General features: G+C 45.6%; 3 protein-coding genes across 3 annotated transcripts; 2 read left to right on the top strand and 1 right to left on the bottom strand.

Moving 5' to 3' along the window:
- Nucleotides 1–24,722: 24,722 nt before the first annotated feature.
- On the bottom strand, nucleotides 24,723–40,440 carry LOC149746259 (UMP-CMP kinase 2, mitochondrial-like). Its single transcript, XM_089900846.1, is given in 3 exon segments — nucleotides 24,723–31,014; nucleotides 31,297–31,486; nucleotides 39,660–40,440. Coding segments are annotated over 2 exon segments (849 nt in total). The 5' UTR covers nucleotides 40,335–40,440; the 3' UTR covers nucleotides 24,723–31,014; nucleotides 31,297–31,312.
- Nucleotides 40,441–48,471: 8,031 nt separating this feature from the next.
- On the top strand, nucleotides 48,472–54,994 carry LOC149746258 (S-adenosylmethionine-dependent nucleotide dehydratase RSAD2-like). The gene is made up of 3 exons (XM_089901798.1): nucleotides 48,472–48,751; nucleotides 53,116–53,277; nucleotides 54,825–54,994. Exons 1-3 carry the CDS (start codon nucleotides 48,472–48,474, stop codon nucleotides 54,992–54,994), a joined length of 612 nt encoding a protein of 203 aa, XP_089757924.1.
- An 18-nt stretch (nucleotides 54,995–55,012) lies between these two features.
- Nucleotides 55,013–62,177, top strand: LOC149746257 (S-adenosylmethionine-dependent nucleotide dehydratase RSAD2-like). The gene is made up of 3 exons (XM_089901797.1): nucleotides 55,013–55,054; nucleotides 57,122–57,271; nucleotides 62,013–62,177. Exons 1-3 carry the CDS (start codon nucleotides 55,013–55,015, stop codon nucleotides 62,175–62,177), a joined length of 357 nt encoding a protein of 118 aa, XP_089757923.1.
- Nucleotides 62,178–71,654: the final 9,477 nt, after the last annotated feature.

Genomic DNA, 71,654 nt, shown 5'->3' with positions numbered 1-71,654 from the left:
TGTGTGTGTGTGTGTGTGTGTGTGTATCACATCTTCTTTATCCATTTATCCATCTCTGGACACTTTGGTTGTTTCTATATCTTGGCTATTGTGAATAATGCTGCAGTGAACATAGGGGGGCATATTTCTTTTTGAATTATTAAATTTTGTGCTTATTTAAATTACTGGTTTTTTTTCTGCTTATAAATACCCATAAGTGGAATTGCTAGATCATACAGTAGTTCTATTTAGTTTTTTGAGGTTCCTCCATACTGTTCTCCATAGTGGCTGCACCAATTTACATTCCCACCAACAGTTCACAAGGTTTACCTCTTCTCCAGAGCCCTGCCAACAGTTATTTGTTTTCTTTTTGATAATGAGTGACTTCATCCTTTAGGAATAAGAGAAGGAGGATGAAATAGCAAAGGAGGTGGAGAAGAACTTCCAGGAAAGGGAATGGACTCTCTGGACAGTCTAAACACTGTAAAAAAAAAAAAATTAGGGTCCAGGGAGGAAGGAAATGACATCATCAAAGAGAAGTAGTTGAGTTTTGAAAGATCCAGGGCTCTCGCATTCAGCTGTGGGGTCTTGTCCAGGAGAAAAAGTGTGAGGGGAAGTTGTTATTGATTGCTCTTAAAGGTTTCCATAAATTTCCGTAATGTTCTAGAACTAGTGATTTGATATAATTAGTATTACAAATACTGTATACACAAAGATAAATGATACTGTAAGGTAGTCCATTGTTCCGCGCTCTCTCAGTAACAAGTGCCTGACACGATTCAAAGTTGCTGAAGCAAAAACTGGAAATTGTTCACTCACACAGTCAAAATTCTCTCCCTGTGTCTCTCAGCATTAGTCCTCTCATCGGTCAACATAATTCCCTGGTAATGGACATTGTCATCCTCCGTCTCTCTGTGGCAGGGGACAGTGAGGTATGACACCAGAAAGATGCAGGTATCCAATATCTCGGCCTCAGGCATCTAGAACAAGGACAGAATCTTCCTCCTGGAGTCCACATAGGAAATTCACAAGATCGTCTCCCTGGGGCCTATGTCACCCCTTTGTTGACCACTTGGGGCAGAACAGAGAATAAGGAGTGACCCATCGTGGACTCCCATGGAGAGGAGGGGCCACACTCCCCAGAGGAAGGAGGTCCTCTTTCCAGCAAAAGACTGGGAGGGATGGGAGCTGAGGAAAGCACCAGCTGTCCACTGCAGACAGCCAGCAAATGCATTATCCTGTCAACAAATGCATGTCCAATTAAAGGACAATTCAGTCTTCTCACTTGCTACCAAGTAAATTTTAATAGTGACAACTATTCCCGCTGAAAAATAGATTATCTTCCTCTGGGGCGTTAATATGCAAAGACAGCAGCATCCAATAGAGGCTGTTCTTGAGTTAATTTCCTTAGCTGGCAGCAGTAGGAACATAAGATTTGGCTTAAAAAGAATCTAGCCTGCTGAAATAGTTTTGATATTTTCCTTCAGAGCTGATGAATAAAACTTAAGACATTCTACAAGAGACCTCATGGACAATTTTTTAATTAGTTCACGTTGCTATCCAAATGGGAAACCATTGTTATGGTTATTACTACATAAAATGCATGATAAAATAAGAAAAGAATTCCAGAATCTCATAGTCTCATATTATTATGTGTTGAAAAAAATATATATATATACATATACATACCCACAGATACATACACACACACACAACTGAACAAAAGATATTCTAGAGCCACAAATATGTCTATCTGTTTTTATTTGTTCTGGGAGCTCATACAAGAGCCCTCGTCTGGCATTGACATGTAAATGAGTCAGTGATGGAACTATGCTTGCTCTGTCCCTGATCTACACGTCAATACCTGACTATTCTGTAATTTATGTACACAGAGAAATCAGCGACTAGGCACAAGTCTTATCACCCCTGAACACATGTTAAAAATTTACTCCCTAAAATGGGTATGCTCGAATCTAGCTTAGTAATATAGGCTAATGTACTTTACAAGTTTATTCACATGCAAAGTATATTTTGAAGCTATTTCTCTTTCTTTTAAAAGAAATCACTGCCTTAAAAACATCTTTGGGGTTGGGAGCCTCTGATTTCTGCATTAAAATGTCCAGCTGCGTATCATCGAGCAGAGTCGATCAAGCCAACGTGCACACCTGCTGACAAGGTTCCCCTGCAGCCTTTTCATTACCAGACACCCAAATATCACTGTTTATGTCCTGCTCAGATGACTGATACTTGAAGGTCTGTGTTTTAGAGTTTATACATTAGACCAATTATGATGAAACATCTGGTTCCATGATGGCAGTAAGGCTGTGCCCATCACAAGTCCTGTCACTTCAGAAAGGTGTGTCCCAAGGAGGCTTGGACCAAACTCCATTCCAGTGTCAGGCCTTTGGGCAGGGAGAGCAGCCCCTAAGCACTCTATTAAATGCCTTCAGGCAAATTGCCCTTGTCCATCGAGGTCGCCTGACTTTCCTGTTTCAGCGCCTCCTCGAAAGGCAGCAGCTAGCAGCAGCGTGTGACTTCCGACTTCCTGTGACAAAGTTGCGAAGCTTATTTTCATCAGAGTCGGTTTTCAAACATCTGTTAAAACTGGGTAGGTTGAGAAAGAACCCAGCCTTATGAAATCATTTTTAAAAACTTTAAGATCGATATGTCCTCAATGAGGGAAGTATACAAATGTATTAGTTGCAGAAAATGGTCAGGTCTCTCTAAGGTGAAATAAAGCAAATGCTGATCTTCAATGTCTATGAAATTTCTTTGGAAATATTTTATGACGCTATTCCTCATATCTAATTCCCACTATTTTGATAATTTTAAACATTGCGGTAGGAAGAAGGGCAACATGCTGTGATGGGAAAACAGCTCTGGAAGGGGAATCAACAGACCTGGGTGCTTATCTGCTTGGCTTTCCTTGGGGATCCCAGGAGAACCCCCAGGACCTCTCTTGGCCTCAATTTATATTTATTTATTTGTAAATATTTATATTTATATCTTATATCTGTAAGATTAGGGGATTTTAAATATTTGTTAAATGTTCATATCTTGTATAATGCTAATTAATTATCACTTTCATTTAGGGAAAACCAGAATGGCACTTAGGTACTGACAGTGATGGATGCAAAGTCGTAGGGTCTTAAGTCCTCTGAGATAGAATTAGAGTTCCTGCTTTTCTCTTTGTATCTCATTGAACTTCTGACTGTATTCTTGTAAAAATTAAGCAAAGCAAAACCAAACAAAAAAACTAGGTGTGCTAGAGGTTGAAATTGTGGGAGAAGTTGTAATATTTAAAAGTAGGTCTGAACGTGACCAAGAATCTGCACTTCTGACCAGTTCCAGGTGGTGCTGCTGGTCCAGGGCCTACACTTTGAGAATCACTAGTGTTGTGTGTCTATCTAATTCCAGCACTAACTTGACATCATTAGGAGTCACTTTAGGGGTTTTCTGATTTTTTCCCTTTTTGAAGAGAGTTCTCTAAAGCCTAAGTAAGGTTCCTAAAGTTAGGAACGTATTTTTACTTATCAGAAGCATCTTCTACCATGAACAGATATTGTTTTTAGGAATACTGTGGCAGGCAGGCAGCGTGTGCGTCATGATAGTATCGCCTTATACCCCAAATCACGTGCAGGCAGAGAGAGGCCGCAGCTCTGGGAACATATTCTTAGTCCTCCTTCCATAGTGCAGCTTCTGGGAGCAACCGTGAGACTAGGGGGTTTTCCAAAGACCACCTACCAGGTAACAAAAACGTGCAGGGATGTCTCCCTCTCCATCCTTAGAAACCAAGGGAAGCACACGAGGTCCCTCGAAAGCCCAACATGTTTTCCACTTTCAGCTGGAATCACATGTGGTGCTCCCAGCGACCCTTTGTGCGCAGTTCTCCTCGGCCGGAACAGGAGGCTGCTTCTCACACCCAGGTGAGGCTCAGTCCCCTGTCCAGGAAGAAGGTCACTCTCCTGATAGGGGCACTATATGTTGTTGCAGGATCAGAACTAAGTATGTAACATACTAACAGTTACGTACTTTAGCTTACACATTTAGAAACATGCTTTGAGATGTCATTCTCAGGTTCTTTCTTTTCCTGCAAGTAAGTGTTAAAGTTTAGAGGATGATAGGAAGCTGCAAAGCAGTGCGGGGTGCAGGAGAGGGGTCTGGGCTTTGACAACAATCGAGTCCCCATGAAACATCTCATCTAACCATAGGTACCGCCGGCCTCCCAGCTTCCCCGCTAGTGAGAAGGGGGCTCTCAGCCCTGGGATCTGATTCAGAGACTCAGAGAGAAGGGGGCTGACTGGCCTGTCTCCTTAGGGGAGCGCTTGACAACTGAACCCCAGAGGCCCACCTCCCTTGGGATCCCCCCACACAGAGGCTCTCCCTGAACATCACTTTCTCCCCTCTTCTCCCCTTTTTGTGGGCTGGCAGAGAGCATCTCTGCCCCATGATACTGACACATCTACAGAGTCCAAATATTTCTTTTACAGACAAGGAAACTGAGGCCAAATAAGTTAGAGGGTTTTCTGAATGGCAGGAAAGAAAATCAGCTCGAGGACCAGACTGAATTCCGTGTCACCGCACTCCAGGCTGATGTCCTGGGAAGGAAGATACATAGCTATATAGTGTTGTTCTATTTCATCTGAGTTATTAGGTACTATGTTCCTTTTTTCTCCTTGCTATGAAACTATATAAGGGTTTCTGAAACTGGGCACTGTGGGCCTTTGGGACAACAATGTCATTGGTTGGGGAAGGGGCATTATGCACTGTAGGATGTCTAGAGCATCTTGGCATCTTCCTGCTAGATGCCAGTAGCACCAGGCCTGACAGCTGTGATAACCAAAAATGTCTCCCGACCTTTCCAAACACTCTCCAAGGGCCAAAACCTTCCAGGATGAGACCCATTTAAGTTATCCTGTGGCAACTAATAAGCTACTAATGTATGTCAAGTAGTTTACATATGAAAAATAACTATTTTTTAAAATAAATTTATTTATGGCTGCATTGGGTCTTCATTGCTGTGTGCAGGTTTTCTCTAGTTGCAGTGAGCGGGGCCTGCTCTTTGTTGAGGTGCGTGGGCTTCTCATTGCAGTGGCTTCTCTTCTTGCAGAGCAAGGGCTCTAGGTACGCGGGCTTCAGTAGTTGTGGCTCTCAGGCTCTAGGCACGCAGGCTCAGTAGTTGTGGCGCACGGGCTCTCGGCACGCAGGCTCAGCAGCTGTGGCACACAGGCCTAGTCGCTCCGCGGCATGTGGGATCTTCCCGGACCAGGGCTCGATCCCACGTCCCCTGCATTGGCAGGCGGATTCTTAACCACTGCACCATCAGGGAAGTCCCAGGAACCACTTTTAAAAGGGTATGTGTGGGAAGTATATTTGGGTGTGTGTCTGGATATATCGTTCCGTGTGTGTGTGTGTGTGTGTGTAAATGATAAAGAGTTCCACTAGATTCTCTTTGGTTAAATCAAAATGCATTGAGACTTCTGTTTCTGGCCAAGATTGAGTCAGAGTGACTGGATTTACCTTTCTGCCTGAAACCATCAAAACTCCAGGCAAGTTGTCGGCAACAGCAATTTCAGATGCAGGGTTCTGGAGAGAGGATAATGGGGGATCTGCCACCCCCTCCACAGCTGCCCCAAGTGTGTCCAGGAAGGCACCTCCCCAAGTTAGGAGGCAGGACGCAGCACATCTCGTGTTATCATGATGGACCCAGCATCTCCACATCCTGCACAGCCCAGCTCACGCATGCACAATGCTCTGGCCTCAACCTGAGACATGCTGTCCTGGGGACAGGAGGCACGAGCCCTGGCCCCTCGCCTCCAAGTGGGCTGGACACGTTTGAAATCTGCCTACACTGCATCGAAGATACAATGATTTCCTGTTTCAGAGACAATATCTCCTTTCTAGAAAGGCTATTCTCTTGGCGTACAATTTCCCCATGTAATTTTGGGGAAAAGTACTTGCAATCTTGTTAATAAATAGACTTTTTCTTACTGACTGAAAATAGTGGTAATTTCAATCTGGCTGTAATCACTGGTATTTATATATTTTCTGATGTGTATATCAGCAGACCCTCACCCCATCCCACCCCAGGGAAAGGAAGAGTTTCCCAGCCAAACAGAAACAGAGGGAGTGGATCGTGCTACCTACTTGCCAAACCTCAATTTCCCTTTCTTTTAAAAAGAGATAGTATGGTAATAATAATACTAACATGATCATGATGAGATCTTTCTCCCAAGTTTGCAGGGGGTGATAAATGAGTTCTTACACATGTGATGCTGAGCAGAGCCTGCTTGCTGTAAATACTGAGACTTTGGCTCCTCCAGTATTATCATTGTTACTATTACTACTTTTACTCTTGCTATTAGAAGAAAGAGATTATATGGAGAAGGGTTGAAAACTGGGTTCAAATCCCAACTATGAGACCTACTTAGCCATTTAATCATAGAAAGTAAATGATCACCTCCTGCCCTATTTCCCTGTAAGCAAATGGCGATAATGATGAAATCTTTCTCTAAGCACAGGGGAGCCAAGATCCAAACCCAAGGCTGTTTGACTCCAGCTGCTTCATACCCCATCAAAGTCAATTATTGGTAAATCTAATCTTAAAAAGCCACGCCGTCCTTTAGAAGGCACCCAGATGACAAAGCCATCCTGCAACATGTCTGAGTCCTGGAGTCCTAGATTTCACATATGAAACAACTCAGGATAAATGTGGATTTGTATCTGTTCTTATCTCCTTCCACAGAGTTGCTACCACTCCCAGAAAATTCCTTCTGAGCACTGCCTGGCCCACCATCTGTGATATGCCCTTTACCTAGACAAACCTTCCTGCAGCAGGAAATGCAGCGCCGGGCAGACATGATTCAGAGCTCCAATTAAGAAAGGAAATTTGCATTAGGAGCACTAACCGCCTGTCTCTCTCCTCCTTCCTTCCGAAGGAGAGAGGAGCCTCAGGGGTGTGGGTTTGGAGTTTTGCGAGGGGGATGGCGTGTGATAGTCCGGGTTCGAACGGCTTATTGTGGCGGAGGATCGGAAGCCTGGCAACACGCAAAGGTGTGGGAGGCGCCCACGTGGAGAAGATGGGCTCCCTTCCCTCCGGGCCCTGTCTCTTTAACTCTTCTCCATCCACTCTCTGTGAGACCATGGCAGCCCCTCGCAGCCCTGACCTCTCTAAACTGTCAGCCTCAGATTAACTGATACTTCATCAATTTCGCCTGAACTACATTTGCAACCCGCTCTCAGGAGGACGGCCAAGTGCGTCAAATGCCAGGCATTAGCCTCCCAGAGCCAGATTTCCTTCGGAACGATGGGGCATTTTCCAATATTCTTGCAGGGGCCTGGGCAACAAGCCAAGGGGGACTTTGCCCGGAGGGGAAAAGCAAGAGCCTCTGCTTATTCCTTGTAAATTTTTCATGAGGACATCTGCCCACCCTCGCTCCTCTGGAACTGCCCTTATCCCAGCCCCCCTCTGCATTCAGGCCTCCTGACAAGGCATGAAAACCGAGAATGACTGGGCTCGCCCCCATTAGGCAGGAAGTGGCTGCTAGGAGCCTGGGATTTCAGTCTCTGGAGGGGCCAGGCTGCTGGAGAGGGGTCTTCGAAACAAAAGACCAGTGGGAGATGGATGATTCTTAGGTGAGTCTACAGAGCGAGGCCACTCCTCCGTAGGAGTGGCCTGGACACACAGATGGTCCTGGTTGATAAAGCCAGCCTGGCCCAGAGAGAGCTGTTAGTCCTGCAGCCTGCCGACCCCACCGATCTTGGCCTGGGAAATTAGGGTCCTTGGTCCTACCTTCCTTGCACTTCTTGGGGGGCCCTCCAGCATGGGGTGGAAAGGCAGGCTCCCCGTGTTACCATATTCATATCCCCCAAGTCAAAGCCAGGGAGAATTAAAGTATAGAGATGGGGGAGGGAGGTGCTTCCTTAGTTAAGTAATAAAATACATCTAACCATTCCTTTGGAAATACCAGCAACTCACAAGCTTCAGAATCCTCTCTCTCTCCATACAGTTCAAATCAAGAGCCAGCACCTCTTTCTCATTAATGCATCAAATCATGTCGATGTCCTTTTTGTGCTCCCTTTGAAGTGGCATGTGCTTCAATTTACTTTTAATCTTCTAAGTGATGTCGTAAGGGCTGCCACCCAGGTGACATATGAAGTGGGTTCTTCCAGGCGGAAGAGCTGCGAAGGCTGGTTGGACCCACACCGGAACCATGTGCTGAAAAGCGTCCAGGGTCAGAGATTGACCTCCAACGCGGGGAGATGCCTGGAAAGGAGGATTCCACGATAGAGGGAAATTTATGAAGACGCTCACCGCGCACACCTTGGAAAGGCCACCTTTTGTGCTGAGCTTGGCCGGTCCTCCGGGAGCCGGGGGCGGCCCTCCGTGGAGCAACGGTGCCCCCAAGCGGTCGCCCCTTGCCGCTCCCTCCCTTCCTTCCCGTCGCCGCCAAGGGGGAGAGGACAAAGAGAAAATGAGTTGCTATGAACTGTTGGCCTGAACATCACATCTTTAAATAGTTATCCACATGAAAGAAAGCCTGGGACTGATTCAAAGCCACCTTGATGGGAAAATCTGAGAATGCCCATGAAAAGCAGCGCACAGAACTGAGGAATGTTTTTTTTTTTTTTGCTGTTGCTTTGTTTTGCGCTTTCCTCCCCCTCCCCCCCAAAAAGCTATACTGGCGATTACATATTCCACAAGAAAATAAAATTAAATACATTTACTTAGTTGATTAATTAATTTGTGGATATCTACCACGATCCAATTCAAAGATCTGAACAACAGAAACTTAGCTGGGAGGGGTGCGGGGAGGACCTCTTTCACCCCAAAGCAGGAAAAGCGGACAGAAGTATCAGAGAACCGGGAGTCAGGCAGATGCAGATAAAACTCCTGCCCTGATGTGGACGGTACATGGTTGATGACTTTCAATTAGTCACTTTGCTGTTGGTGTTTTGGTTTTCTCGTCTGTGAAATGGACCATCTGTGAAATGATATTATTCGAGATAGTGCTTCTGAATGATGCAGTCAATATGAATGGGGGTTAAGCTTCCTTTCAAATCCCTGCCCATATTCCTGATGTCCTTCCTCCTGCTCTGCCTCTCCTTCGACCTCATGCTTTCTCCTCTTCACCTGAAAGTCTCACCTCCATCTTGCCCTCCTCCCAGGAAGCCTCTTCCCAGCATGTCCACGAGGTCCACGACCCAGTTCCTTTCTGACCATCCATGTCCTCAGATGTTCTCGTTTTCTATCCCTCAGTTCCTCAGCCACACGGTGGATGCTTCAAAATCCTTACTGGTGAATAGGTTGGTTCTCAAATTAGAAATGCCTGAATTTTGAGGCAGAAAGCACAATGACAAAATCTTTGGATCCAGAATCTAACTCCATCACTGGATTTATCTCTGTGTGTCACTGAGCAGTCACAATTTCTGAGAATGTTTGTTCCATCTATAAAGCAAAAGGTTGCGTTGGAAAAAATAAGAGTATTATTTTTTTGGAAGTTTTCAACTCATTAGTTACTGAAGCCTTTAATAATCTCCCATGGTGAGTTGTTTCAGAAAAGGTTATTTAGTGAGTGCTGGGAATTACTAGATTAAATCATGTAAAGTTGCTATTTGTATGGGCTAAAATGATCAAATATGAGAAATTTTATAAGATATAGCTAAAATGGCTTTTCCTGGAGAATTGGATCATACTAAGTGAGTTTCTTCTCTCTGTCAGGCATTTTAGTACCAAGGCGATCGAGGAAACAGCCATGCCATAGTCTTTACTTTCTTGGATTATCAGGGTCTATGAGGATTGAACAACATTGTCTTAGTATTTGCCAGGCACATGTGAAAGCATTTCAACTTTAAAATGTATTAAGAATAAAAAGGTAAAAGTGTGAAGGAAAGTTTTAACAAATGCCGGAGGTCAGAATATGAGGCAGTGTAAATATCATCTCTAAATACATACTGAGATGGTTTCTAGAAAGCACATCTGCAGACAGCTAACACTTCATAGTCGTTTCATACGAGTTTGTATATTGACAAAATCGGGTTCGTTAGTGGTAAGAATGTCTGATGGCCTTCGGTGTTCTTCCCTCTATACTGGCTCTTTTTCCTCCCAACCCTCTTCTGTTACGGTTCAGGTATATTACGATAGCTCTCATTTCTTATCTAGAATAACATTGTGCAATTTTGTTTCCTCTGATCATGCATATATTTAGGAAACCAATCTGAGAAACTAAAAAGCATCTGTGCATATTTATGTACTTATTCATTACATACACCTACTTCTGAAGAAGATGTGTACAGTATAGGTGAGATAAGAGAAAACAAATAATGTTTTGGATGAATTTTAAATTTTCATTTAAAAATAAAAACTTTTGTACCATCAAGAAGAAATATTTTATTAATAATAAGATTATACTTTAGTGAAAGAAATATGATTAAATATGATTTGGTGTTTTTTTATGTTGGTTCGACACTTTGTGATACAATAAAGCTCTAAGTTCAGTTTATTTTTTATATTAAATTATTGTCATAGTTGAAAAGTATATTTCATGGAAGTACATAAATCCAGATAGAAATGAATCATGAGCCATGCTTTCTAAATTTGGGTGCCACAATTCAATCCCATTCAACAATTACATGGAGACTTGCGGGGGGGAAGGTGGTTGTTAGAATCCAGGTAGTAAATTTCCTTTTTCCTGAATTGTTCTTTAAAGCTTACATTTTGTCATTTTTATAATTTCATCCAAGTGGTTCAAAGCTCTATACCTCATTTTAGAAAAAATTTTAAAATATATATTTTTGTTGTTTTTACAATGCACAGATTTAAGAGTTTTGCTGTCATTGTTGATGTATAATATTTTGACAATAAAAATCACATCCCAGTAGCATCACTTCCAGATATCTAATTCCAAGTTCCTCGCTCTCTGTAGTATAAATTTCCCTCCAAAAGGAGTTACCTTCTCATTCATTGTTTAAAAAACACCTATGGGTTGCAGTATACACTTAAGATTACTCATTTAGTTATTCATTTTCAATTTCTTCATTAAAAAATACCTGGTTGGGCTTCGCTGGTGGCGCAGTGGCTGAGAGTCCGCCTGCCGATGCAGGGGACACGGGTTCGTGCCCCGGTCCGGGAAGATCCCACATGCCGCGGAGCGGCTGGGCCCGTGAGCCATGGCCACTGAGCCTGCGCGTCCGCAGCCTGTGCTCCGCAACAGGAGAGGCCACAGCAGTGAGAGGCCCGCGTACCGCAAAAACAAACAAACCTGGTTGGCAGCATTGGATGACAGCTAATTCTTACCACTACTCCTCCAAAGCATAACTTGAACAAGTAATTTTTATAGCTCCATTTCACATTTGACAACTCTTAAGAACTTTGCAATGTAATAAACAGTAAACGTGTGTACTAAAGATTTTTGTATTTAGTTCCCATGTTTTTAAAAAGTGTTGCAACATTTTAAAGGATCACTGACTAGGAATAATGTGGGGAGTGAATGGCTTGTGCTAGCATCCTTTGTCATTGGCAGTTAGGCAGAGCAACCCTGGTTACCTTTACATCAGTTTTTTCCATAAACTATCATCTTGTTAACAGAATGGTGTGCTGTTCAGATCACAAAGAAATTTTTCAAAGTGTATTTCATTAGTGAAACTGAATTTAGGAAGTACCAGAAGGTTGGATATACTATAAACATCTGTATTTTACCCAATTGTAGAGCACACCTCCCAGACTAATTTAATCACAAATTGGTTTCTTACAATCTTGCATAATATTTTTATGCATCTTCCAAAAGCACTTGAAGACAAGGGTACAGGGACTTCCCTAGTGGTGCAGTGGTTAAGAATCCGCCTGCCAATGCAGGGGACACGGGTTCGATCCCGGGTCCAGGAAGATCCCACGTGACACGGAGCAACTAAGCCCGTGCATCACAACTACTGAGCCTGCGCTCTAGAGCCCACAAGCCACAACTACTGAGCCCATGTGCCACAACTACTGAAGCCCACAAGCCTAGAGCCCGTGCATTGCAACAAGAGAATCCACCACAATGAGAAGCCTGCGCACCACAACAAAGAGTAGCCACCGCTCGCCGCAGCTACAGAAAACCTGCGCTCAAGAACAAAGACCAACGCAGCCATAAATAAATAAATAAATAAATAAATAAATAAATAAATAAATAAAAAAGACAAGGGTACGATTTCGTATATAACATATTGTTTTGTCTGCTGTTCCAGCCATTTTCACCAAAGGAGGAGAAGCGCTATCTTCTTAATGGATACGGCTTTTCATCTTTTCCCACCAAGGAAAAAAAATTCAGAAGAGACTTCTAAAGAATTATCATTGAGTTTATGGAATTTTGCAAAGTACAGGACTAAATAATGTAAAACCTGTAGCATTGGCAAAAGAGTTATATATTCTTGTCTTCATATTTGAATTCTTAGAGTACAATGCCTTTCTAATTCTGATGGAACTTCACTTTTGTGAGTTAATACGCCAAGGCACCAGCTCTCTGCTCACCAAAAGTGAGGATCGTGGTTATCACGGTGGACTTAAACCTACATTTCAAATCATTTTTATAGTGTTGAAACTTGTGTTTGCTAGTTTCGGATTTTATGACCTTATTGCCCTTTTAATCTGGTTATGACAGAGGAAGCTCTTGAATCATGAATGGGACATATAGCAGCTCTGTTATTTCCTTTTTGTTCATCTGTACTTGCAATATTAGTATTTTCAATCCGTGGTTTTGTAGGAATACTTCTAATGTATTTATTCACTTTGAAGGGCTAGCAAAGTTAACACTAGACAAAATAATCTATAATAAATGCACTTGACCAGAGATAAGTAAACTGCAGTTGCTCAAAACCCTAAAAAGTGGGAGTGCATGTGGTGCCGCCGTAGACCCTCTGCCCTGGAGACCGCCCACTCCTCCTGCACGACTGTCCACCGCCCAACAGAGAGAGAATTCCAGGGTCTCCCACACCCTGACAGCCGTGGATGCGGGCACAGTCGGCTCCACTTTAATGCTTGTTCTGACACGCACGCTTGTTTCAACGAGATTATATATTAAGGAACGATTTGAGAATGATGCAGATGTTGTGTCTTCAGATGCATGATTTCTCCTGCAAGAAACACTAGGTGAGTGCAATAAACTGCACCCAGCTGATCCGAGCCTAGGAACATGCACACATGCGCACGCACATGCACACACTCACACACCCCTCCATCATCTTCCAGGTACCACCCACCACCAGATGTCTCTCGAACCACACCCACCGTTCCATTAGAACTGGGCCCCTTCCACATCTCCATCCTTCCTGCAAAAGCCACCACAGCTCACAAGAGGATCCCTCAGCACCCACCTCCTCAAGCAAACCTCTGGCTTTTCTCAAGTTTAAGTGCCGTGTTTACTGCAGTACTGATGTCAGTCCTCATCATTTAACAAAGTGTAAAAGTGTAAGACTCTTTTTATTAGATTCTTATCCTTTTTTTATGTCACTGACAAAGATTTTGTTCAAGCATTGTGCCCCTAGATCCATTTTCCCCATAACTGACTCATTGATTACCCAATTTGACATAGTTTGGTGACTTTTAGGGAGATATGCATCCTGTTGTAACAGAACTGATTGTGTAACTTAACTTCCTTCTTTTTTGTCTCTTCCATCAATTTGCAACCAAAAACATCCCTAACATATTCAGGCATCTAAACGGGATGAAAAGAGCTAGAAGAGCTTATGAGAGAAAGTGGCACCCAAGTGAAAAGCAGAAGGATGGGTAGGAAGAGGGTGCCAGACCAAGGAAACAGAAACTCTATTGATGTTCTCTGGGGCGCTTTGTATGCATAATTTCAATTAATCCTCACAACAGTCCTATGAGGTAGACATTTGAATCCCTATTTTAGACACAGGGAAAGGAGCCGTGAGTTATCAAAGATTGACTGAAGGTCAGACACCAATGCCCTCACTATTTCCATCATGCTTGGCTGGCACAGTTCCCCTTGGAGTGTCCCATCCTAATTCTGATCCAGCAGCTGTCCTAATAGGAATGTGGGGCCCTAGCTCTTCAGAGAAAAGTATATTGCAAGACAAGTGAGCTGTCAGCTCCTGCAGGGAGAGAAAGAGCCAGCAGCAAAGTTGAACAAGGTGAGGAGATAAAGATGTTTGAGCCATCTGGTCTACCCACCCTGACCTCCTCCCTACTGTGACCAGTGGTGGCTCTGAGGAGCATATTTCCCACAAAGTTCACAAAAGGGGCAGGTCCTGGTGGAGGTACTTAGAATTTCACAGGCAACAGCTCCTGGTACCAGCTCTTCCCGCTGTCGCTGCCTGGTGGCCACAATCGGGGTGGCCTCCAGCAGAAGCAGCTCCCAGAGGATGCTCCAAGAGAGGCAACAACACCTGGAAGCAGCTGCTTCCAAGACTTGGCCCTGACAAGGACTCTCACCCCGCCCAGCACTTCCCTCTGCTGAAGCAGATGTCTGTGGCTGCTGCCCAGTTTGGCATCATCTTCCCACGTGGTGGCAGGCACTGGCTGTGTGCATTTGAGGAAGTCACTTTGACTTAGTTTCGGTTCCTCTTACAGAAAATAGAATCAATGCCTATCAACATCGTTCTGAGGATTAATTGAGATAAGATATGAAAAGAGTGTGGCCATAAAGGCACTTAATCCATATCAGCTCCTTTCATGTTTGTCTGTTCATGGTGTGTGTGTGTGTATGGTGTGTGGTTTGTGGGTATGAGTGTGTGTGTGTGTGTATGCTATGTGTATGGTGTGTGTATGTGTATGGTGTGTGTGTACAGTGTGTGTGGTGTATATGTGTATGGTGTGTGTATGTGGTATGTGTGTGGTGTGTGTGCAAGCATGTGTGCCTGTGCTTTCTCCCCTCTATAGCACAGACATAAGAAGACTCCAGCTGAATTACTCTGCTATGATGCAGCTCATACAGGAAGAGCCCATTTTTGGAACTGAGAATCATAGGCTATTAGAGAAGGGATATTAAAAAGAAGAAAACAGAGAGCCAGAGAAGTTAAGTCACTTGCCCAAACCAACCCATTATTTTAGGCAATGGGGTATGATGAAATGGATTCTCCCTCCACTATCTCCCAGCCAGGTGGCATCAGGAGAGAGCCTATGGAAGCTTTGGTGTCCTTAAAGCCCACAGAGGGACTGGCCAGATGGCCTGATGGGCAGCCCTATGGACCCAAGTTGCCTGGCAGGGGGCTGACCTGACCAGGTGCATTGGTGGAAGCAGCTGCCCTGAGCTCAACGTCCCACAGGATGGGGGTGGGGAAGGAAGGGTGACAGGTTGTGGAACAGCCCAAGCCCCATCTCACCAAAGTTCCAATTGTCCCAGATCCTAAGCTCATGAGACACCATCACGTTCCACCATGACCACTGGACAAACCGTGTGCAGTGAAGGCCATTCCACGGGGAAGGAGCCCAAGGCTGGTCAGCTTTGCTTCTTCCTTGTTCCTGCCTCTTGCACAGCTGTTGCAGGCACCAGGCTCTTAACTTTCCATATGCTTTCTTCTCTCTGCTTGTTCCTTGGGGGATAGCACATGTGGATGCACTGATCTGAGGACAAGTGTGTGCTGGTGCATCCCGGAGCATCTACACCCCTGGGCACACACCCCAGCAGCCAATGGGCACTTGTACACCCTGCTCAGAAACCACCTGAAATTGGTCTCCTTGGCCAATGGCCCAGCCTGGTCTTCCCCAGCCCCTCTCCAGGAAACTGGGCAGACAGGATCAGTAACCTCATTAGTCCAATGCATTCTTTAGTTAAAATTTTTAATAAAAGTGCAGCTTCCTGTGCACGTAATTTGGCACACCTCATGAGGACATAATTCATGTCTTTGCATTTGAAAAATAAGACAAAATGATTTATGGTACATTTTTCTGCATATCCGAAGGAGCCCCCCTAGGGTTAAGTATTTCACAAATATCATTCAGGAGCTGGCAGCTCTTTAGAATGAAAATCACATTGTAAATCATCCTAATGAGAAGACCCCTCCTTAGGAGGCACCAGGCTTTCTACAGCGCACTTAGCTTCCCCTCATTTCCTGACCAAGGCATCTCTGTCACTAACCAGCTTCATTCAGTGTGCTGGGCACCAAGAAGCACTGGACAGAGAACTAGAGAGCCCGGCTGTGACCTTGAGTAAGACCCTGGGTCCCAGCATCCAACCCTGTGAAGGAAAAGTCCTCATGTTGACACTTCAGAAGATATTGCTGGATAAAATCAGAACGGGAGATCCAGACACGAAATACCTGTTGAATGAATGGTGAAGTAATAATAACCAACAAGAAGGTCATTTCCAAATTGTACGATGTTTAACAAACAGAAGAAATCAGTATATCTGTTAAAACTGATTTTCTGTCTTTATATTTGGATGAAACGGTAGACCACGCTATCATTGTTTCTCAGATATGCAGAAACAAACGAAGACAAGCTGCAGAGAGAAAAGAGAGTGAGAAAGTGAAAGTGCTGCTGAGCTCAACTGAAAAGGCAGAAGGACAGGAAGGCTCACTGACGTGGTGATGCCTGAATGTGCCGGACGTGCCTTCAGCTCTTGGCTTGGGGTTTGATGTAACAGCATCTCTTTCAATCCTGGCTACAGCTCAGGGCAGTAAGATTGTCTTATTTTAATTTTACACAGGAGGAAGGTGAAATCAACTCATGCATGGAAGTCGCACAGGCAGAGAAGAGAACAGAGCCCCCATCACAAGGCTCTTCCCACCACTTCACAAAGTCCCCCCATGCTGGGCTCTCCTCCACTCGCCATCCTCTGTGCAGGGACACTCCTGACACACTGACAAATGCGGAGGGCCGTAGGAGGAGGGTCTTTCCTCCCAGGCTGCGGCACAGTAGGCCCAGGGGGAGTTCAACAGAGGGGACAGGAATCTCCTCCCCACGAAAGCTCACAGAAGGAACTCTAAAATCTCAGCAGGGACTCGCTGAAATGGTGGCCTAAACCTCAGAAGGACAGTACACCTTTTGAGAAGAAAATTAAGCCAATGAGGTTAAGAATGTTTCCTCTGAAGAAACCTCCTTTAACAGAAAAGCTTGGGAAGCCACACTTTGAGGCATCGAGGTAAAAAATGATGAAGGTAATTAGAAGACTTGAGCCATAATCCTTGAACTTGACAAATGCGGACAGACTCCTGGTGCTTACGAAGGTTCAAGCTGGCTGAGCCCTGAGCATCAAGAAGTGTAATCCGGGGCAGGTGAGGGGAGCACAGTGCAGATGAAAAGAGTGGCTGGGTCTGGCCAGGGAGGCCCAAGGCTTCGGGTGCAGAGCGAGGGTGTCTGCTCTTCCTTGGGCTCTGCACGGGGTCCCTCAGCCAGCACTGCCTGGACAGTCCCACCCCAGAAGGGTCTTTCTTCCAGAGCGGGACCAGCCCTGGGAACACAAGGGGCCACACATGGAGGGGTCCTGTCACCGGGATGTCCCCTCACTTCCTCCGTCCCCACCCCACACACACCCCTCACCTCCTTCACGACCAAAAGCCTGAAGACCTAATAGGAAGAGCTGCGTTTTCAGGAGATGCTGAGGGTGAAGCAAAGCAGAAAACAGAAGGGAAAGAGGGGGCAGCCCCGCCCACTGCCACCTCTCTCTGCCCCGATCCCACCAAATGACCCCTAGGTCTCTGCGGTCTTCCCTCCCGCCTCTGGGCTCTTCCGTGACCTCTCTCAGCAGCTCCTCCACCGTGTTGCCCTGACCCTCTCTCCACTCTACCTCCCTACTCGCCCCAATCCTAAGGAAGCTGTGAAGCCCCATTCAAACATTGCCAATGCCTCAAAGTTACAGCCTTTCCCCTGAGAACCGGAGGATGCAGGCTTTGATTCCAACACGGCCTGGGAGCTCTCGTCTGCTCCCTGAGCTCCGTGAGGCCAGCTCTTCCTCTGTAAGATGAGGGGACAGATGCACCGTGCCCCTCGGGTGTTGAGGAGTGAATGAGACCCGTGCTTGGCACGTGGTAAGCCCCCAGAGTTGTTGGTCCCCACTCTTCCCTGTGAGAAAGCCCAGCGGCCCCTTTTCCCATCTCCTGGTGCAGGCTGCCTGCAGCCCTCTCTCCCCATTCTGCCTCCACTGTGCTGCAACCCCTGTGTCTCCTGCTGCCTCCTGGGGTGAGGGCAGCTTAGCTAATCACCTGTCAGTCTCTTCCTCCAGATCAAGTATCATTTGGGACTTTTTTTGGGGGGATGGGCATTTATACTACTTCAAGAATCTGACCACCCTCACCTTTGGCCTTGAACCACTCTCCCTTGACTTTCCAGTCAAGACATCACAGCTCATCCTGCTTCCAGCCCTCTCCTCCCCCATCATCACTCTTGTTCTTTCAGCTCCACTCCAGACTCCCCACCAGACCCTACGTAAGCTTCTGGCTAGTACCTTGAGTCCTCCTGACAATGATTTTGGTCCTGTTATCCAGCAACACTGACCTTGCCACCTCCAATCAAGAAACCTCTCAGATCTACCAGCCCTCTACCAGCCCTCACAGTGGGCTCCTTTGAGGACCCCTTAGCCTGAGGGGACACCAAGATGCCCACTGAGTGTGCAGTCTTGCAGTCATTTAGTATTTGTAGAGTACAATTGTGACAGAAAAAGAGGGCTCTTAATAGTTAGATAGGGATGTGCTGCTGAGGTGTGATGCCTAGCCCATGGTTTCTTATCACTAATAAAAGTCTTGGCAAATGACCCATATTGAAAATAACACCATGTTATGATGATTGGAGAATGTCTATCTCCATTGAACACACTTTACCCCAGGAAGGACTCTGGAGTGGTATTCTTCACGGGCAGGATGGGAGTCCAGCAGGAGACACGGCAATGTCAGGAGCAGAGTGTCCTAAAGCCATGCGAGGAGCTGGTAGACCCCACCATTGCCTCTCTTTCTCCACTCGCTTTGCTCTTTAGAGGGACCTCACTGAAAGCAGCATCCTGAAGGGAAGTCAGCTCACATCGCCTCACAGACAAACCCATCAAACCATCACGACTGTTAACTGGAGCCTGGAATTCCGTGTTGAATTTCTCATGACATTAGCAAAGCACTCAGGCATCTCTCCATGGAATTACAACCCTATTATGTACAATTGAGTATACATTACTTCAATTTTCAAGTGATTAGCTCAGATAAAGCTATTTCTAAAGCACTGAAGTATGTAAAAGTTACTTAGGGGCAGAAAAAGCTGAACCAGGGAGCAAGATGCAAAACACAAGTTGATAGAAGCCATATTTTTAGCTACACATTCGCATGTGGACTGGGGCAATTAAGCAAACATAAAGTGAGACAAATTATTTTATTTATTTCCATTTTAACGATTGTCTAATCAATTCTGGATCTGAATGTACCTGTGTAAGTTATGCATTACGATGGCCCCATCACAGAGAAATGCTGTAAATGTGACTCTGCCTCCTCTGATGCATGTCTATGTAGATTTCCTTACAAGAAAGATACAAGCCTTGGGGCCAGATTGGGAAAAAAGTGGCATTTTTCCCAATACCCGTAACAAATTTTTACTAAAAGACAACAGCTGCCAGTTACTGAAATATTTTAGTATACAGTCTAGGAAAATAGACTATGGAGCTAGGTGAGCAGCTGGACTATCCTCATGAATGTTCAAATCCTGGCTCCACCACAGGGGCATCTGGTCTCTCTTGGCCTCACTTTCTCATCTGTAAAATGGGGCTATAGCAGTGCCTATTGCATGGGTTTTCTCAAGACTTAAATGAGATAAAATGCATAGGAATTAGGTCAGTGTAGAGTGCATAGTAGACACCTGATGAATGCTTGTTATTTTTATTATTACTGAGTTGAAATGTAGGCAACTCATAACCATTTTGAGCCTCAATCATCTTGTCCACAAAGTAGGAATAATAATAATACCTAAGTCACAGCATTACTCTGAGGACAGAAAATGGTAATGTTGGCCATTGCTGTTGATAGCACTGTGGGTTGAGAGGTCAAGGCGAGCTTCTGGAGGATGGAAGATTCCAACCTCATCTTGAAGAATGAGAAAGGTAATGGGGTTCATCCTCCAGGGGAACAAACTGTCATGAAGGACGCTTGGATGCATCTGCTGTGATACCATCACCTGAGGGCAGAAGGGAGTGCAGGGCCCAGCTGGTCAATGGGGTGAGATGACCAGTGATGTCATCAGAGCAGCTTGACAGGAGCAACGAGATGTGGCCGGATTACACAGGACTTGGCTCCACCGACCCGGGGGAGGCAGCCTCGGTGGACCCGTGTGTGGGAGGAGAGAAGAAGGGCTACATGCTCAGGTTTAAGCTGATCAGAAGAAGGCAGCTGAAGGAAGCAAAGGGAGTCAGTCAGCTGTACTTGAGGTTCTGTAAAGAAAATGCACAAGGAGATGAGGACAGCTATCCCAATGATGTCACAGTTCCTCTTCTGCCGTCACTCCAGTGCTTCTCCTCTGGTGACATGAGTGACACTTTCATCAAGGACTACCCTTGCCCATGAAACTATTGACCTATGGGTTATCCATAGACCTGTGTCCTCCTGGCTAGATCAAAAGCTCCAGCTGAAGAACTAAGTCACGTAGCTGCTGAGGGAACCCTCCAACCAAGGTCAAGAGCAAGCCCAGTGTGGTGGGGAGGGACCGGCTGGCAGCCCCTGGTGGGGCCAGAATGTGTGGTCCAGGTATGCTGCGTGAGGTCAGGGGAGCTGGGAGACGTGTGCATGGGAGGAGGGGTTGCTATGGGGTGGAATGAAGTCTTGTGCTTTTGTTTTTCAATGATCTGAAAGGCCAAAATAAAAGGCAGAGAATACAGTTACCATAGGTTTCCAACATGACTCAGAGCTTCTGGATGACCAGCCACCAAACTAAAAACACGACTGGCGACATCTCTGTAAGCCCGGGACACATTTCCCTTTCAGGCTTGACAATCGCTCCCCACACAGGGCAAGTCTTCAGGTTTGAGGGGCATGCACTCATCACCACCCTGCTCAGAATGCTTCGGGCTAGCTATAAATGAGAAACTGCATCCTCAACAAATACCTGATCAAAGAGAACTCATCTGTTCCTCTCACCGTCCTACTGGCAGACAGACAACCTTGGAAGGATAGAAGGGGAAAAAAGAAGGAAAGAAAGACAGGAAGAGAGATCATGTTATATTGACAAAAGATTCCACCAAAATTACCTGGTAATTTACCCTGGCAGTTAAAGAAGAGTGTCTGTTTACGATTGTCCTATCAGAATCCCCCCTGAGGTTTGTCAGCATGATTTCAGGAGATGAAAACAAGGATATCCACTCGAGGTTCCCATCAGCTGTCAGTCGTGTGCCATGCATCGCCCACTTTACACAGCGTAATTAAATCAGCAAGGCCTTCAGACTGTCTCTGTTTCTAAATTACATGAAATGAGGATCTTTCCAATTGTTGCTGTCACTGTCTGCCTTGAGGAACGGTGAAGAGAAAGAAGTCAAGTCCATCTGGGAACTGCATTCAACCAGGGATCCCACAGGTGTGAGCGGTACACAGCTATGAGCAAAATTTATAAACAGGGTCCCCTCTGGTGTCAAGTCCTGCAGAGACTTCTGGGGGTTGGCTCTCAGGAGCTCATATTCTTAATGAATGGGCTCCTACTTCACTTTCAACATGGCAAATGTGTTATCCTCTGTAACAGACTGAGGCTGTGCATGAATTAGTAAGGATGCAGGTCAGAAACTCTCGGTAATTGCTTCAGTTTTTCAATAGAGATGCAACTTGTGAACAGACCAAGAAGATTTGAGGCAAAGATCAAAGAAAAATGGGAGATTACATACCTTCATAGTTAAAAAGATGGCCCCATCCCTTAGTTCAAATGCTAACTCCATCACTGATGAGCTGTCTCCTTAAGCAAGTTACTTAACTCAGCTACGGGGCACCATTCCATTACCTGTAAAACAGACATCACATTAGTGGTTTATAAATCTTCCCTTGTGAGATTATTGAAGGACGACAGCATACATAATGAGTGTACAGGGTGAAGACTCAATAAACATTATCTATTATTAAGACTCAATTGCTTGTGAGCCAAGCAGGAGAGTTTCATAGATGGTGAAAGGGCTTTGATTTGCGATGAATAAAGCCCAGCATCTAAATGTTGTCTCTCCTGCCTCCTGATCTGTGGCTCTGGACAAATCAAGGTTTCCGAGTCTTAGTTTTCTCGTTGCTAAAGCGCTGAGAATGACACCAGCCTCGAAGGAGCAGTCGTGGCAGGTGGACAGACCGGCCAGAGTCTCCATGAGCGCCCAATACTAGTGCCACTCGGCTTTCCTCCTCCATCCAAGAGGGAAGTGGGAAGAGCAAAAGCAGACCCACAGGTATCAATGGATGGGGAAAATCGGAGCACACGGGGGTCAGATGCCTGTCATCATCTAACATCCAGTGGAGGCACAGCACCCCCAAGGGCACGTTCCCCAGCACCACACAGCCATCCACCTTTCCCCAAGAGCCCTACCAGGTGACCCTCATGAGATCACACAGGAGGTACACACCACTTTGTTCATGTTCTCCTTTGGCTGATCTCCTGAATATTTTTGATGCTACAAAGTATGAGCTAGTAGACCAACCATGCTCACTGAACACCATGAAACCTCACAGTGGAGAAGGAACATCTCTGTATTCTGTGTCTGATGAAAAGAGAACACATGACTCACCCGAAAGGCCCTTCTGCCAGCCACATGCATCTTGGGTGTATTTCTGTCAGGCATAAACAGAGAGCTGTCCTTGAGCCGTTGCAGGCAATCACCACCCATGTCTGGTTCATGTCTCTGTGCCCCGGAAGGAGCCTGGGCCTGGTCCACCAAAGGTTCAAGATGGCTGTATGTCTGGCGCTCGTTCTCCCTCTGCCTCTTTGGTTCTACGTATAGTTTGGTTGATTTAGTAAGTGCACTGGGAAGGCGCTAGGGACACAGGCAGTAGAGAAGTCAGCTCCCGTTTCTTGGTGCTTTTCCGGTCCTGGAATCATGACCCTATACCAGGTCATGTGACTAAACTGATCCCTGTCTCTCAGCAAGTCTAATAGCAGCTGCCTATTAAGTGCCTCCTCTGCCTAATGCACTTTACATGAGTTATTCCGTTTAATCGTCACCATCTTGGGAGACAAGGGGGAATCATCCCCATTTTACAGATGAGCAAACTCTGGCTTGGAATGATGCATTTGCCCAAACTCTCACCATAAGGAAGTTCCTGGGACATTTGAGCAAGAAAACTACCTCACTTCCACTTTAGCATGCAGATCACAGCATCTCATACAATCCTCAGGATGGCCTCATGAAGCAGTGACTATTATCCCTGTGCACAGACGGGGAGAAGGCACTGAGGTACCCCTTGCAGAGGGTAGAGCTGGAATTGACACCCAGGTCTTTTCACTTCAAAACCCAGAATTGTGGGCTTCCCTAGTGGCGCAGTGGTTGAGAGTCCGCCTGCCGATGCAGGGGACACGGGTTCGTGCCCCGGTCCCGGAAGAGCCCACATGCTGCGGAGCGGCTGGGCCCGTGAACCATGGCCGCTGAGCCTGCGCGTCTGGAGCCTGTGCTCCGCAACGGGAGAGGCCACAGCAGTGAGAGGCCCACGTACCACAAAAAGAAAAACAACAACCCAGAATTGTGCCACATCAGTGAGCTCCCCACTGGGTTCCATGTGCTCCTTAAATGGGGTTTTGTGGAAAGGAAATGCCCTTTTAAAGGCACTAGACACCAAGAAAGAGCCACAAACACCCTACCTAGGATAGGGCCTTTTTGAACTGTCAGCACCACCAAAAAGAGTGGGGAGCGTGGGGACGTGAGCTCTGACATATGGTCAACACTCCAGGAAGTGCTTTACCTGTGATCTCCCTTAATTCTTCAATTAGATTTTTAGATTTTAATTTCTCTTCTATGAATTTTGTTTATACCTATGAAATCAATTCAGCAAACTTTATACACAGGAATATGTGTCAGGCAAATTGCTGCTGTCCTGGTAAACCCAAAGTTGAAACACAGCCATTGCATTCTCCCAATCTTGCTGAGTTTTCATCCCCTTCCACACAACTCTACCACCAGTGTGCACAAGTGCACATGTGCACACACACACACACACACACACGCTCATTCATCACAGTGCCCTTGTTTTACATGTAGGTTCATCTTGCAACCTTGACCTCATCTGTTTCTCTAAGGCTGTACTTCGTACACCAGCCATCTGCAAGCCCAGTTCCCTACTGTCAAACTTATTTTTTCTTTTCCAAAAATCCAATCCCCAGAGAATACTTGTCAAGTCCAGATCAAGAGTACCTGCATAATATGTATAAAATAGATAACTAATAAGAACCTGCTGTATATAAAAAATTAATTTAATTTAAAAAAAAGAAAAAGAAGGGTACATGCAGAAGACGTGTCAACTGTTTCTGCCAGATTAAGAAACGGGGATGACCTGTGGATGCCACAGCAAAACACCACAGTCCCCAAACAAACGGATTCCATCAAGATGGGTGCCATCGGGCTTCGCTGGTTGCGCAGTGGTTGAGAGCCCGCCTGCCGATGCAGGGGACACGGCTTCGTGCCCCAGTCCGGGAAGATCCCACATGCTGCGGAGCGGCTGGGCCCATGAGCCACGGCCATTGAGCCTGCGCGTCCGGAGCCTGTGCTCCGCAACGGGAGGGGGCACAACAGTGAAGGGCCCGCGTACAGAAAAATATATATATATATATATATATGCTGTAGATAACATAAGACCGAAAACAATTGCTAGCAGGAAATAGACATACCTAAAGAGGAATGTTATTTATTCATAACTGTGTACACAATTCCATTATTGATATACATTTATTAATAAACATTATGATTTATAATATTGTTAGTTCCCACATAAAATGAGACTAAGGAATTATTCTATTCCTAATTATCTGAAGGGAAACTCAAAAAACTTGATTTTTACCCAATCTTCTTTGTGCCATGATTACAACTGCACGAAAATCCCAAACCCTGAAAATTGTATGTTTTCTGTGAATACAAAGCAGTGAAAATAGTTGTTAGGTGTGGATGGTGAGATTACGGGAGATGTTGAAATCCTTATTTATGGGATGAATTATTAACTATATACATGTTAAAATTTTTGTTTTCTCCTTACTCAGAGTGGTTCTACTTTCCTTGATAAAAATTGTGGGAAAACAAAATGAAATATACCTCCTCACACCTTGCCTTTTGTCTTCTTCTCTTCCGTTGAACGTGTCTAGAAAACAATCACAGGATCTCAGAGTTCAAAGTGACATTTGAGGTCATCTTAGCCAAACACAACAACCCACGATATACTTAGGACACGACAGTCCAGTGATGGTTAATTCATTTTAAAATAGAGCTCTCCATTGTTGAATGAAGCTTATAGTGAGCTGAAATTTGTACCCTCCACTGCCCAAAAATAAGATTTAGTTCTTCCCTTTGGAGCCACAAAGAGCATGGGTATTCCCTGAATTTTTCTTAAAATATTAATCTATCAGCTCTTTACAAATAGCTATCAAAATACCTCCGCCGCACCATCTAAGAGCTCCCGATCCAGCATATGCCAGGTTTAATTCAAAGAACCAGCCACAACATTCCTCTTTCTTGTCAGGCTATCAGTTTCCACCATATTGATTTTATTATACTAATTATCAAAATGGGTGTATGGAGGCAGGTACTCCCCAGGCAAATATGCTTGTCTTATTTACAGCCTGAAATTTCAAGAGGAGAACCTCCAAGCACATTTGACAAACAGCATTGTGTGTTGGTATAAATCAAAAGGTCCAGTGTTTCTTTCAATCCATGAGCAATTTTATTGGCATATTCTGAAATAGCTTGTCTTCTCTGCTTCCATTAGGCAAATCACAAAACTGGAAGCATTTAAGAGGTCAGATTCGACATGAGCCATTCATAACGTCACAGGCTATGCCAGGACAGTCAACCCACGAGGGCCGGTCAAGATACCACAAGCCTCTGACTAGGACAGTGGGTGGCCATGTGGAACAGTGGGTCAAGCAGTCAATAAAGGCATATCTGCAGCCCAGATGCCTCAGGCTCTATCCCAGTAAGGGTAGAGCTCCCCTTTGACGGCTGCCGGGGATGCACTGTGTGACAGACCGCCTCTCCTCTCACTCCGTGGCCAAGCGCATCACCTCGGGGTCTCCGAGCAGAGCTCCTGCTGCTCTGTGCCCACTTTCTCCCTCTTCTAAGTGCCTCTTGGAGGACTCCTACCTCACACTTGACTGCCACCTGACGTTGCAGGATGGCAGAGAATGCAGACGGGGCAGGGGGTCAAGATGTCCCATGACAGGTTAGGTCCCAGGACTGAGCTGGGTCAGTCGGAGCCAGAGGCCTCCAGGGTGAGCTCAGACCTTCATGGAAGTGGATCAGGGAACATCAGATCAAAGAAAACAAACGAGTCCTCTCGTATAAGAGTAAGAGGGTTGAGGAAGAGGGTAAAGCACAAGCCCAAAGTCAGGGAAATCTGGAAATGAGACTCAAGATGAGATCCCAAGTTACAAAGGCAAGAGCATCAGCAGTCTTGCTATGAAGAGGGCTGATATATCAGAATCTGATTCTTATGGGATACAGACCATGTGCTCCTTGGAAGGGGTGACCTGGACCAGAAAAGGGATCAGGATGACTGGATGTGTCCCTGGCACATGGCAGTGTGACAAGATCTGGCTTCGTAACCTGTCTCAACTGGATTAGAGCTATGTCGGCACGCTTTGCCGGCTGTGTTTGGGCAAAGTCACGTCGAGGAGATGCAATGTTATCATCTCCACGTGAAGATGATCCTGCCTGGGTTGTGGTTTTATGAAGATCAGGTAACATACGCGAGCCCCTCCTACAGCATCTGGCGCATAGTGGGATGCTTGCATTTTGTCCACGTCATTGGCATAGTCGCAGGGCTTCCTGTGACCAAGCTTAGCCTGTTTTCCGAACGTGCTTTAACCCATTTCCCTCCCGAGGGCAGAGTTTTCAACTGCATCAGCCCAGATTTCAGGATTCCTCTGGAGACTCCTAATTACAAATGGTCTGTCCCTTTGTCCCACCAGTAAACTTGTTTGCCCCGGTTTCCTGATTGTTTGCTCAGAAAACAACTTGTTCATATTCAAGGAGCCCAGAGGACTTTGTACAGCAGAGGCCTTCAGAGCCTCCAGGATGCTGCTAGTATAGACAGTGCAACACCACTGGGGACTGCTGGCAGGCACTGATGCAGAGGGGAGAATCTGTGTAGTAATGGGAAAGAGAGAGAGGAGTCTTGGTTGAACTGAGAGCTGGGAGTGAAGACGATGTAGCTGAGAGATATGGCAGAGCATATCTGATCCCCAGTGTGGCCAGAGGTAGAGCCAGGGAAAGACAGAGGTCTTTGCTAGAAACTTTGTGAGTCTAGACACAGCAAAAACTAATTAGAGTCTCAGTTAACCAAGATTGGTGCTGGATTGGGACGGTGGTCATTCTTTTGCTTTGGGCCAGTTCCAGCACCTCCCTGGCACACACTGCCTGGCTACTGGCACATCTGCACAAACGTTGGACTTCTTTCCACGAGGACTTGATACTAAGACAGCAATAAGGCTCCTTCAGACAGCTCCATGGCAACAGGTATTGACAGTGTGAGGCGAGCAGGCGAGAGGGACATGGTTTTCTAGTAGCTGGAGTGGGTTGCTCAGCAATTGGGGCCACTCCAGGGCGTCGTGGCTGCAGTCACAGGCTGATGGAGCTGAAGATGCCAGGGACGAGAGTGACACGGAGGAGACGGAGGACTGGTGACGAAGAGCACAGGATGTCTCAGTGTCACAGAGGGAGGGTCCCTGTCCATCCAGCGGCAACGGGCTCTGGAAAATTTCAGGATTATTTATTTGTCCCACACAGACTAAATTCGAGCCAGTAAGGAGGCTTAAGATGATCCAGTTAATGACGTGCAAACAGCATTGTCCATTCAAGCCCACCCGGAACGTACATCTCTCCCTTGACAAAGGAGGGAAAGTGAGGCACAACATATAGTGATGACATCGTCCAAACTAAACCCCTGCTCTGCAGGTTCCAGAAGGTATCAGTGCCCTCCCTGCCCCTGCCCCCCGGGAGGGCTGAAGCATGTGCTCATTTAATCAATATCTTTCAGAAAGCTTAATAGATTTTCTTTCTCTGCTTTCAGAAGACATTATTTCTAGGCTGTGAAAAATCATAGGTAATTTGCATTTAAATGTACAGTATTCTTCAGCAACAACATCAAACATCCTGCTCATTCAGGCTAAGATGCCAATCAGTTTTCCCATTTCTGAATCCACTGGGTCACGCAGCACCCACTGAAGATTTAGAGGGAAAAACCCCTCCCTCTCCAGCCCAGGGTAAAGCAGTGAGGGTGTCCTAGGGCAGGTCATGTGACCTGTTGTTGAGAGCCACTAACCCAAAGCAAGGAAATAATCAAAAATTTAAATCACTTTAAGTGTTCAAAAGAGAGTGAGTGAGAAATTGATAAAATGATAAACTGGCCTGGATTTTAAAATAAGATAAAGAAACATAAGCCCTGACACAAATTTTCTCTGAATGATTTTTTTTGTCCCGTCTCTCCTGACACAACGGAACACAGTAGCTGTTTTCCTTGTCCAGCCAAGTCCCTCCCCCATTCATTATAACAAACCCACCCTGTCTCCACCACTTTCAGGACTCTGCTTCAGCTCTGCTCTTCCCTACGCCTCCCATCTTGTTCCTTCCCTTGGTTCCTTTGCCCTGACCCTACGAACTTATTCAGATTTCTCCAATCCATGGGTTATTTTTTTTTAAAAAAAGGAGCTCAGGGCTTCCCTGGTGGCGCAGTGGTTGAGAATCCACCTGCCGATGCAGGGGGCACGGGTTTGCGCCCCGGTACGGGAAGATCCCACATGCCGCAGAGCAACTGGGCCCGTGAGCCATGGCCGCTGAGCCTGCACCTCTGGAGCCTGTGCTCCGCGACGGGAGGGGCCACAACAGTGAGAGGCTCGTGCACTGCGATGAAGAGTGGCCCCCACTCGCCACAACTGGAGGAAGCCCTCACGCAGAAACGAAGACCCAACACAGCAAAAATAAATTAATTAATTAATAAACTCCTACCCCCAACATCTAAAAAAACAAAAAAAGGAGCTCAACCACCTTCCATTCTCCCTCCTTCCTTCTCATTCTAGAAAGATGGGCAGAGGAGGGAAGATCAGGGGCAGCCCAGAGAGCCGGCCGGGCCCGGAGGCCAGGCCGCGGGGGCAGGCGGGTCCCCAGAGCCAGCTTCACGTGCTCTGCAGACAGCTTGTCCTGGTGACTGAGGCCCAGCTGCTCCTCTCGGGGCTTCATCCACATTTGGAGAGACAGCCAGGTGTGGGGCACGTGACCGGTAGAAACAGATGAGAAGAGAGGGGCGAACGCAGTCAGGCACCGTCAAGGAGAGAAGGGAGTCTGTGTCTACACACCTCCTTGCTGAGATAGCACCATGTCCCTCTCTACCCATCTGGTCATAGGTGAGATTCGGCAGGTGTTTTTTTTTTTTTTTTTTTGCGGTATGCGGGCCTCTCACTGATGTGGCCTCTCCCGTTGTGGAGCACAGGCTCCGGACGCGCAGGCTCAGCAGCCGTGGCTCATGGGCCCAGCCGCTCCGTGGCATGTGAGATCTTCCCGGACTGGGGCACGAACCCGTGTCCCCTGCATCGGCAGGTGGACTCTCAACCACTGCGCCACCAGGGAAGCTCCTGGCAGGTGTTTTCAAGCGCCTCGGCTCCACCAAGCCTGCAGCTGGGGCCAGGGGCTGTGGAACTGGGAAGCAGGGATTCACGTGGGGAGACAGACAAACATCTGGCCGGCAAGCCAAGCCCCGTGCTGGGCAGAGCAGGGGGGCAGCCTGAGCCAGGCCTCAGCTCAGTCCCAGACCACGTGGAGGCTTAGCCAGGAGAAGGAGGGTGAGCAGGGAAGAGAGGAAGCTCCGACCAAGAGGGTGGGAGAGGACTTTACAGAAGTTGCGGGGGACACGCATCAGCTCACCCCAAGCATCCCCATCACACTCTTCCCGTTCGCTCAGCCCCATTGCTCCATGCTCAGCCGGGCTACTGTTTCCTCCCTGTTACGTGGAGTATTTCATTACAGCCTAATCTTCTCAAGGCCCTGGGTTAAGCCGACTCTAACACAAGGAGGAAAGGTTAATAAGCACAGACGTGAAAATTCCTCATAGACCTCACCACACACGCTGTGAGTCAGGAGACAGCAACCAAAACGCACTGTGAGCCTCGCTGCTGAGGCGGCCAGAGCAAAGCCAGAGGCAGCCCAGTGTCCGGGAACCTCGGAGCTGGAAATGGAAAAGCGCAAGTGCCTCCAAACACAAGGTGAAGAAGCCAAGCTTCTCTCTGATGACCACGAGCCACGTTTGAAGAAAAAAGAAAGATCTTAAAGTGAAAAACTAGTATTGAATCTTTAGGAATCAATACATTTAAAACAAAACATGGGGGAAGTGGTCCAGTGGGTAAGACTCTGCACTCCCCAATGCAGGGGGTCTGGGTTCGATCCTTGGTCAGGGAACTAGACCCCGCGTGCCGCAACTAAGACCTGGCGCAGCCTAAATAAATAAATATTTTAAAAAATAAATAAAACAAAACATGGGATGTCTGGTTATCCATTAGATCACTCGGGATTCACATGGAAAGGAAAACATTTATTAAAGAACAAAACTTGAGAGATGTCAGGATACAACCTAAAATTATGACAATAAAAGCAAGTATCTTATAAATTTCATCCAGATAGCTGAAAACCGAATAAGGTATTTCCCAAACCACCTATCATTTGCCCAAAAATAAAGAAACATCATTCCCATTTATCATTTGACTTAACGTTGCATCGAGTAATATAATGAAGGGGAATTTCTTAGCCAATAAAATGTCCTATATTTCTCAGCAATGCTTTCACATACTGCAAACTAATTAATTCAAAATCTGTTTTGTCTGGTCCCTTGTGTTCTCAGTTAATGAGATTTCATGCAGTCCATCCTGGTAACAGCTTCACGTCCCTTCTTCACTTCCTCCGATGCTTAGAGCCAAAGGGCTTCCAACTAAAAAAATAAAATAGAAAATATTCCTCAATTTTGATAAAATACTGGATCTACATAATCAAATTTCATCAGAAAGATTCTGAGAAGGGGCCAACCACAAACCATTTCAATTTCAAATATTAAAATATTCAATATTTTAAAATTAAAATATTCAATATTTTAAAATTAAAATATTCTTTTAATTTCTCCATCATAAATTTTGGAGTTATCAGACCAGGTCTCTGAATTTGAGTGTAGAAACCGTGGTCTCAGGATGAGGAGGGAGAGAATCGCAGAACTTACCCGGGTTGAATGGACTTCAGAACCATGAAGTCCAATAGGCTGGATTTCCAGAACAGGAAAGTGGCCGGTCCAGACCAGAAGTGGTGCCCAAACCAGGCAAGAAATGAATGATGGTTCTGGAGCTCACATTTTGGGGATGCCAGCGCACACTTCTGACTTCTGATTGATTTGGAAAGGTTTCCTGGAAAGGCTGGAATTTTGGTGGAAAAGGCAATGAGGAAAGATAAGAATTGGAAGGTAGACAACTGCTTTTTCAGACTTAACTAAATCTTTTAACTTTTTCTCCAAATTTGTATTCTTTGACCTTTTCAACAAGCCCAAGAAAGCGACATGCTGACACAATACCACATGTGCATGGTGGGTTCAGTCTGCCTAAAAGGAATAGAACACAATACAATCATGATCACAGGGCCACACAGACAAAGACAGCCATCAGAGATGGTGTTAACCTGTGTACAATTACAGCTGCCATCTACGGAGCTCATTTTGGAAATATTAGACTACTCAAACTCTTTCCTAATAATTCTCAAAATAAATTTGGAAGGTAGATATTACTATTAGCTTTAGCAATCTAAAGTTAATCTAAATTCTCTTTTAACAGATGTGGAACATGACACTCAGACAGGTTAAGTCATTTGCTAATTTCCCACCAGCTCGAGAAAGACAGAAATGAGGTTCCTTGTGGATCTTCCTGAATTCATCTGTTTCCTCTCTCTCTCTCTCTCTCTCTCTCTCTCCAATTCTGCTTCTCCTACAAAGTCCAGATCTTTCAAGCTTGTGGATTTCAGCCTGGCCCCAAGGCACTGAGAATTCACACTAGCATCAAGACGTCTTATGCAATTTTACTACAGCTGGTGTGGAAACTTTAAGATCCCTGGAGTACTGAAAATCACAGCTCAACAGAATATAAATGAGAGACAGAGAGAAAGAGAGACAGAGACAGAGAAAGAAGGGGGAGACTTAGATACGCAGAGAGATGAATTCATTGATATTTTAACAAAAAGAAAGCTAAAGGTGCCTCTCCCTCTGAAAGTTTCATGTCACCTCAATTCCTGGATCTGTCTCGTATGCCTTCCCTTTGAGGCTCCTGGTATGCCCTTCCAGGAATCAGATGTCCCCCTGGCCCAGGACAGCTGCCCCTGGCTGCAGTTGGCACTGCCTGAAGCAGGTCAGCTGGGCAGGTGGGTGGGCACTCCATATGTCCTCAGCCCCTGCCAGCCCTGGGAGCTCCTCATGGGGACACAGATGCCCTGACCACCCTCTACTACATTAGCTCCTTTCACAGGGGACTGGATGGCTATTGGTGAGCATTTGTCTACCTCCTCCCATGGGGGCCGAGACTAACCCAGGTTACTTCCACCGGCTTCTCTTTTTTGCCACCCTCCCTACCTTCTGTTGTGCGCTGGCCGGTGGGAGTTCCTGGGAAGCCACACAGGCAGTGTCCTCTGTGCTAGTCATGCCAACCTTCATCAGAGCACATGCACTGGGGGCTCTTGGGGATGGGAGAGAAGTGGTAAGCTCTCAGAATGTCCTCCCTGGAGCCATTCTGGGGCAGGCTCACTTTCAGTGGTTTGCATGTTGTTCGCCACAGAAACCGTAAGATGGGCAAAGCAGAGAGCTATGGGCCTGAGTGGGAGCAGAGCACTCAGATCCCTCTGGCTCTCATTTCTTACTTACGATGACCCCAAGTAACCTCCACAGAGCACAGCTTGAAGTGACAGATCTAACCAAGCTTCTCCATTTTACTTATGAGAAAATAAGCCTCTGAAGAAGGAAGACTAGCCCAGGAGACACAGTGACTTTGGCTCAGCCTTGCCTCTCCATTAGCCTCTCGAGTCCCAATTCCTGTTCTTCCAGCCATCCTCCCTCATCCAAAAGAGATTTCATAGAAGGTGGCGGTCCACCAGGTCACCTACTGCCCACTCAGGCATATCCTTCTTCATTCCACTTGCCCCTCACCAAGCTGTTTCTAGTGTGTGTAAATGTGCATTTATGTGGAGACCATGGTCCATTTGCTAAGGTACATTTAGGTAAGTGACAAATTCCAGAATGGCAGTGCATTAGTTACAACCAACTATACAGATGTGAAAACGAACCAGGTAGATATCTGTGTTCTCATGTAAAAAAATTACACGATGAATTTTTCACCTTGTGAAAAACATGGTGTAAAAAAAATGCATCGTAAGCTGCCATGTGTTTTAGCAAAACGAACATAAAACAGAATACAAACCCCTGTGTAGCTATTTTATGCATGGAAAAAGAAAAGGGCTTTGATGAGAGCTCTTAACTAGTGAAGCTGTTTTCAGAGAGATTATTCCTGTAACTGGGAAGAGGCTACAGTGGCTTCGTTTTTCCATGGAAAGAGGACAAGGGGACAGAGAGTGAGAGAGAAACACAGGGTCACTTCAGAGGAGGAAGGTCAGGGACCATGATCACAGACATCCAGGACCGCACGGGCAAAGCATCCCGGACTCCAAGGACGGAGGGGCCGTTGACCACATGGACCTGAGTCGACCTGACAGGAGGTGAGGCTGAGGTTCAGCTGTGTCAGAGCTGCGGGTGAAAGAGGCCGGCAGTACAAAGGAAATTCAAATCTGCAGCTACGGTTCAGGAATAAGATGTACTTTTGTCTGCAAAAAGAGAAAAAGGAACCTTAGAACCCCAAGAACTGTCTCCAGAGGTCCCCAGAGGAGGGGTGGAGCTTCCCGTGGGCCCCTCGAGAGGTGAAATGAAGTAGGGGCTGGAAAAGAACCCCCGGCAGGTCCGGCCTCAGTGTGGGTTGCAGACTTATGTGCAGGGGGCTCTACTTCTTTGTGGGGCGCTGTGAGCGTGTTCCAGCTTCCGGGGGAGGAGAGAGGGCCAGCGGGCAGCAGGAGAGGAGGTGTGCTTGTGGTTCCTCCTTAACATAACTTAACCTTGAGGGGAGTGAGCGCTAACGACACAGTGACACAGCCTGGGGTCATCCCAGCAGAGGTGAGTGGAACCAACAGGGGAGCAGGGGAGCTCATGAGAAAGGAGAGGGGGTCCCAGGGCCAGGCACCTCACCTACATCAGCACCTACAGTCTCCTAGCTTAAAGATAGAAATCACTGGTGATATCAGTGTACACAGAGGCCCTGAGTTCTCACCTCTGTGTAAGTCAGCATCCCGGCCAACTCACACAGTGGACGTTTCCGACGCCAACACTGCCTCAAGGGAAGGCCGGGTGATCAGATCAGAGCGTGCAGTTTGATGTAATGGATTAGAGCAAGAGTTCCCCGTATGGGCTGAAATCTCAGCTCATAAAATTACCCTCGCCAGATGGGAGGGCTAAGAGGGAACGTACAGATCTTGCACTGGGAGGCGGCAGAGTGAGAGCTTAAAGCCAGATGATGGCGCCAGCCTGCTCGGATTTGAATTCCGGCCCTACCAGGCACTAGCTTGCGGCCCTGAGCAAGCTGCTTCACCCTCCCGTGGCTTCCTTTCCCCACCAGTAAAATGCGGATAATAGTATGACCTACCTCAGGGGGCCACCTGCAGAATTAAACAAGTTAATGTCCGTAGAGTGCTTATAACCACAACTGGCCGGAAATAAGAGCTATAGAAATGTTACTTAAATAAATGTAACGTTAACTCCCCCCTTTACAGATGAGAGAAGGGCAGGCTGAAGCGGGAGCGTGATTTCCCCAAGTTTGTTCAGATGCTCTGTGTTCTTCGGGTCCTGGACCCTGGTCTCCAGATGCTCCGTCCACCATCCACGTGGCCTGGGAGCCCACAGGGCCGCACAGAGGGCCTGCAGATTCTGGAAGGGTCCCCGTTGTCCCGCCCCACACTGTCACAGCCTGACCTGCCACCGTGTCCCCTTCTGGCGGGGTCTGACCAGGCCACACAGAGGAAGCCACTGAGGTCTCTGGAGTTCCAGCACTTCCCATCATATCAAATACCATTTCACTTTCCATTTCCTCAAGGGAGGGAGGGAAAGAGAGAAAGACGATATCGCTCGTACTCCCCTACTTCACAGTTTTGCTGTGACAATAAAAAGGGATAAGATATTTTACATGGTAAAGAGGGCTACATAAATGTCAAATAGGGAAAAAATGGGATCCATAGGGCTGCCTTCCAGTGAGAACTTATGAATCCTATTAATTAAAAAGACTCGCATGACTTTGCCCCATTTGACTGTGCTGAAAAGTTATTTTTTCTTTAAGATAAAATCAAATAACACTGGGCTGGCTCCATTCAGCCTGCTAGCCAATCCGACCAGAGCCCTGGTGGGTCCTCTTTCCCAGGTAAGGGTTGTAATAAGATCTACACACCCTAAAGAGTGAACAAGGCAAAGGGCGATCACTAAGGAGGTCGGCTGGATGTCTACAGCAGTAATTCAGAAGATGAGCACTTCACTCAATGCGATCACACCAATCACGTGTCACTAATCTTCCACACCAATCATGAGCCACTGCCAAGCATCACCAGAATCTGAGGGGAGCATCCTACCTGGAAGGTGCAAATAAAACAAACAAAGCAACCTAAATGTCCATCGACAGAGGAATGGATAAAGAAGATGTGGTCTATATAGACAATGGAATATTACTCAGCCATAAGAAAGAATGAAATAACGTCATTTGCAGCAACACGGATGCTCCTAGGGATGACCATTACTAAGGAAAGTAAGTCAGAGAAAGACGAATACCATATGATATCACTTATACGTGGAATCTTTAAAAAATGATACAATGAACTCATTTACAGAACAGAAATAGACTCAAAGACACTGAAGACAAATTTATGGTTACTGAAGGGGAAGGGGGGAGGGATAAATCAGGAGTTTGGGATTAACATATCCACACTACTATATATAAAATAGATAACCAACAAGGACCTACTGTATAGCACAGGGAACTATACTCAATATCTGTAATAACCTATAGTGGAAAAGAAACTGGAAAATGAATATATATATACACACACACATATACATATATATGACGGCATCACTTTGCTGTACACCTGAAACACTGTAAATCAACTAAACTTTAATTTTAAAAATTCCAAAAAAACAAATAAATAAAAATTCACCTTAGAGGAAATGGAGATTTTGCATGAGAAACTTTAAACAAAGCCATCACTAAAGTCTCAGAATAGTAAGTAAAGACACTGCATCCAATAAGAAAGAAAAAATATTATTTTAAAAAGAATATTTACGGCTTCCCTGGTGGCACAGTGGTTGGGGGGTCTGCCTGCCGATGCAGGGGACACGGGTTCGTGCCCTGGTCTGGGAGGATCCCACATGCCGCAGAGCAGCTGGGCTCGTGAGCCATGGCCACTGAGCCTGCGCTTCCGGAGCCTGTGCTCCGCAACGGGAGAGACCACAACAGTCAGAGGCCCAAGTACTGGAAAAAAAAAAAAAAGAAAAGAATATTTACATAACAATAGAAAGAAAGGAAGAAAGAAAAAATGGGAGAGAGTGGAAGCTTTTAGAACTTAGAAACCTGAGAGCAGAAATGAAAGTCTTCGTAAAAGAGTTGAAAAACAAGTTGAAAACACAAAGTTGAAAAAATATTATAAAATGTAGTAAAGGTATAAAAAGGAAATATGTGAGAGAAAAGACAAGAAAATTGGAAAACCAGTCCAATATGTCCAACATCTGAATAGCAGACAATACAGAAAGAGAGAAAAGAAAAAAAGTGAGGAGTGGAATTCATCAAAGAAACAAGCCAAGAAAATTTCCAAGAATTTAACGACTTGAGTTACCAGACCCATCAAGGGCCCAGCGAAAATGGATGAAAACAGACCCACATCAAATTACACTGTTGTGAAATTCAGAACCCAGTGGGCAGATGGAAGATTCTATTTGCTTTCTAAGGGGAAAAAAACTGAAGTGTGAGATGGTGAAGTGCGTGTCCCCCAGTTTCCTGTCTCCCGGCTTTAACACAGAGCCACAGCTCAGTGCGGGGGACATGGGGAGCATCCATCTCCTCTGAACTAACCTGGAACAAGGTCAGGTTAAACCAGACTGGGCAGAATGATTAAGCAGAGGAGGTCTTAACATCTACTTTCTTGACTGTTCTCTGTTCCGGGACATTTGAATACGCCCTCAGAGTATGTGGCCCCCGGGGGTGGGTCCAGTGCCCATGAAACTAGAGCTGGACGGGGACTGTGGGTGGGCCTGCATGGAAGGATGACACTCAAGAGATCCCAGCACCAAGGAGACCCAAGCCGAGACCAAGTTCCACAGAAACAGCCACAAGAAACAAATTTCCATTGCATACGTGGGCGGGGCAATCCACATCCAGTTAGAGAGAGGATAATGTGACCATAGACCCACCCTCCACTCAGCCCCAATGTTGCCTAAATGACACTTTTGGCCCCAGGCAGATGCCATTCTGGGGAGAGGCCAGCATGGCCTTTGAAGACTGAGAAATCTGAGATCCTGATCTCTCTAAAAAAGAGCATGCATCACCTAAAGGGCCTGTTAAAAGATCAAATGATATTAAGGCTTAAACCTGATAGGGCTAAATATTTTTGTGTCTAAGGACCAGTTAGGCTGCTCATGAGAAAGACCAGATCATTTATAGGCAATATAAAGGGACAGTGTTTCTTCCTAGTTGTAGGTTGCAGCTGTAGGCTGAATGAGTTTCATGAAGTTCCTATGCTTTTAAAGTGAGAGAAAAGGAAAAAAAAAAAAAAAACCTTCCTGGGGGAAAAAAAAAAAGGCCAACATCGATTTCTCCTCTCCCTGTTCATACTAAGAAAACAAGTATATGAACAAAGCTGCATTTACAGAAGCCTGAAGATTAAACGAGTCTGCTAGTGGATATACGGGCCCATGTGAGGCATAGTTATAGTTTAGTGCCTGACCTCTGCGTTCAAAATTCAAAGAAAAAGAACAGTTTGAATGTGAAACAAACCAAAGACATAAAAGACCCTGTCTCCCAGCATACCTGAAGCCATACTTTTGCTCTACGTGGAGTTTCCATTCTGAGTCAGCCAAACTTGTGTTGGTTAAAAGGGTTTTAGCTATATCCTCAGTTGTTGCTGAAATTTAAATCACTGGCTATCACTGAGAGAAAAGTATTTTTGATAATTTACACCTTCTCAGGTGCATTCCGCGTAGCATTTCATTAAAAGGATTTACCCAAATGTATTTAATCAGCACATATTATACCTAAGCACACATTATGCATACACGCACACCTCGGAGATATTGCAGACTCAAATGAGTATCACAATAAAGAGGAGGAAGGGCAGAAAAGATGTATAATTGCAAAGCAGTGTCACGTAGCGACAGTGGAACCATGGGCCCTGTGTGTCACAAATGTGGGAAATCAGCCACACTGTAGGCTCCAAAGAAAGCAGTCAGCATCCCGTCCTTTGCTAAGCTCTTGGGGGCTCAGAAGAGTGCCAAGCACTGCAATCAACAAGCGGGTAGGGCGGCGTCTCCGGGAGATTCCAGGTTTTGAACTGTGCATGACCTCACGTGTACTCACAGCACCTCTACAGAGAGGCCCAGACATGTATTTTCTTCTTACGTGCTTACTCTGAGCCAGGCAACAGTCTAAGTGCTTTCACAGTATTAACCTGGCCACTGTTGAAGAGAACCCTGTGTGTGTGCTACCGTTATTAACCCCATCTACGGATCAGGGAAACCAAGGCAAAGAAGCATGTTTAATAAACTTACTGAAAGTAACACAGGTAATACATGCCAGAGTTTGGATTCAGACCCAGGTCTTGCAATCTTAACCACTCGGGAATACTATCCCAAGGCTCATACAAGGTATCTAAGACCCACAGTGCAGCCTAGGGACCTGCCCAGGCTGCGTTCAGGCAGAATCTTAGCTGTCCTGCACCGAGCACCTCTTGTAGGTCAGATGCTTCCCTGTCCTAACACTGCAAGGCAGGTATTTTACAGATGAAAAGGCACAAAGCAACACGGAGTAGCCGAGTGTCTGGGTGGCAGCCAGTAAGCAAGCAGGCACCGCTTAATCTAAGTTTCTTAAAACCCCAAGCTCATGCCCTTTCTCTACACCCCGACCTCCCGGAACAGGGTCCTCACTTCCAAGATGGCATTGCTTTCCCTGTACCCAGCGGCACACCCCCACCCCCACCTCGGGCACCACCAGCGCGGGAGCCGCACCGCTCCTGTTGGGATGTCAGTTTCCCCCATGGGGTTGGGGGTCCCTGGCGAGCAAGAATCTGGAAAGAGCCACGGTGTCTAAACAGAGGCTGGCCCACCGGCGACCTTCACCACCAGATTTGCGCTCGGGAGTAAAGCAACTCCCTGGCAAAGGGAGGTCTGGACAGGCCAGCCCCGCGGAGAGCGCACGGTGTCCACTTCCCTGGCCTGGGGGATCCACCCTGAGCGCTGGGAAGAGATCCAACTCTTACCGCCTCCAAAACGGCGCGGGCGGCCTCCCGGCGGCGGAAGACCCCGGAGCTAGGCAGGTCCGGCACCACTGGGTGCAGCACGGGCTCCGGCACGGGCACGACGCTCTCGCGGCCCAGCTGCCGCCACCCCAGGCCGTCCTGCCGTTCCCACGGGAGCTGCCACAGCCGGCAGAGCGGGTCGCCGGAGAACTCGGCCAGGCGCGGGCGCGGAGCCTCCGGGCAAGCATCCAGCAGTGCCAGCAGAGCGCTCCGGGTGTCGGGGCTGTCGCGGGGGTCGCAGAGAAGGAAGCCGTGCTGCAGGCCCCCCGCCCCGCCGCCCGGTTGGTATCACAGCAGGCGGCGCAGCTGGCACCGCCGGAAGGGGCCGCGCCGCAGCTGGTGCAGCAAGCGCTGGTGCAGCCGGGCCGCGCGCACCCGGGCCGCGCAGCCCGCGCTCCCGACCACCGGCACGCTCAGAGAATAGCTGCGGCCCGGGGGGCCCAGGAGCGCGGCCACGCCGGGGTCGGGGCGCGCGCCCGGGGTCTCGTCTCCCACTGCGAAGTGAGCCAGGGTGCAGCCGGGCAGCTCCAGCGCGAAGCAGCGCGGCGGCGCCATGGCCCGACCGCAGGCCCCGCGCCGCAGCCCCGAGAGACGCGCGAGCAGCAGTGGGGCGCGCGGGCGGCGGCCAAAGACCATGGGCGCCTCCCGGTCCCGCCACGCGCGTCGAAAACGAAACCCGGGACTCGGCGGGCGGCGCCGCGGGGAAAAGCGAAAGCGAAGCGGCAGCGGCGGCGGCGGCGGCGGCGGCGCGGGCGGCGGCGGGGGGCGGCGGCGGGGGGCGGCGGCGGGAACCGGGCGGGGCCCTGGATGGGGCGCCCTCCCCGGCCTCCGCTTCCGCCTCCGCCTAGCCGCGAGGTCGCGCCGGGAGCAGGCAGCCGCCGGGAGGGAATTCCCGCAGGGGCCGGGCCGCAGGCTGCCGCCGATGGGGACCCGCGCTGCGATCGATGGGGAGCGGGCAGGGGGTGCCAGGCCCCGTTTGAATAATTCCTGGGAGTGTGTGTGTGTGTGTGTGTGTGCGTGTGTGTGTGTGTCTCACCTGCGCCACCACGCTCACCGGCTCTTGCTCGCTCTCTGGGACCGCCGACGCCTCACCTGGGCTCGCCTTGCGGGCCTCGCAGACGCGGCCGCTCGCGACCCCAGCCCTGCGCCCCGAGCGCTCTCCCCGCCCGCGCCCGGACTCCGGGCCTGGGAGCCGCTGGAGCGTTTTCACCCCGCTTTGCACACGCTTTCCCCTCTTGGAATTCACCCCTCCTTTTGCTGACTCTCAAACTGAGAAGTGTCCCCAGACTGGCACCTCTAAGTTGACTTACGCCAAATTAAAGTCGTGCACGCAGGTCCAATGAGACAGCAGCTTGATGGCCTGGAAGCGCTTTATCAGCCAGCAGCCGGCGTCAGATGTATTGCTGCCTTTGTATAGTAAAGCAGCATTGACAAGATTATTTGGGTGTTTTGTTTTCACTCATTGACTGATATCTTTGAAAATGATTGTCCAGCAGACCCAAAAGTTAGAATTGAAACAAAGATGGAAAACATTAGATAAACTGAAAGCATATAGTTACGATTTCATCAAATGTGCATTTAGCGTGGGATTAAGTTTAATTCTGAAAGGAAAACCCTTTATGAGAGACATGAACTATTACAGATATGTGGTTGAAGTATGGTTAATAGGCAAGGAATAATTCTGAGATTAAGATGTTTTTAGCTCTTTGAGAACAGGATCATTTTTATACTCTGTGAGCAATTTGACTTTTGGACATTTAGGGAGCGGAGATGTTGTCACCTGTGTGGAACATAAGAAAATAGGAAAAGAACAAAGTCCTTTTTGTTCCTTAGGACAGGATTGCATCCTCCCGTGAGCCTTTCTTGACCTTTTTTCCATGACCCCCCTCCAATCATATCTGCTCTTAACTTAAGTTTTCCTCTCCAATTTCACTCACCCTCCTCCCTACCAGAAGACTGTGAAATTAGTGACACTGCAGGATCTGGTCTCGCTCAATGTTAACTGGGAGTCAAAGACTGAAGATACAATGTCTTCATTCATGAAGTGAAAAAAATCTCTGTCATATTTTTGAGCTCCAATTTCAAATTCCCAGGACAGAGAATCTGACGGACCCAGCTTGGGTGCATGTTTAGATTGAATAAACTTGCCTGTAGTAACCTATCCAGTGGGTGTGCAAGAAAGAAGCTGGGCCTGGAAAGACACTTGAAAGAGGTCCTTGAATGAGTGAACAGCACGACTTTATTCATTTAAAAAGCCAGAGTCTTCAACACTAACAACGTCAACCAGGAAAACATGAAAGATTCTAGTCATTCTGCTTCTAGGGAAAAAAAAAGCAGAAAGGGAGAATTAGCTAATATAAATGTTGTAATTAATAAATAATAAAATGAGAAAATAACATTTATTTTGAAAAAGAGATTGGTTTTTTGGGATCCCTTCCAGGCCAGGCTCTGGCCTCCAGAGACCAGCTGGCACCGCATAAAACCGCTCTGGGGGCCAGACCCCTGGCTTGTGGGCTTCTGATTTGAAGGGTACACTATCTTTTCTCACTAAGAAATATAGTTTATACAGCTCCCTGTGAGAAGAGAGCTAACACAGCAGGTGCAGATACTTACTCCTGGCATCTCTACTGGGGAGCCTGGAGCCATGATTCATCGTGGCCAAATCCTAGAAATATGCCCTCAAAAGCTTCTTTATATCAGTCATTGATGGTTCTGTGTTTGCACCAGGAACAATGGACACGCCACAGCAACTTGTCGGGGTTGCTTCGCACAAACATCAAGATTGGTGATGGGCACCTCATTCACAGATGGGGTCCTGAGATTAGGTGACCAAGACTGGTCACAGCAGGACGTGCCTACGTGTCCAGCCCACCACGTAACGGCAAACCTGAGACCCAAGCGGGCTTTCCTGACCAGCCATCTCACTCCTGTACCCAGGGTGGGAGTGCTTCTAGAAATAAAGCACATCTATCTATGCAGCCTAGGTGGTGAAGGACTCAGAAGCTCTGCCCGTCTCTCCAGACTCCTCTGATGTTCATCTTTTTCCTGTTATTCTTGCTCTGCATCTCTTCCCTGGAATAAAGCCCACCTGTGAGTGTGACCTGTTCCTGTCCCAGGAGTCCTTATAGCCGATTAGCAAACACGTGGGTGGTCTTAAGGCTCCTAAAACACAACCCAATACACACACACACACACACACACGCACACACACACATGGAAATTAAATTAGAAGTTCAAGGAACTCTTACTTTGAAGTGCTTTGATATTCCATTGTATTTATTTAAATACACACACTCTCACACATAATTACAACTCTGTAAATTAGTGAAATGGCACTCATTGGATGAATTAAATTACACCCAGTAAATGAGTGAACAGGAAAGACAAAGAGTTAAAGAAGATATTTGCAAAACATATAACTAAGAAAGTACATCTATACAATGAATTCTTATAAATCAATCATAAAAATGCAGAAAATCCAATACAAAAAGGGGCAAGGGATGTGAATAGGCACATCACAAAGGAGAATATCCAAATAGCTAATAAATATATTAAAAAGATGCTTAACATCATTAGTCGTCAGGAAACTGGAAAGTAAAGCCACAAGACACCACTCCACAGCCACTGAGATGGCTAAAGTTAAACCAGATAAAGCAAACATCTCACAGTGACAGCACCAAGTGAGAAGAAAGATGTGGAGCAATACTTACATTACTCTGGTCGGAGTGTACATCGGGCCAGCACTCTGGAAAACTCTATGGAATTATGTACTAAAGGGGAGTATATATGTATATATATATTTTTTTTTCTTTTTTTCGATACGCGGGCCTCTCACTGTTGTGGCCTCTCCCGTTGCGGAGCACAGGCTCCGGACGCGCAGGCTCAGCGGCCATGGCTCACAGGCCCCGCCGCTCCGCGGCATGTAGGATATTCCCGGACCGGGGCACGAACCCGTGTCCCCTGCATCGGCAGGCAGACTCTCAACCGCTGCGCCACCAGGGAAGCCCTATATGTATATTTTTTAGGAACCAGTGACCCCGTTCCTGGGTGTATCCCCAACACAGATACATACTTATGTTGACCAAACGACATGTACAAGAAAATTCATGGCCTAATAGCAAAATAGTCCAAATGCTCATTATAATTGAGCAATTCAATGGATTGTGGTATATTCCAACAATAAAATCCTAGATGGTTATGAAAATGAACAAAGTACTGGTGGACACAACAAAATGGGTAAATCTACAAATATAACATTGAGTGAAAGAAGCTATACAGAAAGCAGTACATAAGGTGTTATTATGTCCACAGGATCTTCAAAAGCAGGCAAACCTAGAGGATGGTTTTAGAAAACAGGACATGGTTATCTTTGGGGCAGAGGTAGGGCTTAGGGCCTGGGGGAAGGTACTGGACACGCGAAGGTCTGAGCAAAGTTCTGTTTCTTGATCAAGATGGTTGTTACACATGAGTGCTCGTTCGGTCCAAAATTTGTCCTGCTGTATGTGTATGAATTGTGCACTTTTCTTTATGCACAAGATGCTTCAGAAAAAGACTTACCAAAGTAATAATATGAAGATTGCAAGTAACTGAACCGATTCTGCAATCTGCTAATGTGTGCCAGCCGCTGTTTGATGTTACTGCAGGATGGTCCACATCAGGGAGCAGGGAGTACCCTGGGGATGTGCAAGTCTTTGAAGAAAAAAGTCCCTGGCTAATGAAAAATGGTAGTGACATTTGGCTGTTACCTGTTTGCATTTAGATGTCTTTAGAGATGGCTGACTCCCGAGAGGTAGAGACCAAGAAGGGGCTGCCTTGACTTCCCTCCAGCCCACACCCATCATCAGCAGTTGGGAGAAGAAATCCCTCCCTGGCCTTTGTCAGCCATGACTTTGAATAAGAAAGTCTACTTCTCTTGAGCCTTACTCTTGGATGCATGGAGGAAGACAGGTTTTGAGTGAATAAGCATATGTTCAGAGGATATCAAAGTGACGTTGACTTTTGTGAGCTCTTTGCCAGAAGGGACTTGGACTTGTTTATTTTATTCATATTTATTAATATTTTATCTGATACATAGGAGCTTCTCAATAAACCATGGTTGAGGAAAAGAAGAAAGGAAAGAAAGAAAGAATCCTTGAATAAATGAGTGAATAAGTGAATGAATAAACAAATGAATGAATATAAAAGAAACTGGCCTGGATAGAACAGACTTAAGAAGTAATAATAGGGCTTCCCTGGTGGCGCAGTGGTTGAGAGTCCGCCTGCCGATGCAGGGAAAACGGGTTCGTGCCCCGGACCGGGAAGATCCCACATGCCGCGGAGCGGCTGGGCCCGTGATCCATGGCCGCTGAACCTGCGCGTCTGGAGCCTGTGCTCCGCAACGGGAGAGGCCACAACAGTGAGAGGCCCGCGTACCGCAAGAAAAAAAAAAAAAAAAAGAAGTAATAATAAAATAATGTGATAGTAATTATCAATTATTAAGCAGTATTTCAAGTGTTTAAGTCCCGATTCAAATCCTCACTCCCTGTGTGACATAAGTTTCCCCAACTGTAAAATAAGTTAGTGCCTGCAAAATATAGCCCAGTGCCTGGTACATAATGTTATATACATGCTAGATGTTTCTAACTGATAATGTCGAACTCTACTTTCAGTGCTTGATAAACTTCATGTCATTTAATCCTTAGAATGCCCTGGGTGAAATAGACATTAATACCCATATTTCCCAGGTGTGTTAGCAAAATCAGGCAGGTAAAGAAAGTTACCCCGAATTAAACAATACTGGCTGACCTAAGATTCAAACCTTAAAATGTTTGGCTTCAAAAGTCTGTGTGGTTACCCTTTATGACATATTTGTCATAATCATATTTGATTTGTAATGGAAACTGATTTGATTTTCGTTTCTTCATACACATGTGATCTAGAAAAAAAAAAACGTATTTCTTGATTGAGCCAGGCCATGGTAAGTTTATAAAATACTTTTGACTAAGTCATATTTCTCATTGCAGGCTTGGTAATCATCAAGCATACATTGGTTATTGTGCTGAATTTGCTTTCAGTTTCCTTCTCAGTGAAATAAAAGTCATCTTTGCTTCTATTCAAAACATAACACGAGTAGAAGAACAAAAGCTGACCCTAATTGAATGATTTTCCCGGCACTGTTTTAAGTGACTCACATAAATTAGAATTCTCACTCTTCACAAATATCCCTTGAGATACCTGGTCTTACAGATGGGAATTGAAGATCCAGAGAAATAAAGTCACTTAGTCACCTAGCTAGTAAGTGACAAGCTAGGCTTGTGGTTTCATAAACTTAACCACTAGGGCTATCCCAACTTGCTACAAGTCTCATGAAAACATAAAACCACACACTCAAGATCAAACCCAATTCCCATTAAAGAGGGCTAAAGGATAGAAAATTTCAGTACAAACCTCAACACTTACTAGGAAAACTGTGAAAATAGATAATAAAAAAACACAATAATTCTTGCCAACTAAGAAGAATCTTGGTTATTAGAGAAATGCAGATCAAAACTACAGTGAGGAATCACCTCACACCAGTCAGAATGGCTGTCATCAAAATGTCTACAAATAATAAATGCTGGAGAGGGTGTGGAGACAAGGGAACCCTCCTGTACTGTTGGTGGGAATGTAAATTGATACAGCCACTATGGAGAACAGTATGGAGGTTCCTTTAAAAAACCAGAGTATAGAATGTGGATATTATATACTGAATGTTGTGTAAGCTTTATATATATTCGTACTTACTTGTATTTGCATAAAGAAACATTGGATGGTGTAGTCACTATGGAAAACAGCATGGAGGTTTCTCAAAAAACTAAAAAAACTAGATATGATCTAGGATATGACCATACGATCTAGCAATTCCACTCCTGGGCATATATCCGGAGAAAACCCTAATTCAAAAAGACACATGCACCCCAATGTCCATAGCAGCACTATTTACAAGAGCCAAGACATGGAAGCAACCTAAATGTCCATCGACAGATGAATGGAAAAAGGAGGTGAGTGGGATGAATTGGGAGATTGGGACTGACATATATATATATTACTGATACTATGTATAAAATAGATAACTAATGAGAACCTACTGTATAGCACAGGGAAATCTACTCAGTGCTCTGTGATGACCTAAATGGGAAGGAAATCCAAAAAAGAGGGGATATATGTATACATCTAGCTGATTCACTTTGCTGTACAGTAGAAACTAACACAACATTGTAAAGCAACTATACTCCAATAAAAATTTTTAAAAATAAATAAATGACTGTCTAAGACACACACAAAAAAGATGTGGTATATACATACAATGGAATACTACTCAGCCCTAAAAAGGAATGAAATAATGCCATTTGCAGCAACATGGATGGACTTATATATTATCATACTAAGTGAAATAAGTCAGACAGAGAAAGATAAATATCATATGATATCACTTATATGTATAATCTAAAATATGATACAAATGAACTTATTTACAAAACAGAAATAGACTCACAGACAGAAGAAAAAACATACGGTTTTCAAAGGGGGAAAGGGAGGGAGGGATAAATTGGAGTTTGGGATTAACAAATACACACTACTATATATAAAATAGACAATCAACAAGGATCTACTGTATAGAACAGGGAACTATATTCAATATCTTGTAATAACCTATAATGGAAAAGAATCTGAAAAAGAGCAGATAGATATGTATAGGTGAATCACTTTGCAGACATCTAAAACTAACACAACGTTGTAAATCAACTAGACTTCAATTTTTAAAAAAAGGAAGCATATTAGAAAGCATCTGATTTTCCTATTGTCTATTAAAAAAGGTATAGAAATGCATAGACATGCAGGGAAATACAATGTCTAAATTTGAACATGTAAAAATGCGTACATTAAGATAAATTACTAAGGAAAGATTCAGGCATCAGTGTCATTATGTGCCTATGCGTTTTTTTGTTTTTGTTTGTTTGTTTGTTTGTAGTATGTGGGCCTCTCACTGTTGTGGCCTCTCCCGTTGCGGAGCACAGGCTCCAGACGCGCAGGCTCAGCGGCCATGGCTCACGGGCCCAGCCGCTCCGCGGCATGTGGGATCTTCCCGGACTGGGGCACGAACCCATGTCCCCTGCATCGGCAGGCGGACTCTCAACCACTGCGCCACCAGGGAAGCTCGGCCTATGCGTTTTGACTGTGATCTGAAAGGGGATGCTGAGGCTCATGGAGTAGGGTCTCATCCTCCAAGGGTCATTCATTCTTTTCCCTATTTGGCTCTCCTAACAAACACCTGAGTGCCCCCAGGTGAAGGGTGCTGGAGTGGAAGCTTCTACATGTTGTGTCATGCACAAGCAATACAACAGCTACAGACGTGGCTAAGTCTCTGTCTAGTTCTACTGCTAACTGCTAGATCGAGATAGAGATTAGCTATCAATACCTTCTCCATCTGTATCTAGTTAGCAGGCTGTTATTTATACCCCTATTATTTATAGGCGGGGGAAGCAGCGGGGCAGGGAAAGCAGATGTCAGTCTTAGTCTTGAGCCTTCAGTCTTGGCCCTGTTCCAACTTTCATTTTCATGAAAAGAGAAATCCAGACTTGTGCTCAGCTGAGAGTTAGTCAAGGAAGGGGTGTCCCTGCTCCCCGTGTGACAGGTTGCCGGGCACATGTAAAGTGAGCCTGCAGCTGCAGGGCGGCCTCAGGGAACCTGGCCACCATGTGGATGCTGGTACCCGTGTCATTCACTCTCAAGCTGCTGAGCGCCTTCGTGCTCCATGTGGAGCAGCCTGGGGACCCTGTTCCCCCGGCTCAGGGCAGCATTCTGGCTGGCAGGGGGCAAGAAGAGCCAGCAGCAGCGGGGCAGGAGAAAACCAAGGAAGCCCAGCAGGGAAGACGAAGAGGACCGCGATCTGCCCATCACCCCCACCAGCGTAAATTATCACTTCACCCGCCAGTGCAATTTCAAGTGTGGCTTCTGCTTCCACACGGCCAAAACGTCCTTTGTGCTGCCGCTGGCGGAGGCCAAGAGAGGCTTGCTGCTGCTGAAGGAAGCGGGTGAGTCCGGACCCAGTACGAGATCAGGGGCTCAGCTGGTACGTGGCTGGCTGACAGGAGGGGGCTGGGAGCGTGCATGGGCTGGACGGTTCCCCCAGAATCCTAGCGGTTCCCACAGCACAGGGAGGATGCCCTCCCTCCAGAGGATGTGGAGGTGAATTTGGGGATGGGTGTCTAGGCCTTCCCAGCCTGCAGAGTCGGCTGACCTGGGGGTAAGCGGAGCAAACCCATCCTCCTGACGCTGCTAAGCTAAGCGAGCCGCGCCTGCACTTGCCGGGTCCCGGTCCGCCCAGCCCGCGGAACGAGGCAGGTCGGGAAGGTCGTGCTGCACTCTGAGTCGGCCCGAAGCACTTGGGGTTTCCCAGAAACAGTTAATGAGGAAGGTTGCAAACAAATACAAACACTTTGACTTAAGAAACGCAATAGCTGAATCTTTGATTTTGGATTATTTGCCTGTTCTTACTATGAAACTTTAGAGAAACTATTTACGACTCAAATAAGGCAATGACTTTGCTCTGGAGACTCTCACTCAGTGTCACCACGTCAGTAACTCGAAGGCATATCAGACAGACCCCAGCCTGTCCAGTTCTACGGTGACATCTTCCGCTCCAGATCTGCCCTCCTGTCTTCCCTAGAGCAAGTTCAGCCACATGGCCAACTTTTTTCTCAACTTGTTGCCTTTTTTTTTAGTAATTTATTTATTTATTTTTGCTGTGTTAAGTCTTTGTTTCTGTGTGAGGGCTTTCTCTAGTTGCGGCAAGCTGGGGCCACTCTTCATCGCGGTGCGTGGGCCTCTCACTATCGCGGCCTCTCTTGTTGTGGAGCACAGGCTCCAGACGCGCAGCCTCAGTAGTTGTGGCTCACAGGCCTAGTTGCTCCGTGGCACGTGGGATCCTCCCAGACCAGGGCTCGAGCCCGTGTCCCCTGCATTAGCAGGCAGATTCTCAACCACTGTGCCACCAGGGAAGCCCCAACTTGCTTGCCTTTTTTACAGACATGTAACATACATTTGCACAGACCTGCACACACCCAGGTAAACAGCACACGACTCTAGACAGAAAACAGCAGGGCATCCAAAGCGCACGCTCCCTTCAGCCCCTGCCCTTCCTGCCCAGGATAACCACTAGCTCTTACTCTAACACACACACTAGTTTTGCCGGATTTTGTGCTTGATACGGTGAGATCATAGGCTTGCACTTTACTGGATCGGACTCATTTTGCTTCCCATACGCCTGCCCAGTCATCCACAGCTCATCCAATGCCTGACCCACCTTGCCGTTCCCATTGGGGTCTGGTTCAGGGTCTCATTATTTCTCACCAGGACTGCTGCAATTCATCTCATTGTCTCTGGGTCCCCTCTGAAAGCACGTTATCTTACTAAAATACATATTTTGATGGCTAACTCCCCCACTTAGCTCTCTTGCATGGCTTCCAAGCCCAAACTTGTCAGCACAGGCTTCAAGCTCAGTGTTGCCATCCTTCACCCCAATTCCTGAAGGGCCCCAAGCTGTGGACACATCATGTGACACAGTTCTCCCACAACACCTGCATCGTGGAGCCTGTGATCGCACTGTTCTCTCTTCCTGGAACGCTTGTCACCTCAGTCTCTGTTGGTGAACTTTCAAAGCTCCTTAGAATTATCCCTGGTCCTCGTCATGCAGAATGAATGCCCTCTCACCTTCCTTTGTGATCCCATGGCATTTGTTACAAATGCATGTATTATAGCATGTTTTATTTATTTTATTTTTTTACTTGAATGAAAGATTCTTTAAATCCTATAATGCTTTACAGTTTTCAAAAGTTTCACACACATGATTCCATATAATCCTAATTATAACCCTTTTTCTCCCTAGCCCTATCTTGCCTCTCCCCACTTTCCTCTCCCCACTGGTAACCACTAGTTTGTTCTCTATATCTGTGAGTTTGATTCTTTTTTGTTTTATTCACTAGTTTGTTGCGTTATTTTAGATTCCACACATACATGATATTATACAATATTTGTCTTATTTCACTTAACCTAATGCCCTCCAAGTCCATCCATGTTGCTGCAAATGGCAAAATGTCATTATTTTTTATGGCTGATTAGCATTCCTTTGTGTATATACACCACATCTCCTTTATCCGTTCGTCTATTGATGGACACTTTTAAAAAAATGTAAAAGCTTTTGCACAGCAAAGAAAACCATTGACAAAATGAAAAGACAACCTATTGAGTGGGAGAAGATATTTGCAAATGATATGACCGATAGAGGGTTAGTAGCCAACATACATAAATAGCTGAGACAACTGAACATCAAAAAACAAAGAACTCAGTTAAAAAATGGGCAAAACTCAATAGAAATTTTCCAAAGAAGAAATGCAGATGGCCAACAGGCACACTTGCAAAGATGCTCAACACCACTAATCATCCAGGAAATGCAAATCAAAACCACAATGAGGTATCACCTCACACCAGTCAGAATAGCCATCATCAAAAAGTCCACAAATAACAAATGCTGGAGAAGGTGTGGAGACAAGGGAACCCTCGTACACTGTTGGTGGGAATGTAAATTGGTACAGACACTGTGGAGAAGAGTATGGAGGTTCCTTAAAAAACTAAAAATAGAATTACCATATGACCCAACAATTTCACTTCTGGATATATATCAGAAAGAAGTAAAAACACTAATTTGAAGAGATACATGCACCCCAATGTTCATAGCAGCATTATTTACATTGCCAAGGTATGGAAGCAGCCTAAGTGCCTACTGCAGCATATTTCAAATTGTGCTCTTGTGTCTTGTTTTTAATATCTGGGTCCCCAAAGACTTTGAGTTCCAAGATTGAAACCTAGCATTCTGCTTATCTTACTGCCTAGCAAAGTATCTAGAAGGTAATAGGAATCTAATGAATGTTTTTGAATGGATGAATTAGTGCATGAATGAACAAATGAAGAGAGGTGTGGGGTTATGGAACAAACTTAGCCTCTTGATTCACACGGCCAGGATTTGAGTTCCTGCTCTAGCACTTAAACAATGTGTCAAGACATTTAACTTTCTGAATATCAGTTTAATATTCTTTAAAATACAGACAATAGTGATAATTCATATATCAACCTTAAAAAGTTGTTACAAGGCCCAAATAAATAAATGCTCATATGTTTTTTAATAGAGTATAAACTATTACAGTTATAATTAATACTTTTATATCATGACCTCTCAGTTTTAAGTAAATAAAACCAAAGTTAGTTAAAATGGTTAAGGTATAGCATGGGTGATGTGTCCTGTAAGTAAGATTTCTGGCAAATAGAGGAAAATCTATTTTGGTAGCTATTAAAATTTTAAATTTATTTTTAAATTTAAACAATAAAAGTACATTACATTTAAAATTACTGCTCTGGCTGAAGATGCTTCTAAAATATATTATTTACTTCTTTGGGGTTTTTTTTTGTTTGTTTTTTTTTTTTGGCTGAGTTGGGTCTTTGTTGCTGCGCGCGGGCTTTCTCTAGTTGCAGCGAGGGGGGCTACTCTTCATTGCAGTGCACAGGCTTCTCATTGCTGTGGCTTCTCTTGTTGTGGAGCACAGGCTCTAGGTGTGCGGGCTCAGTAGTTGTGGTGCACAGGCTCAGTTGCTCCGCGGTATCTGGGATCTTCCCAGACCAGGGGTCGAACCCTTGTCCCCTGAACTGGCAGGTAGATTCTTAACCACTGCGTCACCAGGGAAGCCCACCTCTTTGGCTTTTGAACAGAACAGACTGAATAGAACTCAAGCATTATGAGCATCAGCTATTGATCCGTGCTGTGACAGGATGGCTTGTATGTTGGCACCACTGTGAATTAATTGCTCCTCGTCTAAGCTCTTAGCAACATCTCTACATCCTGTTTGTTCAGTTTTCTCATTCTTTCATCACCTCTAACCTAATCCTCAAACTCCTCACGGGCTACACCACTGGCCAATACACTGTTTCACTTTCTCTAGTTATCTGCCCCTATTTAACCACACTTTTAGGGAATCGTATTTTTATTGGATAATAATGCTCATCATACAAGCCACCTCCTAGCATGTTAGCTTATAAATAGTGAGGTTTTATAATTTACCACAGCCCCATTGTAGAAACATCTGAGAGTAAAAGAGGGTGCTAGAAAAACTAACTGATGAGATTTGGTCCTCCATAAACCGGGACTGTCCTGGGAAAGCTAGGATGGAGGGCAACCCAGCACACTTAGAAAGATCAAAGACTTTGGAGCTTGGGCGTACGTCCTGGTGCCACTTTTCTCTCATCTCATTCTATTACATTGAGAAAATACTACTTTTGCCATTAAAATAATAATGGATGTTGATGAAGTGGGAAACTAGAAGGAAAAGCCGTGCTCTGTCTGTCCCAGGTATGGAAAAGATCAACTTCTCCGGTGGAGAGCCATTCCTCCACGACTGGGGCAAATACCTTGGCCAGCTGGTGAAGTTCTGCAAACAGGAGCTGCAACTGCCCAGCGTGAGCATAGTGAGCAACGGGAGCCTGATCCGGGAGAGGTGGCTCCAGAACTACGGTGAGAGCCTCGCGTGGCACGGGATGGCCGCCTCTGTCACTGTCTGTTGCTCTATTTCCCTCCATCCCGGGCTTTTGGCCAGGCCTGCTGGGGATCCAAAGGGAGGAGGAAACAAGTGGGCTTACTCTAATCTCTTTTCAAGCTGGTAGGGCTCTAAGTCAACAAGTATGGCAAGGCAGATAACAGAACAGACTAGCCCCAGAACTCTTCCGTCCATTATCAGCGTAGCTAGTTTTAGCTGAGCCGCTAGTGGGGAGAATTAACGCAGTGTACAGTTTTGCAAGCCCTGACCTTATCGTTTGCTATTCATGTTTAATTATTAAAGTCTTTTCGGAAATAACTCTATTTTAGTAGTCTCGTGTACAAATTAAGTGATTAGACTAGAACAGTCGTTCTCACCTTTGGCTGCATATTTGGCTACTGAGGAACTTTATAAAATATCTGTACTGGGACTGGACTCCAGACTGATTATATCAGAGCCTCGTGGTATGTGGACAGGCCAAGTTGGGGTGCTCCGAGGGATTCCATTATACGACCCAGGGTTACAAACCCCTGGTCCTAAGACTGGGAAGCTAAGTTTTACATAGATGTTAATATTCAGAGAGCAGTACCTGGAATTTAGGAGGCACTTGAAAAATGTTAGCTATTATTACTACTAGCATTTTGGGAAACAGTTCTAACTGAACTCTTAGAGTGTGCTTTGCTTTGTGTAAGTTGTTTGAGCCTTGAAATCATCCAAAGGGTAGTTGCACTTGTGATCTGTTGAGGACACTCACAGGAGATCTCTGATGAAATCCTCCTTCCAAGATGATGAAGAAATGGATGTGGATCTGGGTGTGGATGTGGGTAGAACAGCCCACCTGAGGAAGGTTAACAGGAAGACCACAGGGCAATGAGTCAACATCAAAATGACCGTGAAGGGAGCCACTCAGTGAAAGAGGGGGTTCAGAAGTTCAAAAGTAAGCTTTGGGAACCAGATTCCGAGCAGTAAGACAGGGTTAGGGAGCTGTGTGATCAGAGAAGAACTGGTTGGGTTTGCTGTCTGTGTCCCCAGGGCAGCGTGCTCTCTCCAGGATGGGCTCTACATGCTGTCAATATGGTGTAAAGAGTAGGGACCAGGAGGGTTGCTGCACCTTTGGGTCAAAAGCTCAAATGTTGTACGGGAGAGGTGGTGCAAATTAGTGAATTTGGAAGTGCGTAAGAAAAAGGATCATTAGCGGTAGGGAGACAAAAAGAAAGTGTAAGGACTATTAATAGTGGACACGTGGACAGTCATTTATGAACTTCCGTTGATCGTGGTCCTATATGGGAGTTCAAGGTTAGTGCTGCCATATGCTCAAATTATTAAAGATACACCATAAATCTACATTCTATGTTAAATCTATCCCCCCAAAAATAGTTGCAAACAGTTTGAAATATTTTTAGATGTCTGGAGGAACAAACAAAACGTTTATGTCTACCTATGTGGTCCATAAGGCTCCAATTCTCCACCTCTGGCTTAAAGGCCTGTGTCTGCATCCTTGGATGGAAAAGCCTAATTCCCTCAGGGGAATATTTGGACATTCTCGCCATCTCCTGCGACAGCTTTGACGAGCAGGTCAATGTCCTTATTGGCCGTGGTCAAGGAAACAAGAACCACGTGGAAAATCTCCACAAATTGAGGACGTGGTGCAAAGATTACAGAGTGGCCTTCAAGATAAATTCTGTCATCAATTGATTCAATGTGGATGAGGACATGACGGAACAGATTAAAGCCCTGAACCCCATCCGCTGGAAGGTATGTACCGAGATGCTTTTGCTGGTTGTAATTAAGAGAAGGGTCAGGAGAGACTTACTTCGGCAAAACCCGAAATGATAAGGATACAGAGAACTATGGACTCAGAAAGCCAGTTGGGAAAGCAGGCCCTTGGTCCTTCTTTCAGCTCTGCTAAACGTTAACTACTTACATTCTCTTTGCCTCAATTTCCCCCTTATAACTGATTTCCTTCTGGGAAATTGTGAAAGTAAATATAAAAGAATATGAGAAGTGCTTGGAGATATTCTGAAGAATATGTTCATAGGAAGTCTAACTCGTATGTGTTTATTAAAATAATAAGACTGATTTGTCTTAAAAGCTCTTGGCCTATTTATAAATGGGTATGTGTTCTTCATAAATTCTGTTACTTCATTTTTCGTAGAATTATTAGAAGCTATTAGGAGAAAGGCCATCCCCAAGTGGTAGCAAAATTCATTCCCAAGATTCCTTCACCCAGATGTGTGCTTTAGGGCTTAGCCCCACTATCAGCTACTAAAAAGTCTAAGGTTCAAATACTCGTAAGCCAGTTCACAGTGACTTACAGCACTCACCATGCACAGATGCTTACAAAGAATTATAAGCTGAAGGTTTCTGCCCCTGGATGTTCTTCAGAATGAACTCAGGGAACTGTTTCAAATCAGCTTCTTGGGCCTCATCCTATACCCACTATCCTGAAACAGATTAGCCGGAGGGTTTGTGTGAATATGTATTCTTAACAAGCTGCCCCGATGATTGCTATGCAGGTATCCAAAGTCTGTGCCTGAACCCCAGACTAATGCAACTAAAGATAAGATGTAGAATTCAATTCTAGCAAGTAAAAGAGTTAAAGAAAACTCTTGTAATATAAAGCTATGTGTGCTGGGATAATGTGGCAAGGTGAAACAGGCAAGGTTTATTTCTGCCAAAGAGCCAGGAAGACTTCGTGTAGGAGGAGGTATTTGGCTCCTGCTTGGACAGAGGGACAGAATTTCCACAGGTAGGGAAGACCTAGGGAAGGAATTCCTGTCTAGACACCAAGAAAACCTTTCCTATCTAAGCTGCCTGGGATGTGCTGTTAATCCCACATTAGCATTCAGAGAAGGGTTGTGGAGATGGGAACGGGATTAATGTATTATTTTCCTGAGGTTATCCTGTAACATGTGGAAATGGGTTATGGGAAACAAGAAATGTTTCTTACTTTAAAAAGTTTTAATTTGTATGTTGAGCTTGATATTTGGTTATATATGTAAGTAAGCTGGAATATCAGCCACTCTCCCAGGTCCAGGAGGAACTGAAAACAGCTACAGAAACAGGTGTGATGGGAAGACCCCAGGCTATGACCCACTGTGTGGAGGTGTCAGAGGAGAGCCAGAGGGCTAAGCTCTAAGCTCTTAGATTTCCCTTCTAGAGCCCCCTGCCAGTCATCACTCATGTACTATACTTATATATTATAAATACATATTATATATATTTTTTCTCATAGCTTTGGTTTGCTCATGGCTCCTTGTCACTTGTTCTCTATCTCTTTTCTCCAATCTTTCGACCCCTACTCTGGCTTCCACTTGCCTGATTCACTCCAGAATTGCCTTTTCAAAATTCTGACATTTTTTGGAGGGAGAGGATTAGCTGCTGTCCATTTAGAAAACAGTTTTTGCATCAGATCACTGAGGTCTGCAGGATGCAAGTTGATGTAAACCTGGATCAGGTGTCAACTGTTATGCAATTGCTCACGTGGTTGAGAACCTGGTCCCCCAGGCAGCCTCCTCCGCGGGAGGCCCTGGGCTTGCAGGCAACCATTATTTTGTAGTCTGAAAATATTAGGTTCTAAGACTAGATCAAATGTAATCTAGATCAGTTTTTAAAAATGTACATTTTGGGAATGTTTGGGCTTCTAGTACCATATCCCTAAATTTCAGGGCATGTTCTCATTTCCCCAGAGCAGTGTCTTTCTAGAATGTTCCCTAGTTGGAGGAGTCTTCTTTGCTCAGGAGAGGTTCAGGGAGAAATGAGATTTGGGGCAAAAAGAGATGGAAAGCTCTTCACAAAGCCAACACCACACTTGTGTTTCAGGTCTTCCAGTGCCTCATAATTGAAGGTGAGAATTCTGGAGAAGATGCTCTGAGAGAAGCAGAACCGTTTGTGATATGTGATGAAGAGTTTGAAGCATTCTTGGACCGCCACAAAGACATGCCCTGCCGGGTGCCCAAGTCTAACCAGAAGGTTGTATGAAGCAAATGTTGTTTTGTTCCCCATCACACATTTAGCTCCAAACAGGAAAGTGTCTCCACCAAGGGCTGCACACACTGTGGCTTTGGAGGGTTTGCGTGGACAGATGGGAGTAGTCTCAGGGCTGAGGTGGAAGTTTCACTAGATCTTTAGGTTTCCAATGTGAAAAATTGGATCCATCCTGTTAGTCCAAATGTATGCATCATGTAGTTTAAACAGGGTCAGCCAAAGCACGTCTACAGTTTGGAGCTTCCAGGTGTTATCAGAGACAGAGTAAATACTCAGTGTGTTCTCAGAAGGTAAAGAAAAAAGAACTTATTCAAAGCTACATTACTGCAGTGTTAGGAACAGGAGTAAAAAATTGAAGGTAGCCTGATATTCAACATACAGAGAACAGGTAAGCTCATGTTCCCTGTATGGAATGTTATACTGACTATATAACCTATTTCAAAGAATATTAGGGAACAAGGATAAATTTGCATGATATGATATTAGGTACAAATGAGGAACTATAGGCAAAATTCATTTGACCTTTAATCCTAATGTGCAAAAACTATGTGTATGTACACATCCCATGGTCATCTTGGGATAATGGGATTATCAGTCATTCTTGTTGACCCTGATAACTGTTTGGACTTTAAATTTTTCTAAATAGGTAGTTTTATTATTTTTAAAGTATTTAAAAATCAAAACTTTCCCCATCTTCCGCGAAAAAAGATACACGCAGCAAAATCTCTCCCTCATATGCTTACATCATATTAGAAATTTGAGAACAAGGATTCATTCCTTATACTTCAGACTTCTGAGTAATGTTGACCAGAGTACTAATAAAAAAGTTCCTGAATGGGGTCAGAGCAGCTTTTGAAAAGAAGCCAGAGAACAGAGGAGAATACTCATATCTATACACTATTTTATTTGACTTTTTAAAATTTGCCTTAATTACATAGGTAATGTGAGATCAAAGAAAATACGTCATAAATTACTGCTTTTTGAGCACTTCACAGAGGCTTCATGAGCCAGAAATATTACCCCCGTTTTAGAAACTCTGAGGCTGAGTCATAGGGCTAACTGCCCTCACCTACATGACAGAAAGGGTTAGCTGACCTCACTCATGTCAGAGGTAAAGTGAGCTGATCTCACCTACATGAGAGGCATGGTTAGCTGACCTCATCTGTGTCAGAGGTACAGTTAACTGACCTCATCTATGTCAGAGGTATATTAACTGACATCATCTGTGTCAGAGGTGAAGTTAGCTGACCTCGCCTGTGACAGAGGTAGAGTTAGCTGACCTAACCCATGTCAGAGGCAGAGTTAACTCACCTCCCTTAGAGCCCAGCAAGGGACAAACTGGGGTTTGGATAACTCCAAAGCCTGAGAAGCTTACTAGTCAGTTCATTTCAAACTTCATTGTACAGACCCCGCCCCCCCCCCCCCAGGCAGGGTCTTGCTAAAATGCAGATTTAGAGTCAGCAGGGTTGGGGAAGTTATTGAGAGGAGGTGACCACTATTTGACCCAGAGCTGGACTGGGGCAAGTGGAGGCTCCTAACCCCTCCTCTGTCTTCAGGACGTACCCTCCCACGGTGAGACCATCTGGATGGCCCATGTGACTGAACCCAGCTCAGGCTTCTCTATAAACTTTTAAGACTAGCAGAGGGTGCTGAGGTCTTCTTGTCTTGCAGGTCACCCAAGACTAGCTTTGTGTGTCGGTTCCCTTGCATTGGTGAGGTCAGCTCACTTCACCTCTGACATAGGTGAAGTCAGCGAACCCTGCCTCTCATGTAAGTGAGGTCAGCTAACTATACCTGATGGAGGTGAAGTCAGTTAACTATATCTCTGACATAGGTGAGCTCAGCTAACTTTATCTCCAATGTAGGTGAGGTCAGCTAACCATGCCTCTTATGTAGATGAGGTCGGTGAACTCTGCCTCTGACATAGGTGGGGTCAGTTCACTTTACCTCTGCCGTGGGTAAGGTTTCCCCCAGGGAACTCCCAAGTTTGCAAACCAGCAAGCAGGTCTTAGGTGGACCCATGATTCAGCATTTTAACCAGCTCCCAGGTGATGCTGATGCCTGGCTCACCTCCAGACATTCAGGAACAAGGTCCCGAACTGGCCAGGCACAGGAGGAGTTGGCAAACTACAGCCCGTGAGACGAACCCAGAATGCAAGGCAAGAACGGTTGGAAAAAAAATCAAAACAAGAATGACATCTGTGACTCATGAAAAGTATACGAAATGCAATTTCAAGGTCGATAAAGAAGGTTTCAGTGGAACACAGCCATGCTTCCTCTCTAAGCATTGTCCACAGTGGCTTTTAGTTGCCACAGAGACCGCATGGTCTCTGAGGCTGAAAATATTTACTCTCTGGCCCTTTACAGAAAAATGTTTGCAGACTCCTACCTCTATGGGGTACGTATAGAGGGTATACCTTCCTATGAGAGTGTAGGCACACTCTCTATCTACCTATAGAAGGCATAACTAGTTACAAGTAATGTAAGTAATATTAAAATCCTCAGATAAGCTCCCAGGTAATAGCATTAAAGGGATTCTGCTTTATTCACTGAAAAGGGGGTCCATCAGAGGCATGGCGGACACAGGGAATATTGAACAATGAAGGACAGGGCTCCCCAGAGCTGGAGGAAATGGGGAAATTAGCCTGGGGCTTTCACTGTCAGAGGAGCTTTCAGAGTGGCATGTGACCCTTCCAGCATGGGGCAGAAGCCAGCCTGCTAGAATCTGCTAGAATCCGAATGGACACAAACAGATGGCTCGGAGATGAGTGTTAGGTGGGTATGGGGCACTGGCAGATGGCTCACCTTGTAAGGGACGCATCTAAAGACACTCAAGAGATTTACGAAACGTGGCCTCCAGAAATAATAAAGCACAAACGCACAAACGCGGTAAGATAGACAGTTGAGCGTACATACTGAAAAATATGCTTGAAACTAAGTTGGTATGTGATTTCTGCCTTGCAGATGAGAGATTCCTACCTTATTCTGGATGAATATGTGAGTATGTCTAATGCGTTATAAAATGATCCCTTAAAAATTCATTAAGCAGCAAGGTCAGTGTTGAGTTATAATCAGCATAACCATTTAGTCCATATTCATTCTTTCTGGCCAGCATTTCATATTTTTATTGTCACTGACTAACATTAATATTATAGAGCCCTTACTTCGCTGTGTCCATCTCTGAGCTAAGGGCTTGGGCAGGCATTGGCTTGCATCTGATCCAAGTGTTTGCATACACCCGCACTCGATGGTCTTTTCCCTATGGCTATGGATCCATGGATGTCGCACAGAGCTGACATCACACAAAGCAGTGTCCTTTGTTATGCCATCTTCGGCTGGGTTCTCTGGTCAAGGGGCACCCAGTGATCTTTGCAGGAAGGACATGTCACACTTGACGTTATTGCCTTTAATACCTCAGATGCTGCCAGCTTGTCCTCTGGCAGATAGCTCTTGGCTTTGCAGAGAAGAGGTTACAGTTCCTCTCCAAAAGCCACTGGTACCTTCCTACCCCACTGCCTTCCAAAGGAAGAGATATGCCATCATTCTCCAAACTGGAAAACAAATCACTTCTCCCTTTCCTTGTGTCTTTTTCTTTTCTTTTTCTGTCCCAATTCATAAACTTTTGCCAATATTTCTAGCACTGGACAAATAATTCCATTCAAAGATCTGTTTTTAAGAAATGAGCTCCAACAAGAACCATGGCTTTTCCATATTTAAACTGAATTTGGTGTTTCGAGAAATGCTTGCTGTGACTTTTGATATTTTATTATTTTCAAGTTAAATAGAGATGATTCACAGTCATTCATTTGTTGTCAATATGTGCTTTCTTTAAGGAACAGAGGGGAAAAGGTGGTAACACAAATGTTCAGTTTATGGGTTCAAGGTAGAGAGGAAAAGTCAAACAGAATTTATTTTTGGAGTACCATGACTGGCTGGGGATTGTTTTTTTTGGCTGGGGATTTTGACCAATGTTCCTCCACAAACTCTCTGGTTTCTGTACAGTTGGAATAAATAGAGTAGGAACAAAATTTACTTTTGGCAATCTAAGAACATTTTGATTCAACAAGTGTTACTACAAAATGCTGTGTGCCATGGTAGGTCACAGAGGTGTGAAGATCTGGTTCCTGTCTGCAAGATGCTTAACCTAGGATAAAAACCAAGACCCTTAGCAGGGCATGTGCTACTCTTCTTGATGTGGGACCTGCCCGCCTCTGTATCACCTTTCTTACCATGCTATCTCCCTTTCTTAAAAGAAGCTTTTACACTTTGTTTTTTATTTACACTTTTTTTTTTTAAATTCCTGCACACACAGTTTTCACTCCAGGAATATCATCTACCTGAAATTTCCCAAACTCACTGTACTGTTTCACGCTTCTGGGCTTTTACGATATTGTTCTCTCTAGCTTACAATTTCAAAACATAACTTAGATGGCAACACATTTTGGAAACCTTTCCTGATTACCCCGCCCCCCAGTGGAGGGACAGGCACGTGTATATAATTCTGTTTATCATGCCCTTACCTGGTCTCAGGTGTTCACGTGGGTGATGGGAGCTGGTTGAGTACAGAGATGGTGTCCCCAGAGTTCAACGCCCCCAGTGAAGCATCTGGTTCACAGCTCTCCACAAACATCTGTTGAAATGATTGGAACATCAAAAGTCATTTTGAGTTGATCCCCCGAATTGAGTTTTACAGGAAATATCCCAATTTCTGTCATGAATTTCCTAGATGCGCTTCGTGAACTGCAGAAACGGGCGGAAGGATCCTTCCACGTCCATCCTGGATGTTGGCATAGAAGAAGCTATAAAATTCAGCGGCTTTGATGAAAAGATGTTTCTCAAGCGAGGAGGGAAATACGTATGGAGCAAGGCGGACCTGAAGCTGGACTGGTAAAGCTGAAGGCTGAACAGCCTTCAGCCCATCTGTGGGGACCGCCCTGGCACTCAGCGCGTGGCTGCCCTGCTTCCCGTAGGCACTGCCAGCGGCCCCAAATTCGATTTTCAGTGGTACGTGGAATCTGATTGCCTCTGGTAACTGACCAGATAAATAACTGGGAAAATTGAAATCCTTAGAACACGCAAGACCATCAACTTTAGTTAATTAGCTTATTATGGATTTAATTTTTGAGTAGTATTTACTGACTCCTATATTTCCATTTTGAAGTTATTTTTCTAGTCCTTTCATTTGATAGTTATTTTCCCATATGGAAAAATTACAAATTATCTCCCCCGATTATTTGTGCTTGCGGTGAGGCTCTTTCCTTTTCGGCCTTCATATCACTGCAATCTTGGACTTTTTACCCAGAAGTTTAGAAATAGTCCACACATGTTTCAAAGAATAAGAAATGCTCATCTTACCAGGCTTTGATAAGTGCCTAGAAGGAGATAACTCATCTCCCCGGGGCTCTGCATGGCCCTGACCCATACTGGCTATTCCAGGAATGTGAGTGATCTCTGCTGCTCCCCTTTCTCTTCCAAGATTCTTAACAAAACCAAGGTGTGCTTTAAATTTAGTGAGGACGTTGACATGGGGTCAGGGCTTGGGTTGCTGTGTGAATCTGCTGAGTCTGTCAAGCAACAGCATATGAGTTTACTTGCTTGGTTGTCCCCGTGTCCCTGAAAAGCGACACGTTCCTGGACTGGCATGAACTCATCTGCAAAAGCAGCAGGCGAAGGTGGAGCAAAGGGTGTGGCGAAGAGTGTAGGATGAACCAGAATTTCCTGTAAATGAGGCTGTTGCACAATATAATATTTCCCATTTAACTCTGAATCACTTGAAATAAGAACGTAATCTAGGTCAATGTAAGATCCAGAGCCTTCCTTTGCTAGGCTAAGAAAGAGCTTGAGGGAACATGTCACTTGAATTGGGTCAAGAAAAAAAATTCCCTTCTTGGAAATACCACATTCAGTTTGTTCATGCAACCTAGACAGTATACCATTTCCTGGGAAATAATAAGTTCCTATCACTGTTTTACAAAAGCAAAATCATGGACAATTTTTTGCTCAAAGAACTCTTGTAATCCAGCTGCAGTTCCAGAGTTGGCCACTAGGTGGCATTTAAATGTTGCCTGATTCCGCTATGCAGCCATGCAGAAATTCCGCTTCAGAATCTTTTTTCAACACTTGGTGATTTTGAAAGTGGTTTATGTGATTTTTTTTTTTCCCAGAAAAGATATTCCTACTTCAAATTTTAAATCACTGTAATTCAACTGAAATATGTCTTCTGTGATAGAATTGTTGTCACGTAGTTTCCATTTTATTTTATGTTTTTAAGAAAAAAAAAAGAATTAGAAAGTATTTTTCCTCTGTGGGTCTTGATAGTATCTAAACCATGACGACCTTAATATAATCAGATAACCATAAAACAGGTTTTTTGTTTCTTACTTAACATGAGTTTACTTTGCTGACCATTCCATTATTCCACAGAGAAAGGGCACATATGTGAAAGCACAGAAGACATTGTGTGGTATCCAGTAGATGCTCAATCATTATAATTTGAGACAAAATCTGAATCTGAAGCCCAAATCCTCTGAGTTGAAGTGAATTTCTCTCGAGCTGAGGGAAACTGCATTTCTCTTTCTCTAAAGGGAAGTATAAAACAAAACACTACACTTGAGAAAAAAAAATATATATATATATATAAAGAGAAAAAAACAAAAAAAATACAAAAATGAACAAAAATCAGAAAAAGAGAAAAACAAATAAGCTATTTTAAATGCACTTTCCAGCTGTTTTTACACCACAACCCCCTTTCTTATGCACTGAGAGAATTTTCAAAGCCTTCATGTTTAAAATATTCAAATGTTCATTTTTCTTAAGTGGGAGAAGTCAGGACATTTATCATTAGAGTAAAATTCAAGTTTGGATTATATAACATTTTGCTTTATAGTTTCTGTTTTTAAATATGTGTATCAGCTTTGTGAGACATATTCCTTTTTATTAGGAAAATAAAAGGTAATTTAAGTGAGGTATCTCAATGTAAGTGTTAAAGGCAAGTATTTTGTGGTGCTTTCAATTATTGCTTAGTTTGGCTTGTGATACTATGAATAGAATCTTGTCTTAAGAAACCTAGAAAGATCAGACATTAGTAACAGCGTACTGGTTTAGAAAGGATGAACCATCTCTGTTATTTAGTGATAAATGCTATGAAAGTTGCCTGTTTAAGTTTGAAGATGAATGAGATCATTTGGCTGAATCATCTGAAATGTCAGCTCCTATTCTATGACAATCTGGAGTTTGGAGTCTCGTTGTTGGATCAGTAACGAGAATCATGATACTAAAACAGGCGGACAAATTCTCAATGAGGCTCCATCAGGCAATAATTCATCCCGCAGGCTGCTCTTCTGTTGAAAGGACTGTTTCATTCACTGCGATTAGTTGAAGACTAATCATGCAATAAGATTTTAAGGTTTTTTCTTGAGTATATTTAGGACATTCTTAATTTTAGAGAAATATATGTAAATATGTATTTTTTTTCTCCATATATGATGCTCTTGACTACTGGTCTGTTGTATTGTAAGATGTTATAATACATTAAAGTATTTTTTGTACATTACCTTCACTTTCAGTGGGTCAATGTAGTGAAGTCTCTCCTTGGCGTGTGTTTTAAAGTAATGACATGCTTTTACAAACCACCCTCGCTAAAGGCAAGTACACTTTAAAAATCAAGAAGGTTATCAATAATTAATAAGCGCATCTCAACCAACCCACTGGACAACAAGATGGAGCAGAGGTGAGCCCCTGGGGAAAAAACTCCTTGTGTTCTAAAATAAAAGCCAGCCTCTTGGGGGCCCAGTGTCCAAAACTTGATCCCTACTGAAGGAATGACTTCCTGCAGACAGGCAGCAGGAATAGTACCAGCCCAGGGTACGAGTGGTCGTAGAACCACCATTCTGAGTGTGACCTGGTCAGCAGTCCAAATGGCAGGCGTCTGGCACCCCGGAGTCCAAGGACGTGCAGAGCTCCCCCCGAGCACCCAGTTCCAAGCGGTCTATTCCGTCACCTCAGATGCATCAGGCCGGCCCTGCCGCTGCTTCCCCTGTCAGCCTGTTTCTCCCTCCCACCTGCTTCCTGGCTGTGGGAGCTAAGACTTTCACATCCCTAGCTCCAATGCCCACCTCACATCCTCCAGACGCAGACTCGTCCTCCTCGGACATGCGGCATTTCCCAGACATGTACTTGCACTTGATCTCCGGTTACAAGCACTCACTTCTTCAAGAAGGATATGGCCTCACTACCTTTTCCCATCCTGGATACAGGCCAACACTGGGCTCCAGCCCCCAGGACAGAGGTCAAACCCAGGGGCTTGAAGACAGTGAAAGAGACTCAAGGGGCAGCCAAGGTCCTCTGTCATCGTGGCTGGGACACGGACAGCCACATCTGGGGTACACAACCCAGTGTCAAGCCACTGCTGGTACATGTCGTACCGGTCAGGGGAAAAGGATGGGAAGTTATGCGGAAAACCCACATAGCAATTTCAACTCAGATGCCGTTGAGCTGGGTTTGAAAGACCAGAAAGAGTTTAACCACATTTCCCCCCCGCCCATGATTCTAAAAAGAATATGCATTTGGAGAATATCTGAAAAACAAAGTAAAGCAAAATGAAGAAAATAAAAATTACCCATAATTGTATCACCCAGAGGCAACTGCTAATTAATTTCATGCATATGTCCAGTAATGCATAGCTTTAATAGAATTGAGCTCTTACTCAATTTTATTTTCCACTAATATCTTATGAAGGGTTTTAAAGCCAATTAGCATTCTTACACTTTAATGAGAACAGCCAGATCTTAACAATTCACACAAAAAGATGAGAAGAGATTCAATGGTATTCTAAAAAAAGCAGTTAATTTGAAAAAAAAATCACTGGATTTCATTTTTGAGCTGTTTACATGTTTGATTATGAATGTGAGTGCAACTTGTGCTCTGGGAATTCACTTCATCTAGAAAATATACATATAATAACGAAAAGAAAGGTTCTCTGCGCAAGTTCATTCCAGGAGGATCCAGGGAACTGCCCAAAAGTGATTTATTTTTTCACCTGGGGCCATCTCGGCTTGTCCTTGCCTGATTCCTTTTTTTTTAGGCTGCACCGGGTCTTAGCTGTGGCACTCCAGGATCTTCCTTGAGGCACGCGGGATCTTTCAGTTGCGGCACGCGGACTTCTTAGTCGTGGCATGAGGGCTGTTAGGTGAGGCATGTATGCAAAGTCTAGTTCTCTGACCAGGGATCGAACCTGGGCCCCCTGCATTGGGAGCATGTCATCTGACCCACTGGACCGCCAGGGAGGTCCCGTCCTTGTCTGATCCTGCTCCTAATTCCCATGTGTGAGTTTTTCCACACCACCAAGCAATTCTCCCACACCAGCTGGATGTCCTACAATTCAACTCAAGTCTGACACTCTCTACCTGGTGGTAGCATCAGATTCTACAGGTTAAGGGCTCTGTCCTACAAGAATGTCCCTCACCACCCCTCCCCCAATGCAGATGCCAATCACAACTGCAGGTTGTCACCTGTGCTTCTGACTGACCAGCTATATCGAAGGTTCCAAGGACCCCCTCCTAGGATTGGATTAATTTGCTAGACCAGCTCACAGAACTCAGAGGAACATTTTACTTATTAGGTTACCAGTGTACCGTGAAAGGATATAGCTTAGGAACAGCCGACAGAAGAGGTGCAGGGGGCCAGGTATGGGGAAAGGGCCCAGAGCTTCCATGGCCGCTCCAGGGGCACCAGTCTCTCCCAGTCTCCACATGTTCAACAACCTGGAGGCTCTCTGAACGCCATCCCTTTGGGTTTTTATGGAGGATTCATTACGTAGCATGACTGATTAGATCATTAGCCACTGGTGATTGAACTCCCCTTCTGGAGGTCTGAGGGTGGGACTGAAAGTTCTAACCCCCTAATCACATGGTTGGTGCGCTGGCAATCACCCCCCCACCAGAGGTGGCCTAGGGGCTTTCCCAAAGTCCCCTCAATAGTGTAGCAAAAGACATCCATATTGATGTCATTGAGATAGGCTGGGACCTGGGACCTGGGACCCCCTTACCTAAATGCTTGCAGCTGCACAAATGTCTCCTACAACAATGGAATAAAAAGAAACTATAGGAGCTAAAAGTAACTGTGCACTTGCACAGTTGGGGCAAATTATGAACAAGATACAAAAAGGCTAAAACCCAGCTGCCACTTCTGAGGTGCTGGGAGCAAAAGCAGGGGACCGCACGTGTCCCCTGTACACAGCACCACCAAAGGGGTGGGCACACCATCCAAGCCACCCCTCCTGGACCCATCTATGCCCCCCCACCCCATTTAAGGGACCAGCTCGCCCCCTCTGGGGAGCAAACAAGGAAACCTGTTACTTTTTTTCACTCCCTCCTGCTGTAGCATGAGTCCCAATAAAGCCTTGCCTCAATTCCTCATCTGACCTCTAATCAATTTCTAGTGATTAAAGTGATCCAAGAACCTAGTAATATCATCACTTAGGAAAGTCCAAGGGTTTTAGGAGCTCTGCACCAGGAATGAGGATGAAGACCAAATATGTATTTCTTATTATAAATTACGATCTGTCACCCTGAACCCCCTTAGCTCCATGTCTGAATAGACTGACTTCTACCAGTTCTCTCTTGGAGTTTGGGTTGTAATAAGTTTCCAAGAATTCCTCCCCATAAGCTGTTACTGAGGAGTCACAAGACGTGTGTGTGTGTGTGTGTGTGTGTGTGAGAAGCAGGAGCTGTGTATTTTCTCAAGGGATACGTCGTCACTCCTTCCATCATAACACAGATGTCACTGTATTCAAGTGTTGTTTGCACTGAACTGACCTGTTGCAGTCAGCTCAGGTGGCCATAATAATACACCTTAAACAACAGACATTTATTTCTCACAGTTCCGGAGGCTGGGAGTCCAAGACCAAGGTGCTGGCTGATTGCGTGCCGGGTGAGCAATTCCTGCTGCCCTCAGGTGAAGGAGACCGCCGGTCGGTAACACTGGGGAGGACTCGCCTGGGCTCCAGGCTCTGGGAGGGGGGTATTCCCTCTGCCTCCCCACCTCCTGGGACACCCAGACTCAGCAACTCCAGGTATTGCTTGGTTGTTATTTGTTTGTTTGCTTGAGTCTGTGGAGCCTTCTCTTGATGATTAGATGTTCTAAATGTGCATCTTCTTTCAGGGAAATGAGATGTGGCCTTACCCTGAGATCCTGTGATAAGAAAAAGTTCTCAGAAATACAGCCTGGTATCCAGCATTCATACACAGATATGAAATAAGACAGGGAGGAAAGGGGAAGACAGAGAATTGATACAGACCTTCATACACATGCAGGATGGGGACAGAGGAAGAGGAAGCTGCATTCTTTCATCCTAACGTGGAACCATGGTGTCAGAGCCATGGACACCATGAGAGGGAGGAAAGTATGAGAGCTCAGGTCAGGCACAAAGGCTGATGACTTAACGACACCAAAGGCAACAGCAGTGAACTGAGGTCTGAAATATTAGAAGTTTCCCAGCTTGTCCGGGGTTGGAGAACTTAAAGAGATGGAATAATCTCCTTAACATAAAGTATCCTTAAAATCATAGCAGAATAAAAGTTAAATACAAAGAAATCAAATGGTTCTTAGAAACAAACAGAAACAAGAATCTCCAAAGGGGTCTCCAGGTCTGTTTAGATCCAGAAAGGGTCTTTGCAGCCACGGTTCTATTCTTACTCCCATGGTCCCTCAGAACTGTCCATCCACAGGTGGTACCCAAGGCCCCGTGGATCCTGGCTGTCCAGGACCCACCCTCCACCCTCATTTCTGGTAGACAAACCCACTGCCTCGCCCAACCAGTTGACCCCGCCTGATGTGTCCTGGCTCTCCCATCTGTGGCTGTGCTGGGGCTCTTCCCGCTGTTCACTATGTCCGGGTCAGCTCTCTGGGAGGCAGGCTCTGCCATGGATGTTTCCTGGCAGGGAATGCTCTCTGAATGGCTCTCATAGGGAGTGGGGAGAAGAGGGCCTGGGAGGAGGTTGCGATAGGGCTTCAGCTGATGGGACTTGGCTGGGACCCTTCAGGACTGTCCCAAATTAATGCAGTTGAGCAGGCCTTTAACTCCCAAAGGACCGATGATTGGAAGCACTGCCTCCAGACATTTGGGTGAGGCAGCTTCCTTTGGCAGAGGAGAATTCCCAGGAAGTGAGCTGTCAACACCCCCTCACTCCAGGCAGCTTGGGGAGTGAGTGCTGCCTGGAACCATGGTTCCACGGTAGGATGGAAGAGCGCAGGTTCTATAGGCGGGTCTGTGCAAAGGCACTGCTGCATCGACCTGTCAGATCTCTCCCAAACCCTGTCCACTGGACGGAGCTCATGTCCTGTTCCCCTCTCAGCCTTTATTGTAAACCTTTAAGACATTATACCACATGGCCACATGCATGAGGAATGAGCTCTGGGCACCACAATCTCTGTTCTGATTCTCGCCTGATTTCCTCACGGTGTTGCCTTTCTGCCTCTCTGATACCTCCATTCCTTCCAGGTTCCCATATTCTCTGGCTCCTGGCCACCTGCCTCAAACGTGCTCTCACATCTAAGACTTGATGACTCATTCTACTTACCTGGGACTGCACATTGGCTCTCCTTAAGACCCACAGTGAATTACTGTGACTCGACAGCAAGTCTAGAACGAAGGCATTAGTAAGTGTAGACTAGGTTTCCAGAGCTTAACACGTGCAAGTGTACATTCTTCTGGGAATTAGCAGAAGAATTACCTAACAGGAGGTAACCCAGGAACCCAGACTGATTTCACTGTAGGGTCCAACCGTCTCACTAGGTGGCTGTGTGCTCACTGTGATGGGGCGGGGCCAGGCCAGGTCAGTTAGAGGTCTTGAAATTCTTCTCTCTGTCTCAGCTCAGAAGTGACAGTCCTGCGCACAGTCTGGTGAACAAAATGAGTCACATGCCCCCTCCTACCTGCAAGGGGCTGGGAGATGTGCCGAAGTACGTAGATATTTAGTGAGTATCAAATGTCTGCCCACAATTAAGTCCATCTAATGTTGAATATAACAGTCATTCCTTCAGAACTGGAAAAGACTTTTAAAATTCTGTCAAGCCACAAGGGTCAGATCCCATTGATTGTTCTAGAAAAGCAATATAATAAAACATGAAAATAACTGAATGAGCCAAGAACCTTGAGTAATAGTACCGTGGGTGTCACTAACTGGCAGTGATCTTGGGACCTTCAAGGGCCACTTTAAACCTCAGTGTTTCTATGTGTGAAACAAAAAGATGAGATTAAACTTTCTCTCTGGTCTAAATGTCTGCGTAGAACCTATGGCCTTTGCATCTGAGCCATATAGAAGTACAAGGTAGCAGAGAGTCCTGGAAGACAAGATTCATCTGTTTCTTTCGACAAATATTTATCAAGTGCCCAGAACTTGTTCTTACTGTGCTGGGGTTGGTGGTGAACAAGACAGAAAATGATTTTACTTTCTGAGAGAGTGCCAGAAAACTATCTTTACTTTTTTATTAACATGGTAACCTTCTTGCTTATTAGCGTGTACTTTATCACTTTGGTGTGACATTTTTATTTTTGTTATGAGATTATTCTCTAAATCGTAGTCACCCATGGGCACTTTCTAGCTACTTGTATTAGTGTGCTAGGGCTGCTGAAACCAAATACTATGGGCTGAGTGGCTTAAACAAGAGAAATGTATTTTCTCACAGTTTTGGAGGCTAGAAGTCTGAGATTAAGGGACCGACCAGGTCGGTTATTCCTGAGGGCTGAGAGGGAGAATCTGTTCCAGGCCTTCTCCTAGCTTCTGGGGCTTAGCTGGAATCTTTGGTGATGCTTAGTTTGTGGAGGCATCACCTCGTCTCTGCCTTCATGTTCCCATGGCGTCCTCCCTGTGTGCCTGTCTGTCTCAAAATTTACCCTTTGTATGAGGACACCAGCTGTATTGGATTAGGGCCCACTCTTCTCCAGTACGACTTCATCTGCAACAACCCTATTTCCATATAAGGTCATATCAGGAGGTGGTGGAGGTTAGAACTTCAACCTATGAATTTGGGGGACACAATTCACCCCTAGCAGTGCTGTTGTTAAGTGACTGCAAGGATAAATTTCCCCTTCACTTGTACTTTCTTTCCTGAAGTTCTGTTTTTCTTCCTTAAGCTATCATGCTTTTTTTTGTTTGTTTGTTTTTGGTACGCGGGCCTCTCACTGCTGTGGCCTCTCCCGTTGCGGAGCACAGGCTCCGGACGTGCAGGCTCAGCGGCCGTGGCTCATGGGCCCAGCCGCTCCGCGGCATGTGGGATCTTCCCGGACCGGGGCACGAACCCGTGTTCTCTGCATCGGCAGGCGGACTCTCAACCACTGCGTCACCAGGGAAGCCCCATGTTTTGTTTT

Source organism: Delphinapterus leucas, chromosome 19 (assembly GCF_059928025.1).
Source record: "Delphinapterus leucas isolate spDelLeu-1000000601 "Yukka" chromosome 19, BTC_Dleu_Yukka2, whole genome shotgun sequence".
Classification (NCBI taxonomy): Eukaryota; Metazoa; Chordata; class Mammalia; order Artiodactyla; family Monodontidae; genus Delphinapterus; species Delphinapterus leucas.
This window is presented reverse-complemented; position numbering and strand designations above follow the sequence as displayed.

Coding starts and splice junctions, on each gene's coding strand:
- LOC149746258 (XM_089901798.1), top strand. CDS start 48,472: ATGTGGAGCAGCCTGGGGACCCTGTTCCCCCGGCTCAGGGCAGCATTC. Junction 48,752..53,115: donor GCTGCTGCTGAAGGAAGCGG/GTGAGTCCGGAC, acceptor TGTCTGTCCCAG/GTATGGAAAAGATCAACTTC. Junction 53,278..54,824: donor GAGGTGGCTCCAGAACTACG/GTGAGAGCCTCG, acceptor TAATTCCCTCAG/GGGAATATTTGGACATTCTC.
- LOC149746257 (XM_089901797.1), top strand. CDS start 55,013: ATGACGGAACAGATTAAAGCCCTGAACCCCATCCGCTGGAAG. Junction 55,055..57,121: donor TGAACCCCATCCGCTGGAAG/GTATGTACCGAG, acceptor CTTGTGTTTCAG/GTCTTCCAGTGCCTCATAAT. Junction 57,272..62,012: donor TGCCCAAGTCTAACCAGAAG/GTTGTATGAAGC, acceptor TGAATTTCCTAG/ATGCGCTTCGTGAACTGCAG.